Source organism: Typha angustifolia, chromosome 1 (assembly GCF_048772165.1).
Source record: "Typha angustifolia cultivar Huaian chromosome 1, ASM4877216v1, whole genome shotgun sequence".
NCBI lineage: Eukaryota > Viridiplantae > Streptophyta > Magnoliopsida > Poales > Typhaceae > Typha > Typha angustifolia.
This window is the reverse complement of record NC_133239.1, coordinates 4,387,692-4,440,756: the sequence shown is the minus strand read 5'-3', so window position 1 is coordinate 4,440,756 and position 53,065 is coordinate 4,387,692. Positions and strand designations below refer to the sequence as shown.

The 53,065-nt window shown below is 36.6% G+C and overlaps 4 protein-coding genes across 4 annotated transcripts; 1 reads left to right on the top strand and 3 right to left on the bottom strand.

The window, feature by feature from the left end:
- The first annotated feature begins 7,205 nt into the window (after positions 1 to 7,205).
- On the top strand, positions 7,206 to 10,976 carry LOC140763640 (chloride channel protein CLC-b-like). The gene is made up of 6 exons (XM_073101955.1): positions 7,206 to 7,578; positions 7,675 to 7,875; positions 7,988 to 8,165; positions 8,443 to 8,975; positions 9,060 to 10,209; positions 10,618 to 10,976. The coding sequence occupies exons 1-6, from the start codon at positions 7,385 to 7,387 to the stop codon at positions 10,708 to 10,710; spliced, it is 2,349 nt and encodes a 782-aa protein (XP_072958056.1). The 5' UTR covers positions 7,206 to 7,384; the 3' UTR covers positions 10,711 to 10,976.
- Positions 10,119 to 16,123, bottom strand: LOC140763555 (putative disease resistance protein RGA3). Its single transcript, XM_073101838.1, has 2 exons — positions 12,239 to 16,123; positions 10,119 to 10,257 (listed from the first exon to the last, which is right to left on the bottom strand). The coding sequence occupies exon 1, from the start codon at positions 15,991 to 15,993 to the stop codon at positions 12,280 to 12,282; it is 3,714 nt and encodes a 1,237-aa protein (XP_072957939.1). The 5' UTR covers positions 15,994 to 16,123; the 3' UTR covers positions 10,119 to 10,257; positions 12,239 to 12,279.
- A 3,162-nt stretch (positions 16,124 to 19,285) lies between these two features.
- LOC140763719 (uncharacterized) lies at positions 19,286 to 30,756 on the bottom strand. Its single transcript, XM_073102076.1, has 16 exons — positions 30,592 to 30,756; positions 30,470 to 30,513; positions 29,651 to 29,767; positions 27,268 to 27,330; positions 27,032 to 27,142; positions 25,945 to 26,028; positions 25,742 to 25,860; positions 25,552 to 25,653; positions 24,695 to 24,811; positions 24,515 to 24,580; positions 24,293 to 24,359; positions 24,166 to 24,219; positions 23,999 to 24,088; positions 21,028 to 21,087; positions 20,911 to 20,949; positions 19,286 to 19,699 (listed from the first exon to the last, which is right to left on the bottom strand). The coding sequence occupies exons 2-16, from the start codon at positions 30,485 to 30,487 to the stop codon at positions 19,574 to 19,576; spliced, it is 1,233 nt and encodes a 410-aa protein (XP_072958177.1). The 5' UTR covers positions 30,488 to 30,513; positions 30,592 to 30,756; the 3' UTR covers positions 19,286 to 19,573.
- A 1,501-nt stretch (positions 30,757 to 32,257) lies between these two features.
- On the bottom strand, positions 32,258 to 51,328 carry LOC140763477 (E3 ubiquitin-protein ligase UPL2-like). The gene is made up of 17 exons (XM_073101720.1): positions 51,183 to 51,328; positions 50,952 to 51,089; positions 48,289 to 48,384; positions 48,000 to 48,203; positions 41,343 to 47,910; positions 39,708 to 40,792; positions 39,231 to 39,533; positions 38,949 to 39,156; positions 38,474 to 38,739; positions 38,106 to 38,398; positions 36,215 to 37,331; positions 35,973 to 36,119; positions 35,802 to 35,882; positions 34,808 to 35,033; positions 34,563 to 34,702; positions 33,375 to 33,481; positions 32,258 to 32,822 (listed from the first exon to the last, which is right to left on the bottom strand). Exons 2-17 carry the CDS (start codon positions 51,045 to 51,047, stop codon positions 32,720 to 32,722), a joined length of 11,040 nt encoding a protein of 3,679 aa, XP_072957821.1. The 5' UTR covers positions 51,048 to 51,089; positions 51,183 to 51,328; the 3' UTR covers positions 32,258 to 32,719.
- Positions 51,329 to 53,065: the final 1,737 nt, after the last annotated feature.

Sequence of the window (53,065 nt, the reverse complement as noted above, 5' to 3'; positions counted from 1 at the left end):
AGGGGTATCAAGGAACTCAAGTACGTTAGGTTTGCGAGACCTTTAGGCCCATGAACAATGAATTCCCTTCAAATCTGCTAGAGATTGTTGTGCCTTTATTAATGTGGAACTTAGCTTCTCCGTCTGTATATTTTACTTCTTCAGATAAGTGATTTTGTATAAATGAATATCTTGAGGGGTTTCATTATGAATAGCTTGATATCATGTACTAGCTTAATTCCTCTTATGAACAGCTTGATACATATGCATTCCTCTTACTTTTATCTTGAATCAGATGTTTCTTGGCTAGAATGAATGTTAAGTGAAAGCCATTTTTTTCTTATAGTTGACAGGAGAAGTATGATATTTTTTGTTACCATAATTAGGATTATGTACCTTTGTTGTTACAGACTTTGTTTTAGGAGTTTGTTAATTGTTTTATTGGTCGCATGGACTTTTCCATCTTGCAACTAATATAGAACAGCTTAATATAACATTCACATGCACCTCTGAGAAAGCCATTTCCAAAACATCCAGCTTGTTAGGGCTTTCTCTTGATATGCTATGAACCCTTAGGCTACAGGTTAAGTACGCACCAAGAGATCTTGATCAGAATTGATTGGAGAGGAATAGGATTCATAATCATCTTCTTTGACCCAACATTTTGCTTACACCTCAGCTTATCTTAGTTTTATTTAATGACAACTTTTATGGCCTTTTGTTCAATGAAACTCTGTTTCAGGCTGACATTCTAAATTCCATTGAGGAAGCATCATAAATTCAAAAATCCATCTTTATTAACCCTCTACAATAGGTCTTCTTCATTATGTTTGTGCTCTCATAAAATTGTGGAATATGGTCAAATGCTAACCTGTTAATCTTTGTTGACCCAGATGTTTCTGCCTTTCTGGTATATCTTGCTTTGTAATATATTTTCAAGCATCTTTGTATGTTGTGAATATACTTATACCTAAAAGTCAAAATTCATCTCATTCCTTCAAATCTGGACTATGCGATTTTTTCTCCCTTGGTTCCTGAGAAAATGAATACAAACAAGTTATTTGATGAGTAAAAACCAATTATGGCTGCTTAGTTGGTAATGGTATATAATATCATTTACTCTTGCAATCTCTGTATAGTACTGCTCATATTTCTGGACTGATAACTTCCAAGCAAATTTCTTCATCTAAGAATCTTACTCCATCTAAGTACCGAAGCATAGCAGCTGCTTAGAATAATGATAGTCTTAGGCTTTTCTTAATTCTGCCTCGGAAAGTTATGCCAAATGACAAGTAAATAAATTTCTTGTAACAGCAGTTTTGAGCATGTTGACATACAAATGGTCCTTGCAACCAAAATTTGCTGACTTCTATTTTCCATATAAAAACATAGTGACAAGTTACTATTCTAGTTCTTTACTTTGTATGCTCTTTTTCCCCCTTTTGTCCAGAATTTCTCATTTAGGTTGGAGTAAACAATCTTCTTCAGAGGATCTTAATAGGGAGACGGTGTTAAATGAACCAAATGTCCAATTGCAACAAGTATTGCAATCGTATCCAACATTTCTTAAATCTTATTCGCATCACACTTTTATCTTGATTAACCAGTTTGACAAGAATTTGATTATTCCTCGCTGATTTTGGCATCAGTTCTTTGCATCCCTGTTATGTGCAAACCGATTAGATGATCCTGCTTTAGTTTTTCTCATCATTTCATAGTATCATCAACTACTTAGGGCATCACTTGTGATGACGGTAAGACCTATTGCTTGGCTGATCTCCATAATGGCTGGATCCTCATGCAGCCTTCTACTGCATTGTCATTAACTACACAAATAGTACTCTTTAGTAACTAGAAATCTGTTTCAATAAGAAGAAATTCATGCTATTACTGCTGACCATGCAAGCAGGTAATAGCTTGATGTATACATTGGCATTGGGCAACTACTAGAGCACAATGTGCTGCATTAAACTTCCTCAATTGCTTCCAAGCATGTGAAGTTGTAACCAAAATTGGAGTAACATCTCAAATGCCAGCTTCATGAACTTTTAATAAACTAGGTCATACTTCAGATAAATAATATCTGGTAAAGGCATTTTTCTCTCCATTCTAGTTAGTTCTCTGTTTTTTCTTGTTCGTTGTTTTCATCTCTTTTATTGTCAAAGTCTTTTATAATATCTGGTAAAGGCAATTAAGAAATCCTAAAGGCATGCCAAAGCTATGTGTGTTGGTTTTGTTGATACTGCCTTGCAACTTGTCCTCTTTATGTCTAGCTTTTCCTATTCTTCCTTGTCACCTGTGTTTCAGTGGTGCTTATATGTCTGAGCTCACTTCATTTCTGTCACCAAGACTATATCTTCAGTAAGCTGGTTGTACAGGACAAAGTGCCTGAAATGAACATCTACATTCATTTATTTCAGTTAGTTCTCCAATTGTGTGCATTCATATTCTGTGTGAGTTTCTTAAACTAAGATTTCTAAAATTTCTCACCACTCACATTTGTTATTGCTTTAGTATTATACTACTATTGAAACTATTAACTCTCATCTCTTGAAAGGTCTAGCAATCTTCCTGCTTATTGCTCAATTTGTGGTCATGTGTTTTGAGGTTAACAGACAAACTATCTATTCAGTTGGGCTGCTACTTATTCATAGGATGTTGCTGATGCAATGATGTATATAACATAGAACTCCTACTTCATGTCCACATACTTAAAGACTAGAATACATGGTCTTGTGGTTACTTGGATATCTATGACTAGTTCCATGAGAGTGATCAATTCTGGAAGATGTATGCCAACTGGCTAGTTTTTTGTTTGGTTTGGATATTCTACCTCCTTTTTTCTTCTGTAGGGGATGTTCATTTTAAACTCAGTGATATTCCTTTTGTTTTTTAATTTATTTGAGTTGGTTTGGTATCTACTGTCACTCTAATTGGGTACCTGCCCAAGTCTAAGTCAGTATAGACGTGCACACTTTTCCTCAAAGATCTTCAGCAATTTCTGCTGTTATGAACCTTCTTCTGCCATTGATCTGTGTCTCGCTTAGTTTAATATTCTTCATTTTGGTTAAACTCGAGTGTTTGGTAACTACTCCTAGAAAGCTTATTTAATCCAAAATCTATAGTAAAAATTTGGCCAAAAACATTAAAGCGCAAGTCTCTAATTGTGCCGGCATAATTAATAGTTTTCTAATAGCCAATGTGAAGTATGAAATAGTGCTCAAGAGGCTCTTGTTATATAATAAGAATTTTTCGTTTTGTAATAAAAGTCTAACTGGGCTCTCTCTACCTAGTAAGAAATGGTTTGAGTAATCAACAAATTTTAATAGAATTAGTAGGTACCTTCTCCATAACCAAAGAAGTTATAGATTTGACTCCAATCTAAATAATATTGTGGAGAAATTATTTAGTAGTTTGGTGGCATAGTTCGATATAGTTGATGGCTCGGTAGTGCGATTAGTTTGGAGGAACAGTTCGGTAGCGCAACGGCTTAAAATAAGTCTCGGCGTTATTTAGTTCAAAGTAATTATTCGGCGACGCATATGGCTTAAAGCCTAGATTAAGCAGCCAAAAGTTTGATGGGGTCTAACTGCTTCTGTATTTAGGGAGGGTTAGCTCTTTGTCCAGTTCATATTTAGCCTTCGAGTTCATGAATGATAAAAAAGAATATTATTCTCATATTGTTGAATTGAAAATTAAAAAAAAAGAAAAAGAAATGGTTTGAATAAGTGTCAAGTGCGATAATCATTTGTAATCAATGATCATAATCACGTTTGAAACAATATATAGGAAGCCCAATGAAAACATAGTGACAAGTTAATAAGAAATGGTTTGAGTAATCAACTTAGTTTAATAGAATTGGTAAGTACTTTTTTCATGACCAAAGAAGTTATGGATTTGACTTCAACCTAAATAATATTGTGGAGAAATTGTTTAGTGGTTTGGTGGTTTAGTTCGATATGGTTGATAGCTCAACAGTACAATTTGCTTGGAGAAATAGCTCGACAGCGCAGTGGTTTAGAATAAATCTCAGCGTTATTTAGTTCAGAGAAATTGTTCGGCGACGCGTATAGCTTAAAGCTTAGATTAGGCGGCTAAAAGTTCGATGGAGCTTAAGTGACTATATCTAGAGAGAGTTAATCTTTTGTCCAGCTCATATCTAACCTTCGAGCTCATGAATGATAAAAAAAAATATTATTCTTATATTATTAAACAGGGAATTAAAAAGAAAAAGAAAAAGAAATATTTATAATCAATGATCATAATCAGTCGGAAACAATATACATGAAGCCCAATAAATTAGAACCGAAATCTTTTCAATGACTAACTCGGATCTAATGTCTGGCATACATAATGGCATGTGACAAATGCTACACTTTTTTATCTTCAAAAAATAAAGATAAAAATAATTCAGAGGACTACTTGTTATGAGATCTACAAACATCCTTTGTAGGACCTGCAATCAGCAATAATACATGCACTACCAATCTGGGTTTATTAAATCTTGATTTGGATAAGGTGGCCTTTGTGACCTCGGAAGGCCGTTTCATAATATTAATATTCATCGGCCATCCCTCCACCCCAAAAGCCATGAGCCCATGGACATGGATGTTTACATTTGTCCCTTCTCTCTGTCACGTTGTTCACCTTCTTGTTATATATATATATATATATATAGAAAGAGAGAGAGAGAGAGAGAGAGAGATGCTTCAGGTACACCAAAATGTAGCTGGGGAATTTGACTTCTTAGTTACTATGGAAATAGAATAACAAGTACTTTTATTGTATGATCATTCAAGAATACAAGCCATTGTTACTATGGGAATAGAATAGCTCTCTTCTGAAAAGAAGAGGAACAACTTGTCATCTAATCTGCACTAACTGCACGATTTTGAGGTATTCGCACCATTCTCGGTTTAGAAGTACCTTTTTAAGAGATTAAAAAAAGAAGAAGAAGAGCTTGGCTAAATTGCCAACATACCTCATGTTCTAAGGCCGATATAAGCAATGGTGGTTTAATCTTTACATTTATTTTAATATTTTTTTATTTATTTCTAGATTTGAATATATTTGATAAGAGCAGAGAGAGTAGACCTGATTTAAATATGTGAACTTCTCTTTTCATTTAATTGATATGATCAGAACGGTGGAATTTAAAATTTTATTAAGGTATATTCTAACAATTTAAGGATGGTAGCAAAGCTAGCTCAAGTAGTTAGGGGAGGCTTATGCTTACTGGGGTTGGGGTGCATTCTGGCTATCGTAGCAAAGAGATGATGGATATATCACCATGATTCCACTTGGTTGGATTGTTGGCAATTTAATTTGGCAGTAGATGAGTCTGTCTGCAGCTCTAAGTGCAAGAACTTCCAGCAGAGTAGGAGAGTTTGACAGTTTTGTAATTGACTTGCCCAATCAATTTAAAAAGCTTTTAAAATTTAAAGGGCCAATCAAAAGAAAAGAAAGAATATATTTTATTTTCTTTTTTTTGTTACTAAATCTAGATTCAAGGATTTTTATATAACATGAACCGATTTAACTATCTGAGCATTATTATATCGATCAGAGAAATAAGTATTTTACTTATATAGCTTCTCATCACAAAAATTTATCATGCAATTATTTTAGTTCATCACGAAATCATATTTGAGAGAAATAGCTACCAAAAAATAAAATAAAAATCAAGGTTGTAGAACTAGAGTTCATTATAATACTCAATTTTTGTACTAGATGTAGCTGTCCCCAATTCAATTTATTTTTCTAAAATTAAAAAGAAAGTTCTTCAAAGTCATAAGTCGCATAAATATAGTCTCCACCCCATTTAAAACTAATTATCAATAAGAATAATAATAATAATACTTTTGGGTTTTTTTATTATCATATTTGCCTCTTCATTTATCCTAATAGTCTAAGTAGGATCTTATAATTAATTGCTTTGTAAAAAGTATTAATTTGGAGTACTATCCACAATATAAAGTATGCAATTTTTCTTCTCTAATAATTACTCTTCTATAGCTTTATAATTTTCTACTAGAAATTTTCTTCTCTTTAATTAGTGTCTCTTCATATGTTGTAAATGAGAAAAGCCCTCTCTGTTCTCTCCCTCTAAATCCTTTGCAATACCCCAAGGGATGCCTGAGATACAAGGTCAATTGTATACATGCTCTGGATAAAGTAATCAATTATATTAACATTCTACATCAAAAAGAATAATTTTAATTGATAATATACTTTATTTACAACAAGCTAAAAAAGATACACTTATATCCCTGAAATCCTAATATGCCCATCTACTATTCAAAACCCTGAATGACCACACATAATTATATTTATATTCATGAAGGTCATATGCCATTAGACTGTATAAAAAGTTCAAATAGGCATGCCAGGATAGTAAATTTTTGTTAGATAAATTAGATTATATTTGTGTGAACTTCAGAGAAGTTTTAGAAGTACACTTAATATTATTTTTTTATGAAAATGGTATACATAATGTCAGATCTCTAGAGAGGTATGTTTGAATAAGTACTATACAAGGTGTATATGTGAAGAAAAAAAAGCTCCACAAGAATAATAATAATAATAATAATAATAATCTTGCTATAAGAGATGAGATTGACTACTACTCTCCTTTTTCTTTTCTTCTCTTCTCTTTTTTGTTTATTTCTATCTGAATATAATTAGAATTTAATGAATCAAGAGAGCATCATAAATTAGTCTTATGCGGCTATATAGAAAACAAAACTGATCGCCACTATGGCTACTGGCCCATGATAGAGATTATGAGTATTTTTTTTTACCTATCATTATCCTAAGGTCTCAGGATCTATGGAAAAATAAATGCAAAACATCTATCATACAAGGACAGAGAGAGGTGGAGTTCCTCATCAATGTTGCCCAAGAGATAAAAAAAATCCTGGCAGAATGCGTGGTCCTGGATTATATCAATCAATTTTATCACAGAATGATAACATTGACTTTCAAATCATTAATTCATATTGTATTCTTACTTGGTCCTCCAGTGGCATTTGAGTACATTAATACCCATAGATAAAGCATCCAGTATGAGAGTTGTTGATTACTCTACCCCCAAGTGACAGGAAGATCCAGTCTTACCTCATTAATTGTTTAAAAATTTCAAGTCTTTAACAACACAGGAATTGCTTTAATTTCTACCATCCATAGTTACATACCCATCTATTATTACATTGCAAACTTGATAGGAGGTAAAAGAGCTAGGTCTTGCATCTCCTCACATGGGTCATCAGTATATATTATCCATCCTTGAATTCAGAAAGGGTCATTGAAACAGTCCCTTGATGACCCTAAGCACCTATTAAAGTGTAGATCTTACTCAATTCTAGCACATCATATTGCCTCCTATTGTAAACAAAGCTTATAATTCATGGAGGAAAACTCAATGGCAAACACAGAGGAAACAGCAGCAACAACTCAAATGGAACAAGGAGATGAAGATGTGCTAGACCCAGAGAGCAATCCTCTTCATGAACCACTGCTTAAGAGAAGCCCCACACTCACTGCCAATCACTTAGCCATGGTTGGGGCCAAAGTATCCCATATTGAGAGCTTAGACTACGAGTATACCTTCCTTATGAGCTCATTTCATCTCCAGCAGTCAAATAAGCAATTGGGTCCTCTTCCTTACTCTGTTTTGGCTTCTTCTTAATGGTTCAGGATCATTGAGAGTGATCTATTTAAGCATGACTGGAGAAGCAGATCCAATGCAGAGGTGCTGCAGTACATATTCCTCAAATGGACAATGGCTTTCCTCGTCGGACTTCTCACCGGTGTCATCGCCTCACTGATCAACCTCGCGATCGAGAACATTGCTGGCATGAAGATGCTTCTTATCGTTCGGCTGGTCAGAGAAAAAAGTTGAGCTCTTCTTTTCTTGATGATGCTGTAACACTATGGATGGCTAAAGAAGTGAATTTTATTGGGTTAGTAGAGGATTGTGTAAGCCTGAGACTGGTGATGATGGTTGCAGGTACATGACTGGATTCGCTTACTTCACAGGAATAAATCTTGCTCTGACCACTGTGGCTGCAGCTCTGTGTGTGGTGTTTGCTCCAACTGCAGCAGGGCCTGGCATACCTGAGATTAAAGCTTACCTTAATGGAGTCAATACTCCAAATATGTTTGGTGCATCAACTTTAATTGTCAAGGTGTGATGAGATGTGAATTCCTTCCAGTTACTATTGATTTATCTGAATTAGAATTCAGAATGCCATAAAAAAAAAACTTCTTAATTTTGAGATGTATTGTAAATAATTGACAGATGCTTTTATACTGGAAGATTATTATGCCATAGTAGGAAATCTGATCCATTTGGTTCTCATGTTTACAAGACTACAGACAAAATTCCAGTATGTTAAAAAAGAAAATTCTGATAAATGATGGTTCCTTTCTTCTCCTTTTCTTTTTCTTTCTTGAACATTGCAGATCATTGGAAGCATTGGAGCCGTGTCAGCAGGGCTAGACCTTGGCAAAGAAGGGCCACTGGTGCACATCGGCGCCTGCCTTGCATCCTTGCTTAGTCAGGGTGGATCAGACAAATATCAACTCAAATGGAGATGGCTTCGATACTATAAGAATGACAGAGACCGAAGAGACCTCATCACTTCCGGAGCATCTTCCGGTGTGTGTGCTGCTTTTCGATCACCGATTGGTGGTGTGTTGTTTGCCCTTGAAGAGGTTGCGACATGGTGGCGGAGCGCTTTACTATGGAGAACTTTCTTCAGCACTGCAGTGGTTGTGGTAGTGCTAAGGGGATTCATGGAGGCTTGCAACTCTGGAAAATGTGGCTTGTTTGGAAGGGGGGGACTCATCCTCTTTGATGTCAGTGATGTTACTGTAACTTACCATGCAAATGATCTCATTCCAGTTGCTCTGGTTGGCATTATAGGTGGAGTACTAGGAAGTCTATACAACCATCTTCTCCATAAGGTTCTCAGACTCTACAACATGATCAATGAGTAAGTTATTCGCAATCCATGAATTGCCTCTTGATGTATGAAGTTTCTATGACCTGCTATAAATGGTATGCTCTTGTATTGCAGGAAAGGCAGAATGGCTAAGCTGCTACTAAGCTTGAGTGTCTGCATACTCACCTCTGTTTGCTTGTACTTCCTCCCATTTCTTGCACCTTGCACACCTTGTGATCCCTCTCTCGGCGCCGCATGCCCTACGACTGGGAGAAGCGGCAATTTTAAGCAATTCAATTGTCCAAATGGATACTATAATGATCTTGCAAGCCTACTCCATGCAACCAACGACGACGCGGTCCGCAACATCTTCTCCACTTCCACCCCAACAGAGTTCCATGTCATCTCCCTCCTCATATTCTTCATGCTATACTGGGTGCTAGGCCTCTTCACCTTTGGTATCGCTGTTCCCTCCGGGCTATTCCTCCCCATCATCCTCATTGGCTCTGGCTATGGCCGCCTTATTGGCCTTGCAATGAAGCCTTACACTAAGATTGACCAGGGCTTGTATGCCGTGCTAGGAGCTGCTGCACTCATGTCTGGATCAATGAGAATGACTGTTTCCCTCTGCGTAATCTTCCTCGAGCTAACCAACAATCTTCTACTCCTCCCAATCACCATGTTTGTGTTGTTGATAGCGAAAACAGTGGGAGATGCATTCAACCCAAGTATCTATGAGATCATACTTGACCTCAAAGGATTGCCATTCTTGGAACCAAATCCTGAGCCATGGATGAGGAATCTCAGTGTAGGAGAGCTTGCGGCAGCTAAGCCTAATGTGGTCAGTCTCCAAGTCATCGAGAAGGTATCTCGGGTTGTGGAAGTATTGAGATCCACCAGCCACAATGGCTTCCCTGTTGTTGAACAAGGAGTGCCATCACCGATAGGGAGGCCTCTTGGGGTGACAGAGTTGCATGGCTTGGTTTTGAGGTCACACTTGATTCAAGTTCTAAGGAAGAAGTGGTTCCTGAAGGAGAGGAGGAGAACAGAAGGATGGGAAGTGAGAGAGATGTTTACATCAGTTGATCTAGCTCAAAGGGAAGGAAGAATTGAAGAGATAGAGCTTACAGGAGATGACATGGAGATGTACATCGACCTGCATCCTTTCACAAACACCACACCATACACAGTCGTGGAAAGCATGTCGGTGGCGAAGGCTGTCGTGCTCTTTCGACAGGTCGGTCTGCGGCATTTGCTGATAATTCCCAAGTATCAAGGAGCTGGGGTAAGTTTGATCTCTCTTCTCCTTGTAACATTTTGATGCACATATATACTGAGGGGAAAATACTTAAAATTAGCAGGAAGAAAAAATTTAGGACATCTAAAAGATATTGCTTTGCATTATAGACTTTTAGACAAGGTTGACATGTCACAGAAAATACATAATTTACCTTCTTCATACATGTTTATTGATTTCTTTGTTATAAGAACGACATCAAACAACTATATGCTAAGGAAATTTTCTAGTGCATCCTTTTGTTTTCCAAATCTTAATCAAACTTTAGTAATTTACCATCTTTCAGTTATCAAGTCCATCGGTAGATGAGACTGAGAAGAAATACTAGAAACATTTGCAAACAAAATTTAATTTGCTGAATCCCTCTGGCTGAACTTGTTCTCTCTTGTTTTGTAGATAACGCCAATTGTTGGAATTCTAACAAGGCAGGATCTCAGGGCTCACAACATTCTGGGCGCCTTCCCTCGTATAGCGAAAAAAAAGAGGTGAGAAGGAAGAAGTACCAAGTCCTAGTCAAAGGGTGCCAAACAAATATTGTTCAGAAAAAACATAAGAATCAAGCTTCATACTCTATACCATTCTTTGTATCTAAGTTATTTGATTAATGACGTTTCTTTTCTTCTTCATCCTTTGAGAGTGTTCCAAAGTAAGATATGGCTTGTGTATTGCAGTACCTCCCTTTTCATACTTCTTGCATTTGATGTAATCAAGGATGTACAAACTACATTACACATTCGAAGAGATTTTATTTCTAAGTGTGATCCAGTGATCCAGAATAATCTTAATGAATGTCCACTTTTACTGTTTCACTCTTGAGTATAACAAGAGTAACTAGTGGAGCAAAGAACCCACATGTCTAAATAGCAATTACTAGATGCAATAAGGCCATGGTTGAGTACTTGAATACTCGATGATGGGCACTATAAATTTACGTTATGCTAGTCTTAATAGAACTCATGCTGTCATTACTGTTGTCCTCATATGAATTTAATTTTAATGCAAGAGATAGAGAACAAATATAAAATGCATAGTTTATAACATATTGATAGACCATGCTAGATCTCCTCGGTCGTCGATTTTCCTTCAGGATGTTTGCATACTACAATCCATTTGATTGAGATGACAATAAGTAAACCACAGGTAGTCTATCAATAGTTGCATTGTTATCTATTTTAAAAGAGCTAGCAAAATTATTGGCATATTCCACTGGTATATTCCAATGCAGATTGCAGACTATCTTAATGAATCTTCAGATCACATAGTGGACAGCAATGTTCTACTGCATATTTTTCTCGACTATGATATATCCACTATTACCAATGGTATCTTTTTCGTCTAACTATAAAATGTTCAAAATGTTCTCCAGACTTGGGAATAATCTTAAGAAGGGAGAAAAATGAGAACTTCTCTAATAGGGATTTATCTGTCTTTAAGACCAAATTAAGCTAGGCATACAAATTAAGAATAACCACATTGTACTGGTTAGAATTGATCTAATCTCTTTCCTGTTGACTGAAGAGCTCATCCTTTTGTTCTGACCTAAGAAACAATATAATACCTTACAAGCTTCCAATGGTATAGGCATTTTAAAGAAAACAACCTATTTATACTTATATTCTTACTCTTGATAAGGAAAATGAGACATGGATAATTGCGTTGGAGCATGCTGATCATAATTGTAATTCACATTTCAGCTTCTGAACATTTAACAGTTTATGAAGTCGCAGAGGTGTGTTAAAATATCTACTTCTCATGTAACAAGAATTAAATTCATAGCAAGTTACTACATTCAAATCATAATAAAAAGACGTCGTTGAAGTGAAGAAGACAGAGTTCAGCCAGTCATAGAGACAGACCTAATAAGAAAGTAAGAATTGGAGCAATGAAGATTAGAACAAAAAGATGTAAGGTTTATTTTTCTCCCAAAGATAAGCAAGAATAAGAATAATAATAGGAAAAGCATAACATAACTAATTGGAGATTTGGAGTGGAATAGAGGGTGGAATACGGCGTGTACCTGGTTCAGTCATCAAAAATTACAAATTCCTCCTAAATAACTCAACGAATGTGGATACAAGGGACGTGAGCGATGGTGTGCAGGTCAGGCCCGCCCTTTCGGTAACGCTCCTTCAAAGCCGGATGGCACTTCTCTACACGTAAAGATTTGAGACTCGGCGGTAGCACCTCCTTGCATGGAAGTGATTGGATGTTGGGGCATCTTAGTATTCTTACAGAAACTAAAGGGAGGTACTTCAAACATGCCGGCAAGCTTTGGAGACTATTGCAACTTTCAAAGGTTAAATCATGAAGGGAGGTGAGGTGTTGCAATGCCTCCTCCATCTCACTGGTGAAGGTTGTGATCTCTTTTGCATCACCGATTGTCAGTTCTATGAGGGAGGTGAGCCTTTCTCTGCTTAGCAGCACCTTGAGCAGCAAGGGGTTGTCGATCCATAGATGGAGATTATCGGAAACTTTTGACAAGCCCACCTCTTCTTCCACCACCTGTTCAACTTGATCAGCCGCCAAAGAGGTGAGCTTTGGACAACGAGAAACTTCTAAATATTCGAGGGAGACTAGGGCTCCCAACCCTCCAATTGACCTCAGCTCTCCACAACCATTAATCGACAGAGAGCAGAGCTTGGTGATGCGTTGCAGTACATCAGCCGAGGGAAGGGTTGTAATATGTGGACATCTCATTATCCTAAGAGATTGCAGTGATGATAGGTCACATTGCAGACACCTGGACAATTCCACGTCTTCAATACTGCTATCAATGATACTTAATCTCGTTAAGGATGGAGGTAGGAGGTAGATGCTGGGATAACAACTAATGTGTAGTGATTTCAAGTGACTTAATTTCTCCCGTTCTTGCTCGGACCATTCATCAAAATTTTCTAAATTTGGAAAATTCCCAATAGACAAGTGAGACAGGAATGACGATGAAGAAGGTGATGATGATGAGGAGGGGGATGCCGGTGACGGACATCTTGGTCTTCGAAATGCTGGGAGACGGATTATTCCCACTCCATCTATCATTAGATTTGTCACTGAAGGCGAGAGGGAAGGAAATGTCATCAGTTTAGGACAATCTCGAATTGAAAGTCTTCGAAGACGGGGAAATAATTGCCGATCCTCTATCGCACACCATTCCTTTAATTCTGGAAAGCCATATAGCTCTAATTCCTCCAATAATGGAAATCCTTCGATGACATCAGAACCAAAGAACCCACTGCTAACTTCTTCAATCGAATTCATCCCACGTAGTTTAAGGCTCTTGAGTGACGGAAATTGTCCGAAAGGTGGGAGCTCTTTCCACTTCCTGCAGTCACGGAGCTCAAGACTTACTATGTTCTTTAAATAATGGTTTCCCAACAGCCAACTTGGGAACTTGACACCATTATAGCCAACAAGCATAAGATCTTTAAGATGTGGATGAGGCTGCAGGCCTTCTAATACTTCCTCCTCTACCTCACATCTGACATTCCGTTGAGTGTCGCACCAGAACAACTTCAACTTACCAACACTCCCTTTGTCACTTAACCTAGCTTCCATGGCTTCCTCTTTACTACCAATACTCTCAAGATTTCTTATCTCAAGGGATCCTCTGAGCTCGTTTAGGTTTTTCAACTGTCCAATCTCAAAACCTCTCCTCTTCTCTACACAAAAAACTTCTAATTTCTGGAGAGAAGCCAATTTACCTATGTCCAATATCGTAGTGACGATTGGTTCATCCTTTCTAGGTCGAGGAAAACCCCACTTATTCCTTTGAAGTTCAATAAGATGGCGCAAGTTGATTAGTTTGTTCATGCTCGTCGGTAATCTATCAAGCTCCAAATCATCAAGAATCAACATTTCTAGATGGTAAAGTCTACCCAATTCATCCGGCAATACTTTGATTCCGTTGTTACGAAGATTCAGGTATCTTAGATGTATTAAGTCACAAGATATGGGCAGTGCTTCCAGATGACAATTAACAAAATTAAGCACACGAATGCTTTTTAGCATTTTCAGTACTTCATGAAGATCAGCAACATTAAGATCGAAGTTGTGGTCGAATAAGAAATTTAAGGTCCGCAAGTGCTTAAATATAGATGAGTACTTGGTAAGTCCAGCTAGATCACTAGTCATCACAGATAAATGACGAACACCTTTTGAGATTTCCCTTGGCTCACCATCATCAATTCTGCTATAGAAATCTTTTGACACAGATTCTGCCAAATCATGCAATAAATCATGTATATTACAGGATTTTATCGTATCTTGCCCGTCCATATTCCTAAAGATATAAGTTGCTTGAAAGAATGCCTTGGATATCAAATTGCCAAAATATTCTTCTCCAATATCCTCCGGTCTCTTCTTCCCATTGTTATTAGGAATAAGGCCCTCCGCTATCCACATGTATATTAGATATTTACGATCGAATTTCCAATCTTTTGGAAATACGCTACAATAAGCAAAGCATCTCTGCAGGTGCACAGGAAGGTGCTGGTAACTCAACATTAGAACTGGCATAATATCATCCTCCCCCTGCTCTAATTCCCAGATGTCGCTCTTCAAGATGTTCTGCCAATGTTCGTCATTCAGATTATCACTCAACAATGCACCCAGGGTTTTTGCAGCCAAAGGTGATCCCTTTAACTTATTCGCTATCTTTTTCCCAATAACTAGTAATCCAGGATATTCCTCAGGGTTAACAATATTATTGAATGCACACTTTTTAAAGAAAGACCAGTATTCATCCTCTGGTAGCCCCTGTAATCTAATTGGATCCGTGGTACTCATCAATTTTGCAACCTTTTCTAGTCTAGTCGTGACAATTATCTTGCTGCCCTCCTTCGCACATAACAGAGGAGTGCGAAGCTTCTCCCATCGGTTCCTCTCATTCTCATTCCAGATGTCATCAAGGACTAGTAGAAACCTCTCTGATCTTAGCTTCTCTTTAAGAGTCAGCTGTAGATGATTGAAGTTCTCGATATCTCCAGGATTGCAGTTTGATTGGGATTGCTCGAGCATCTCCCTTGTAAGCCTGACTTCATCAAAACTATCTGAAACACAAACCCATATAATTAGAGAGAAGTGCTGCTTCACCCTCTCATCTCTGGATACCAGCTGAGCAAGAGTAGTCTTTCCAATACCCCCCATTCCAAGAATCGGTATGACAGAAACATTTCCAACAGCATTAGATTCTGATTGTAGCAGAAGGTCGATGATCCTCTCCTTCTCTTTGCCTCGGCCAAACGGTTCTTCCGGCAGCAACGAGCTAGTGATGCGCCTGTTGCTGAACAACTCCGGTTTCTTGGAGCTGCCCTCCAATTCTAACAGTTTAAGGAAATCACCCACATCAACAGCAATTCTTTCTAACTTCTCCACCACACTGCTCAGCTCATTGACGTCCTCGTCACATGAAAACAAGCTCGTCGCAGCAGTACGCAAACGTTTGGCGGCATTGGAAGAGGAGGAGACAAAGGAGCTACTCACCTTGTCATCGTCCTCGTTTGCTTTCTGTTCGAGGATTCGGTAGTCGAAGGTGTCGAGCACGTCGTCGGCCTCGTAGGCCGCGTCTTTGAGCCTCCGCAGCCATCGGAGCAGCCACGAGTTCTTGATTTCCCGCCCCTCCGCCGCCTCCGCTGCGCTCTGGATCTTGATGAGCAGCTCCTCCAGCCTCTCCAGCTTTTCTTTGACGCCAGCTTGCATCTCGTAGTTTCCAGTCAAGAAGGAGGCGGCTTTGTTCACCAACTCACACACGATCGCAGATCCCAACATCGCCGCCATCTCCTCCTCGCAAGCAGTTGGGTGAATTCTATGTTTGAGGGAGAGGAATGAGTAGAGAGAGCCCGGAGATTCCAATAGAAGACTTGGGTTGTACGGCTACACCCTTGAGGTGGGCAGGAAATATCTAATCATTGGCCCAGAGAAGGGGAAGAGCAATGATTCTACGCTAACTAATTAGTTATTAAAAATAATTTTTATTGTTGGTATTTTAATTATGTGACTAGATTAATCGATAAGAAAATTAGAAATTCAGTATCTTTTTATTATTTATACTTATAATCGTTTTGTTAATAATAGGAGTAACAATTTCTACCAATTTATTATCATTATTATTATTATTATTATTATTTTATTATGGATAGCTAAGAATAGACATGCATCGGGCGGACCGGGCTAGGTTCAGGTCAGATTTTTCTGGCCAACCGGGCCTAAGTATTTATTCATGGCCCGACCCACCAATCACTCGGACCGGGTCGAGTTCGGGTCGGGCTAGAATAGTCTAATAGCCTATTACCATCCGTCGGCCTGTGAGAGATCGGACTACCCGGTCGAGCCGGGCCGGCCCGATCCACCAATCATTGGGCTCAACTCACATTTTAGTTATTTTTAGAATTTTCTATTATTAGCTAATTTTAAACAAATATATTTATGTTCGTCCATGTAAAAAATAATAATAATAAATTAAAAAAATTTAAATGTGTGCTTTAAAAAAAATATAAGACGGTACCGTAGTAAAATTTTAATTGTTTTTACTGTAGCAAAACGAGCGGGCCTAATTGCGGGCCAAACGTCCAATGATTAGATATTTGGTTGCTCTTCTCCTAATCGAACAATTAATATTAAATAAAACTAAATAAGATTAATCAGAAGTATCAGTTATTTGGTTATTTGGCTATTTGATATGCAACGAATTAGTTCAATTGAGTAGAATCCTTGACTCCTATAAGAGAGGAAATCATCAGAATAATGAAGAATCTCATTAAGTAGCACGAGAAGACATCTCTTTTAGAAAGTGATGAAGAATGTATTTGCAATTGCAATTCACCCTATATTGCATCCATCAGTGTTGGTAAATATGTACAAAATATACGAAGTATTTTTATACGTGTATATGATCATATCTGTAAGTTTTGATAAGATTTGGTTTAAACATTTTCAAGATTGAAAGCATTAGGTCAACACATTCACCATATATTCACAAGCATTCTAACTCACCCCAAAAACTTCGTAGTGCATTCTCACATACAGAAGTACATTTTTAGTCATACAAATATGTTTGGCCTAGAAATTACAAATTATAAGGCTTCATGAGCTGATTTGACTTAGATTTGGCCAAGGTTGGGATATCCTAACCCTAGAGGAAGTCGATTATTGATTAGAAAATATGTTTATCTTGTCTCTAATATTTATCTTATCTATAAAAGATATATAAAGGGGTACTTTAAAGAAAGTAATCGATCATTATCCGAAGATCATATTTTTGGAAGCCATCGATAATCATCTAGATATCATCTTTAGATGGAACTTGCTAAATTATTCTCATTTTTACGTATCTAATTCAGATCTAGAGAGTGACTAAGATAGAATAATCAACCTCGAAAGTCATTGAGGTTCGTAAATTTATCACGGGATATAGTGTGTCGCAGAGTTTAGTGAACAAGCTTGGTGTAGATTGAGTCATAATATATGATTCGTAAACTTTTTGTTAACTGCTACAAGCTAGTTTTAATTATTGGTTTGAATCTGAGTTTGGATCCGTAGGTTTTATCAAGCTTATAGTATTTTTATATAAAAGATTTTGTGTTTGTGATCGTTTTTTTTACACCATATTATTATCGATTACATGTGATAGATCTGATCTCCTAAGATGTTAATTACGTTTTCTAATTGGTATTATAGTATACCTTATATTTACTTAAGTTAGTTCATCGGGTTTTTTTAAGTATCCTTCGTGGATCTTTTCTATCATTAATTGCTTTTGATTAAGAACCAAAAAGGTGCTTACGAGAAATTATAACAGGTAAACCTCTCAAACAGAAAACACCATAAATCTACATACAAAAGCTTTACAAGAAACAATTCTATCAAACTTAGTATATTGTCTATTCCCTCTTCTTGATCTTTAAATTTTGTACTTGACTTTTCGTCATTATCTTAATAAATTTTAATTGGGATTGGTTTGATACCTGCATGCAACCACACACCCATATTAGTATGTTTCATTTTTATTTTTTACAAGTTGTTTATGTAGTCTTTGAATGGATAAGTAGTTAGCATGAGTTCATGGTGTATATGCATCATGGGTTCCTAAAAGACAGGACCATGCATATGCATTATGGGTTATTGAGATCATGGTGTAACTTGCACTCTCTCTCTCTCTTAAGATGGAAGTTTTGTGTATGAGAGTTAAAATGTATCCCTTTGTTTAAGTGATCACTAGTTAAATTATAAGTGTTGGAAAAACATTTATGAAGGTGAGCTACCATTGTAAAAAGAATGATTAGAATTGTTAAACTCTTTGTAATTGAAAGATTTACATAGTGAAGAAAATTTGCTCCACCTATGAATGTAGTCTCATCGCCGAATCTTTACTGCTTCCATTCTTATGATTACTTTAAATAGGGTGCTTAATACGTTATTAGAACTTATTTATTACTATTCTATCACTATTAACACTATATTAAAAAAAATTTCATTCTTATATTGGATTTCCATCCCATTTGTGATATCTAGGGATGAAGGTTTTGCTTCGGCTTTCTTCACCCATTTAGCTATTTGCACAACAATTATAATAGCCTAGAAGGGAATAATGGGATGTAGAAATACTTGAAAACAATCCACTTGAATTGCAACCGGAGATCTTCTCTCTAGAACAAGACAACCCATTTCTTAGCTCCTCTCTCATTTTTCCCACTCCAGTAAAAACCAGTCACCACGGATCGCAGAATCCGTAATAGTCCGAAATCCTTGTTGGACAAGAACATTGCACATACCATATCATTCCGAGGAGAAATAAAATAAAAGAAAGAAAAGAAAAAGAAAATGGAAAAATTTTAAAAAAAATGAGCTAGAAAACAAAGCTAAGCTGGACAACATTTGATGCTTTTAAATTTTGATAAGACAAAAGGAGAGAAATACAAACTATGCTGGACAGCATTTAATTGCCATGGCAAAAATTTGCTCTGACGACGTGACTGTGATTTAACTTTACAAGTCGCAAAAGCTATTATTTCAAGTCAAGGTTGAGACTTAGAGGCTAGTATAAATGGTATCTTTCCAATGTAACAAATAAGAAGATAAAAGAAGAAAACATAACTAGATAAATATGATCAAGTTTGTGTGGAATTACAAATTTACATTGATTTGTCCCAACTCCGTTGATGAGTTAATGCAGTTATCTTGATGAAATGTACAACTATCTGCCCTATGTATCACACTACTGCTTGGTCTTTTGCATCTTAATTTCCAGTCAGTTGGATGCTTGCATACACCATTTAAATGAACAAATGATGCTGATTGTGTTTCTATATGTATATATATTAGTATTTGCTCACTCTTTTCTTTTGTTTCTTTCCCCTTCTTAAGAGAGGATTTGCTCGTTCTTTTTGATTTCCGAGTATGGATCATGCCAGCAATCATCAGCATAAACTGCTCTTTCCCATCTCTGCTTGAACATCATCAGTTCGGCATACGAACGCCGTCTTATCTATACAAGACAAAAAGAGAAAACAAGTAAAAAGTACTGTTGCTACTCAAGTTTTCGGATGAGCAAAGGAGAGAGTACACTAGAAACAAAGATTTTCTGGAGAGATTGAACAGACAGTTCATTTACATTAATTTGATCGATTCCATGTTTCCAGGATATGCCCAGTTTCAAATTTCAAAATAATCAGTTAAGAGAAAAACAAACCAACTACTAGCATAATAAGCATTAGTAATTACTTGAAATAATTGATGAGGATATAGGAGTCATGGATTTGGAGATTAAGTAATACTGTGACAGCAAGAGATTATGCCACTATAATATTAACAATAAGAAAGTATTTTGCAAGCACCATGAATAATATTATTAGGGCTAAAATATTGACAGGATGAGGGAAAGAAACCTGTTTTGACTGTTTCACCTTGGGGCATGTTTGATTGTTGAGAAATGTGAGAAGTGAAGTGATCAAAGTAAAAGTTTCTAGGAAATTTACTTCCTAACAAAAATTTATCACCTTTTAATGTTTAGTGAGCCAGAGAGTGTAAGATTGGAATGACGAGTTTTCTACTCTTTATTATTTGGTTGGGAAAAATGAAAAAATAGAAGTTAGAATTTCAAAACAAAAATAAAAGAATTTGTTTACATTTATACCCCTCAAAGCTCTTTATTTTTGTGTATATATCTTTAGAAATAATGATTTCTGCATAAATACCCTTCAACTTATTTTTGACAAAGTTAAAATCTTTAGTACTTAAAATATAAAATATATAAGTACCATCAACCGAAAGCAAAGTGTAATAACAAAATAAGGGTATTTTCATCTTTTCACAGCAAAAGTCATAAAATTTTAATTGTTAGGCAATTAATTAGGTTTAAAGGATATTTAAATAACAGAAAAAATTTGATGTAGAAGAATATTTTAAATGCAAAGAGAGATTTTGGTAATGGAAAAAAGTGCATGCTTGCATGCATCAGGAAACAGTTAAACTGCAAGTCACTCATAAAGCCTTGTTTACTTTAATCAACTCTTATGGTTCTACAAAATGCAGATTTGATGTAGATCTTAGTTTTCAAAATTCGGAACCAATATAATGCTTAGTTTCCGAAACACGGAATCAATATAAGAGAAGTGCTTAGTTTAACCAACTCACTGGACAGATCAATTCAAAAGATTGGGGAAAAAAACAACATAGACAGGAGATTCTAATACTTACTGCTGATCTATCTGTAATGCCAGCTGAACCGGGAGGCACCTACAAGATCATAATGTGCAATAATAGGGTTGGGAAGTCAATAGAACATGGAAAGGAATAAGGAACAGAGTCATGTACCATCGTTTCCCCATATGATGGTGCCAATTCAGATGCATGATCAGTAGCTTCTGCACTTGACTGCATAAAAAGCATTTTCCTATAAGGAAACAATTACACAAAAGCATCACAAGCAACAAGATAAGAGCTAGTTTATTCATGAGTCATTATGCATACTCTGCTGACAAATTTCGATTTACAAGTACATTGACAAAGTTATAAAGCATTACGCATAGAGTAATCTCGCCAGTTCATAAATCAAGATATCTATTACCTGTGTGATAAATATAATGGATTGCAGCTAATATGCTAATTTAACCAGGGTTGTCAAGTTTGAATCAAGCTCGACCAAGCTTGACTTGACCTTCAAACAAGCTTGAGCCAGTCGGATTGGGTGTCTTTAAGCCATCTTAAAGCCCAAGTAGAAGAACCTTCTAAGTTCTAAGAGCATTTGCATCAGTTTCTGTAGACAAATTCTCTATTTATTCCCTAAACCATTTAAATAGTACTTATATTTGCGCTTCCCTTTTATTAATTGTGTAAATGTTATTTTCTCAAAGCACCATCACTGCACTTTGAGAGAGATGTTTTTAAAAGGATAAGGAAGCTACCTTGCTTCTCCACATTTAGAGAAGCACCGTATCTTTCTTTATATTTAGTGAATGGTAAGGAATCTAATGCCTAAGGGATTTTATCAAATATTAGTCCTTTTTCTTTAAATTTTAGAGTAGAGAAGGGGTTAGAGAAATAGATATGAATGCTCTAACCAAGGATGGTCGTGCCGGTAGTGGCACAACACTTGGCACACCCCGTGCTAAGGCTATGCCGATCGGCATGAGTGTGTGGCATGCAGATCTGGCACGACCTGTTATTGTGTCGATATGGAGCCTTTTCTTTAAAAAAAAAATCTTATTTTTATCAATTATCATCAAATTAATTTTAGTCACTTTTTAACTAACATGATTAACACATGGATTGTCCATTTTTTTTAATTTTTTCTTATTTTCATTAATTATCATTAATTTATTTCTAGTCAAGCTAGATCTTCATGATCGGTTACCAGTCGAGTTAGATCTTCATGATCAATTGATCATTTAAAAGACTTAAATAAAATTAATAATGATGAGACTAGAGATGATAATAATGGAGATGAGACTCAATTTGGTGACAGTAATGATGGAGATGAGATATACGGCCCTGCTACACAACTTTCTCGGAGAAATATTATTTTTACAGAGGAGGAAAATGCAACACATGCCACCCAAGATCAAGACCACGAAGCCAGACCTAAACAACCACGAGGCAAAATTTATTAAAAATAGAAGAAAGGAAAGGGATCATCTCAAACTGAACATGATTACAACTAGATGAAGGAAGGACTTGATTCTGTAGATAGCAAGACCTCAAGAGATGTGCGCCTATAGGATGATATGACTTCATCATCATTATCATCATATTAATTATACCCACCAGAGCCACAACACCCTTATTATACTCTATATTCACAATCTGTATATGCTTATAGTGTGCCTGTGCCAATGTCGATGCTAGTCATTCCCGTGCATATTCACTATTAATATCATATCATAAAAGAATTATAAAATTTCTATTTGTATGAAAACTATGTGAGTTTTACGAGCAATAATATGAGTTTCAAAGATTATAAATATTTAATGCGACATTCTCGTGTTACTCTTATGCTGGCATATGAAGTCTTTGATCATCCTCGTCATTCTACAATCAACTAGATATTAATTTTAATTATTAAACTATTATTAATTAATATTGTGTTTAATGTTATTATGTGTTTAATTATGTTATGGAATTTTCAATCATATTATGAAGTGTTCAATCATTAATATTAGTTTCAATGAATATATTCAATCATATTATGTGTTAAATAATATTTATATTTAATTGTTGCTCTATCTTTAAAAAAAAGGCCATTTACAACAATAATTTAAAGTTAAAATACTATAATGTAGGTTTTAATATATATTATTAAACCAAAAATCAAATATTGACATGCTGAAGACTCAAAAATATCTCTAAATATCCTTAAAAAATGTATTAAAAATATTATAAATGCGTGTCAATGGCACATAGGGCTAGTTGGCATGCCCCATGCCAACCAACACGTGTTCGGTCGATGGTGGCACGGCCATCGTTGGCTCTAACTATGTTAAAGTAGATTTCCAGATAAGGCCTAACTATGTTAAAGTAGCTTTTAAAGTAATGCCTTTCTTGCCCTAGTTCACAATGTATTTGACTACATATTTGTGCTTCCCTATTATTAATTGTGTAAATGTTATTTTCTCAAAGCATCTTCATTGCACTTTGAGAGAGATTTTTTTTAAAGGATAAGGAAGCTACATTGCTTCTCCACATTTAGAGAAGCATTGCATCTTTCTTTAAATTTAGAGAATGGTAAGGAATCTAATGCGGAAGGGATTTTATCAAATATTAGTTCTTTCTTCTTTTTATTTTAGAGTAGACAATGGGTTAGAGAAATAGAGATGAATACTCTAACTATGTTAAAATAGCTTTTTAGATAAGGCCTAACTACATTAAAGTAGCTTTTAAAAAAAGGACTGTCCTGCCCTAGTTCACAATGTATTTGACTACCTATTATTGACAAGCATGAAACTACATTAAAAGCCATTCAAATTATACATCGTGCTAGTATTATTACAGAACATATCAAGTGCACAATTGATAATTAGGAATAAAAAACTTCACTAAAGAATATATATTTATTAGGAATACGAAAAGCCACTACAAATCCTTTGTCACCAATCCATGCTCGCTAAACTATATATAACAAAGTAAACATTTATAAGTTATGATGACCTAGACTAGAAGATCTAAACGTCTCGGAATAATTCAATTGGAATACTGACAAATGAGCAAGTATATTCCATTTAAATTAGCTGTAAATGTTTGTTAGAAATTTTGGCACCAGGAAGATATTCCTCAGGATTCCCTATTTCACCTTGGTTTCAGCAAGCCTGCCGAGTGTAGGTATGCCCATATGAACAATATATTCACTATCCACCACTCCAATGTTTTTGCTACGGTCACCCTGTAAAGAATCTTTGATGTCCATATTAGTACATAAAAAAAAGTATAAGATAAAAATAAGGTAAGATAATTAAACACCTGAGCACAGTAACCAAGTTTCATGTCTAGGCCCCATGCATGAATCAAGTCATTCTGTGAAAGGATCAGAAAAATTATCCTGCAGTGAATCAATTGATGAGATAGCAGCATTTGTCAAGCTGCTCACCTGGATCATATGCCACACACAACGCCATGCAGCTCGTGAGAACACAGGAGCCATCATTTCTACCCAACTGCAGCATGCAGAGAATAATTAGTTAATATACTGTCAAGTACAAGCTCCTAAATAAAATCAGCTCGAGGATAAAATTATAAAAACTGAAACATATTGAGAATAACAGTATAATTAGCAAATGCAAGCAGTAAAGCAGTTGAAACACCATCATACCCTGTGCATGGGGGTGCAGTGCTATTCTCGTAACACCTACCACCACCTCTTGACTTGTAAATCCTTCTGTTGATGCAACAGATGACATTGAAGAGTTTTTAAGGACAACTAGAAGTAAGCAATAGTAGCAAAAATGCAAGTTATAAGGTGCAAGCATCATTTAATACTTCGAAGAAAGACCTGTGTACATGTCCTTTCCTCCCACGTGCAGTAATTTGATGATGCACTTCTGATTTAGCAGTGTCTAGGGCAGGTTGCGATATCTGTAGGCCTTCAATCTCAATGATTGATATATAACTGCAAAAGTAGTTTATTTCTTTGATGTTTTACATAAATGAATAAAACCCCATAATCTGACAACATAAGAACTAATAACTAATAGTTTCATTCCCAAAAGTCGAAGCACATGGTGTGGTAATTAATTCTAAATTTAATTAACATTACATCATTGCCATCAATTCCAAGCCATTGCCAATCAAATGTCACATCCAAAAAAGAGAGGTCAAAGTTGAGAAGGTCCCACAAATAAAAAATGAAAAATAAAAACCAACTGCTGGTGCACTCAACATCATCAAGAAATTGGTGCCAAGTTCCTTGCGTACAGAAGATTTAAGCAAGACAGGATCCACTTGAAAATTATAAGGCCAAATATCACATACTAGAACTTGCATTAATTTTTAGTTTAGGATCATAAATGAAGAACAATCCCTTCAGATATTCTCTAGATATGGAAAGAGTCTATATGAAAGACAAATATCATAATGAATGAAAATAAAAAATAGCATTTCCTCTTCTGATCAATCAATAGCTAGTACAACACTAAGGTCTAAAAGTTAATGCAACAAAGAAAACTGTGGAATATATAGATAAAACCAGCATAATGCAACACAACAAACTTTCAGGTAATGGTTGACAATCTTGAGATCCTCCTAGAAGAAAGATTACATCCTGTGAGTTCCACAGAGCAATTGGCTGCTTTGAATACTTTACCTCTATCTTAGTTCATACACTAGAATTAAGTAAAGAACAAAAAGCACCTTGCAGGATGAAAGTGTTCCACTCCAATATCCTCATCCCAAAGGAAAATATAATCATACTCAGCAACTATATCTGGATGTAAGAACCGTTTTGCAAACCACCTATCACATGACATTGAATTAAACATGAGTCATTATTTTGAAGAATAGAAACTGAACAATGCTCACAGCAACTGATTTCAGCAAATACCATTTTGTCTGATTGATTGCTGAGACATGTATAGCACTATCACTCCATTGTAAATCTCCCCATTCATCAACAACACCATCGTAATGGAAAAGCATTATAGTGAATTTACTGGAAGAGAACTGTGACGTAACAAAGAGGAGAATTAGGCACAGGATTATCTGGTTTACAATTACAAACCAACCTAGTACCAGTTTGATGCATGCCTTTTTAGCAATTTGGTCAACGACCTTTTTCTGCTTTATTCCAACAGCAATAGCCAATAGGCTCTTTGATGCTTTTACTATATCCTGATCGCCACATATAAAGATAGTTCTTTTAGAAAAGCATACAGACTGGACAAAAGCTATCTACAAATTGCATACATAAGTCAATCTGTTTATATGAATATACTGACCCAATAATGAAGGCAAATCCCTTATGCATACAATTAACAATTTCCTGACAGCAAATAACTTGTAACATGAATTCGTATGTGTCGTATTGCTATTGCATTCATTTTGTATGATGCTGTATGTTCAAACAGGCATGTTGGTGGTTTTAGTGGCAGACGCATTTTGGCCTTTCTTCAACATGACTTGAGTGATTTAACTAATGTGCAAGTTCAGGTAGTTGGTGGTGCAGATGGCTTAAGGGTTTAAAGGACATTGTAACATTCAATCTTCTCTCTACTCTTCTTCTTTTTATCTTCCTAGTCACTCATAAATGATAAATGAAACCAGTGTTTTCTAAATCAAAAAAATCATATCACCAATGTAAGCTTAAGAACCCAATACTGCTAAAGTGAGACTAAATTGTCCTAGTGACCAATGCATTTGATGTACAGTCTGTGCTTCATTTGTGCAGGATTTCCAATCCTAGCAGGAAAAGGAGGGAAACAGATACCTAACAATTTTCCACAAAGTGGTGATGAAACATAATCCGTCTTCCTGCTAAACAGGATCTATTGAACTCATAACTCATTAGATCCTTTTTAGTGTACGACTCTCATCGATTAGAAAATAATTATTCAAAAAATGTGTCAGCTATAAATGCTAGACAGCTTCTGTTCTTTCATATACAGAGGAAAAGCTAGAGATCTCATAATGTAATCCCCACAAGGATATAGATTCATTCTATCCTAAAGCTTGAACTGTGAGTAGTTTCCTGCTTATGTACTAGAGAAATATTAGTATTCCCATCATATGGTATACTTACTATGATGCACAATTATAAAAACAATTAGAATGTAATCTGATAATCAACAAAAATTAGCATCAAATTTCTCTTCTTTATGAGTTAAATATTACGTACCGGGCTATTCGGAATGTATTCTGAACCCTGTATTGGCAGAATTTCTAGGTTTGATTTTCTGTTAACTATGCCAATAGGCAATGGTTCACTCCCTGGAGACCTGCATAGATCCTAATAGAACAGCAAAAGGAGAAAATAATAAACGACAAGCCCATCGATTATGTAAGGACCACATGATAACCCCCCTATGGGTGACATGTATAAACCAGAACAAAGCTTTCTAACGAAAATAGAACCTCGCATGAATTGGATTTTGCATTCCGCAGAGACTTAATTGCTCCCCATCCTGACAATATTCCCTGCAGTAGAGTATGTTGTTTTAATGAAAAAAAAATAAAAGATACAATAAATAAAGTGCACATGCACATGACAATTGCACAGAGGAAAATTAGATAAGAAGTGGAATAATAGTCAAGCCCGAAAGAAGCCATGATAAACAAGTTCTCTGTGGCACAGTCACACTCATACGGTCCAGCTATTAGACAACAAGAATGCATTTTCCTAGGAGAGAAACATTTAATATCTTCATACAATCCATCAATGTCATTTTCCTATTGCAAGGGTACAATATAATTTCATGCATGTCTCTGGGTGTATTAGCAAGTTAGGAACTTGTACTAAATTATCAACCTGAGGGGTGGTTTATCGTTGCATCCAAGAGAACATGGGTCCAAATCTTGGAGCAGCCTCCTCAAAAATGAGGATAAGGCTGCGTGCAATTATCCTCCCAGACCTCACATATCAAGCTTAGATATAATGAATAGTTCTATAGATTTGCTTCAGAACCTAAAGAATCAGTTTTCAGATCAGAGGCTACAAAAGAAGTACATCTAATGGTATAGCCACTAGAGAATGTTTAAATCATAGAAGAATAACAAAATACTATCATGAGGCATCCAGCAGGTGAGGATAATTACTAAAGTTGCTTCTCAAGTAGCTAAATGCACCATAAGAAATAAAGGATCTCTTATACCAATGTTTATAAGAATACTTTTTATAAACAGATCTTCTAAGCTTGCATAATTATGATTCCTTTCGTCTTGCTCCTTAAATCATTTACAATGCTTAGAATAATCTCCATCAAGCCCCCCACAAGGGAAAGAAGCTTCAACATCTACCTGTTCCAACTCTAGTCAATCACAACTATCATGGCTAACATAACGCAGAGCGAATGGTATTTCACCATAGGAAAAAGGTTATTAGTTCTTAATGATTTCCTCCTACCCATATCTTTTAGTTACGTCTCGAGCTTAACATTAGTGTCATTTCTACTAATATAGGATCCTCTCTCACAGCAACCTTTCACCAATCATTTTGTATTTTTAGCATCCCAAAAGTAGGTTTCTGTGGTTACACAAAAGTAACTAAACCTTCACAGTAGCTTCTCTAGTTCTTTCATGTGTGTGTTTTAACTTGAGAAGATATGTGAATTCGTGTATCTCATCCTCTCTTACAGCTTAATTCATCTCATTTAGAAACATATCCTAGCAAGAGGTTCTCTCTTCGTAAAAGTCAGCACTCCTGTTGATTACAACTTTATTCCAACTGATTCAAAACCTTGCAGGCCTTCCTGCCTTTCTCGAATACTTTTATGAAGTTCCTGCAAGCTCTTCACAATATGTACCCAACCAGCAGGCCTAACTCTCTGATATTTCTCTACTGGTCCATATAAAATTTCATTTTTTTTTTATTTACAACAATAATTGATCCATTTGGAAACTAGCCGATATCATAAAGTGAATCATTCAAGTATTCAACTCAAATAGTTTTCAGCTCTGGAAGCTGGAGAATGTTTCACAATCTTCAATTTATTTTACCATCCCATCAATTATCTTAATTTTCATTGTCTTGATTTCAGTCACTTTATCCATCTGAATTGTTCCTAACTTAACATGACTTGTAGATCTAAGACTAATTAAACTCCCTACTTACCTAACTGCTCTTGCCTCTGCTTCACTCACACTTCACCATCTATTGAGGTGAGGGATGGCCTGGGCTATACAACTTGCAAGTCTGAAGTGCATGTATCAACAAGAAAGCCCATTTGTGTGGTAGCAAACTGTCTAGCCAATATCTCCAAGTAAACTGTTTTTGCTAACCTCACCTGAATCTAGAAGGTTTTCTGCTTCTTATTTTATTCTAGATCTTTTTTCCTTTATCAGCATTCCTTCTTATGACCTTCCTTCTGGTAGTAATAACACTTGAAGTTGCCGTCAATCTTCTTCATTATCCCTGAAATTACCTTAGTTCCATTGCCAGACCCACTCTTCCTGCTAATTTCTTGATTGCTAGATTAACCCGTAAGCGGTCTACTCTTCTAGATGCCTCAAGCAATACTCTATGGTAAATGATAATAAGAACTGGTAAAAAATTTCTCAACAGATAAGAAACTAAGGAAATACCATTTGCCTTTTGGAGCAACTGAATTGAAAAGAAGAACGACTGTAAAGAAATTCTTCTATTAAGATTGTAAGTTGAAATTCGAATGCTACAGAGAATACAATCAATCAAATACTGTTAAGCTGACCACGAGTTGCCTTTCACATCAATAAAAATCGTACTATGATATCTCAAATCTGTCATAAAGTATCAACAAGATTAAAAAAAACAAAGCCATACTTGCTTATTTGAAATGAAGGGAGTCCCGAGAAGAAAAATTATACAGAAGAAAGTAATCACAAGAAGGAAGCTGCAGTAGTATGCTCTTCTATTTGTAGGATCTGTGAATAGAGTACCCTGCCAGAGTGAACAAGAGAGAGGATCAACTAAAGGTAAAACCGTAAGCCGAAGATGGAACCACGAGGCATGAATGCCACGAAAAAAAAAATTTTAAAAAAAAAGGAAAGAGAAGAAAGCACAAGTTTATTATGCTGTGAGACAAATTCTCAAACATAACTTAGAAACAAAATTTGATCTTCCACAACAGAATACTGTACCCTACTGTGCGTTTTTGGAACTTGGAGAAAAAGTATAATGCAACATCAAAAATCCAATCGTTTCATCTTAGATGATCTCGCAAACGGGCAACGAATCGAAGTTAAAAAGAAGGATCAAATACAAAAATTAAAACAATAAACTGAAGATGATAACAAAAAGACATGCATGCCACCAAAATTTAGAAAAAGAAAAGAAAAAAAAAGCACAACTTTATCTTGCTGTGAGATATATTCTCAGACATAACTTAGAAAAACAATGGCAAAAAGAGGAGAAAGATAGAAACAAAACTTGATCTTCCACAACAAAATACAATGTCCCTCTCTGTTAACTTTTGGAACTTTTAAAAAAACGTAAAACTCAACATTAGGAAAAAAAAAATCAAATCTTTTCATCTTAGATGACCTTGCAAATGGGCAATAATATCAAAGACTGGGTAAACAATTGCTTCAAGAGCAATGTAAGGTTTGAAGCCAGCACAAAAGAAATCTTAAACCAACTTACCAAAACGGGAAGCTTCATTTCTTCCCACCAAATCCACCAAATATCTGCATAACAAGAAAGACCCATCATAAATTGAAGGCCAAAATCTCAAAAGTGAGTAATGATCAAAAGAATAGCTGTACTTCTGATGGAACTGGAGAAGTGTACAACTCCGGGAATCCAAGGAAAACAAGAAGAGGAGATAAAATGGTTCCAATGTCTAATGTGATTGGTTCTCGTACCGGGTTTAAAGGGGTTTAAGAGGGGAGAATAAAATGGAGAATAGAGGAAGCGGCGGAGAAGGTGGGAATAACTTTATTCTCATTACTCATTTCCGCTGTCGGGAGAACAGTAAGTGGGATGCGGAGGAGAAACATGTTGGAGGTGATCGTACGCATTCTTAGATGCAGGAACTCGCTACAAACAGGGTAACTGGCAGAGTTTGGAGGCGTCCAAGCAGACGGATTGTAAAGTCCTACTTTATAGTTTGTAGCAGATCCGTTCCTTTTTCTTTCCTCTATTTAGTCCTCTCCTAGGATAGGCTATCCCAGTAGGCTTAAGTTGTCGGTGATAAGCTGAATTACGATTTTACCCTTTTGCGTGGAGTTTGATCAATTAATTCCTTTGATTATTTTATTTTTTCTACTGAGAAGGGAAATTAAGTGTGCAAAGTTCTTAATAGAGTGTTTGACCAAAAACTGGTCTTATTAAAATTATTTATTATTCTAGTTTACCGATCAAAATAGGCTAAAATACTGCTGAAATATTAAATAAATTCACTATTACATAAAATATTAAATAAATTCAGCTACATTAAAATTTTAAATTTTTTTTTAAGAAGAACTATTAAAAAAAAAAAAAGAATTTGACGACCCTTAGCATGTTTTGGGATAGTGGGACCCACAACTGAAGGGTCGTGCTCCATTACCAATTTACCGCAAGTGGTGGAATAATGACGTGGCCGGCAATGCCTTGCACCGCAAGTGATGTTAATTAAAGGTAAGATAAGCTCTGTTAGATTAACAAGGAAATGATGGGATTAGACGGAACGTAGTTCATTTTGAATGGGATTGGTAAGTGGGTCCTGGACTTTTATCTTAGTTAAATACATCTTCTTCCCCCCTACTGTTTTTATTCTTTCTATAATGGCCTCTTTATTTAGGCAGGGAATGTGGTGGAGAACAACTGTTTTACTTTAGAAATAAAGTAAATTTTAAAACTTTTATCATTACGTAGTCTTTATTTTAGAATTAATTTTATATATATATTTTTAAATAATAGTGTAATAATTATTTTTGATGTGATATATAAAATAAAATAAAATAGAAAAATATTTATTTTATTTTATTCAAAAAAAGTAAATTGATTGAATAGATACAAAGATAAATTAGTAATTAAATTAAGGTGTGATATAATAAGACGTAATTTTGATTAATAATAAATTTTAAATTGAGTTATAATAATATTTAGTTACTATTCTGAAATAAATTGTACTCAGAAAAATTATTTCTAAAGTAGATGCTATATCTACTCGCGTGAGAAGAAAACGAAGAGATTTAATTCCCTCCTTACTAGTAAACTCATAAGCCACAGCAAACTCCAAGATTATTCCGAAGATTCCAACTATCTAGCCCAAAATTTGTGACCTGCCTCGAGCGATGATTAAAAGCAATTCATCCCCAGTGAGTAATCCGTGTAATCAATCAATCATCAATTTCATTTTCCAAAATATATATTTTCCGATGGAAATATCATAACATATAAACTGAAGCCCCTGTGAAGCTCAGGAAATTGTGCAGCAGGTAACAATGATATAAATAAAGATATGCATTTCATCAATTCAAAGGCCGATTCACAATATTTGGGTGTATTTCCTTGTACAAGTTTGACGACTCCACCAGAATCCATAAAGCATCTAGAGGATTCCACATTTGTAAAAAAAGGGAGGGGGGAGGAGGAGAAAGGATTACAAAGGACTATACTAAAAAGCAGCAAGTAAAGATCACCCAAAGGCCAAAGCCAAACATCATACTCGTGCGCCAACACAGTTGCCTGCACTCTCCCACCACCTTTATCTCTGCACAGTTAAAAATTCCAAACCAAGATGTACAAATCCTGGTCAACCGACTATAGGGCTCTATATATTTGACGGGTGTTGACAAATTTAACTCCTCTTACGAATGGCTGATCGGGCTACTGGATGCATTCTCGCCCTTGCAACAATAGTGTCTGTACAACTTCTACGCATGCGAGCAGCTAGAACTTCAATTATCAACCAAATCCAAACCCTTCACTTCCTTCATGAATGGCTAGGAGGAGCCTTTCCTGCAGCTGGTCTTTGGATGTGTACTCGGGCAGGTCTAATTGGTTGAAGCTGCAGAAAATGGAGATAGAAATTTTTAAGAAAAACTTTTCAAGTAGAAACGCCATAAAGGAGCAATGATATATAGAGTCACCATAATTAGTGGTTATGGACAAAATAATAGGCCTCATTCTTTTCATCTTACAGTAACATCAGCATTTGAATCTAAATCCAGTACTTGGTTGTTTAAATAAGTTATGGAGGAAACAAAAATACAACTTGGCTAACATACATGGAAAATTATATCAGACCCAGCAATTAGAACCACTCTTCATAAATGGTTTTCTGGGTTCAAATTTCTATGTATGAAATATGGCACTGACCAAGATTTGCTCAAATAGAAAAGCAGTGAACCAGGGATTACTGAGTAGCAGGATTGAAATCTATGACAAATCTAGATTTAGACATCAGGCCATGTTGAAACAACTAAATATATAGTACTTATTCAGATTTCTTCTGAAAACAGAGCTTTTCTTATAAAAAAACAGTCTTCCTATAATTCAAAGAATTCCAGATTGTAACATCTACTCAAGCTTCATGAAGGAACAGAGAATAAAAAGGTACCAAGTATGAGCTGAGGGCAGATGATGGGGGCTGCCATATGCCTTGTGTATCTGAAACCTCTGCGAGCCTGAGATTCCCTGAAGAGCGCTGAAACCTTCCAATGGTACCTATTGTTTTTAAGTGAGAACATCAGCATATTATGAAAGAAAAGATTCATAGCAAAAGAAAATAAGAATCCAGATCAGAAGAAAAAAATAAGGTGACTGCACATATATCTTCTTTTGTGCAAATGTTGATGCATATACTCAAGACAGAAGCAAATGAATGAAGCAACGTGCTTTGGCTGACGCTGCATATCATTATAAAGACTACATAAATTCATTCCACTTGCTAACTAAATACTCCTACTTCAATTCTCTTGTAGAAGAAATGTTCTAGAAAGAAAAGAAGAGTACAGGTATAACTAGAAAATGTAGTAGCATTAAAGTAATAAATAGTTGAAAAGCGGGCAAAATGACTGAACTCCAGCCAAGTCATTTGAATGGGAAATCACAAAGGCGAGAAAAAAGATTTAAAATAGTACTGGAAACATCTCATATCTATAATTTACTTTTTATCTATATTACAAGCTAGTCATGCATAAGTATTGCTTCGCCAGCATCAAAGAGAAGAGAAGTCAAAATTTTAGTTTTAAAGATATAAGGCAAAGTGGAAGCACAGAAAAAGGTTTCCGATAGCTAGGCCGACGAAAAGGGAATAAGAAAAATATTTGAAGATAAATGACAAAGTATTGCAACATTACTGTAACAAACTGATAAGCTACATGATGAAGGATGAAGGTCCAGGGTGGAGTTTACATAGTCCTTAGACTTAACGTAACTATTTATATCCATACATTTTATATCTTCTAGTCTCTTTTTTCCCGAATTTACTGTAGCATAGATACTCTTTACAGCACTATGCAAGGAACTGTTTATGTGAGCATTTGTTATAGACTAGAGTCCTAATGAATTAGGGTTTGCTTAGGTCATCCAAAGAGCTGTATTATTAGTCAAATAGGCTTTCTTAGAAAGTTAGGATCTCCTATAGAAGTCCATTGAGGACTCAAAATATATAATGAGAGATTGGCTTGTTTTCCCCATCTACTTTAATCTCTTTTGCCCAATGGTTCACCGTGACCCCAAACTTTGTATCATATGCATGTATGAGCCAGAAACTGAAATGAACAAATCACTTTTAGGCATGTACCTTGGAAGTGCCAGTCACAAATTGAAGGAACCGTGCTTTATCCTCTTTACTGAACCCTTGAACGACTTCCCAGAACCACTGAATGACAGGGGAAGCATTGCTGTAGCCAGAATACTCGGTATTTGCTCTTAAATCATCCACTACAAGAAAAATTGAGAATAAAAAAATGATCAGAGTCAGATTTGCAGCCACATTATTTAAATAGTCTACAAGGTCTAACAATAGGCATTAAGTGAGGAGCGCACAATCAATATCCGGAAGACCGCTGATTAACAGTTCAAATTCTTTATCATTGAATATGGATATCAGATCTCGAGGAATTAATTCATTAAATCCATCCATAAAAGCATTTATCTGAGGCCTAATAGCTGTTGTTAACCGATGTTCAGCTACTCGGTTAACATATTCATGCTTGTTTTCTTCAGTAACCCTAATGTTTCGCCCCCCTGGAATCAATTCAGAGTCAGTTACCTGCACAAGATACATAAATTAGCCAACAGTAAGGACTGATGAAAATAGCAAAGTCATACAACATAATTTAGTAGATAAATGAAAGCTTAAATATCACGATAAAAGTTAAGGTGGACTAGGCATATTACTCTGATTATTACACCACAAACATGTTCATAGAAGCACTATTTAAGCAAGAATCCATTTTTATGCTTTCCATGCAAAAGATTAATGATGGCTATCAAGCATCTAGCATGAAAACATAAATCAACTATCGTCAGGAATACTTTGGAAAAAGACAGAAACTTAGAAATCACACTGGGTTGAGATGATTAGAGAATATATGCTTATCCTGGTTTACAAGTCGAATTAACAAAAGTTGAAAAGGCCAAGAATTACAAAATCAAATGTAGATAGAAAGAGTTGCATCATGGAACTTAACTTACTGTCATATTACATTACTTTGAAAGAGAATAACCAAATAAAGTTGAGTTGAAGCAACTCAGCAAGTGCAGATGAAAATCAATTTGAATTCATGCCACATAAATCAACTACCAAAACTAATTGTTTACTGAAGTCTAAAAATATAGTGGTGAAATTAAAACCAAAAGGTTTTTGAGTAAGTAGATCTGAGACTAAATATATAGGAGGCAATCACTGCCTATAAGTGTTTGAACCAACACACAAAAGTTTCTTACATTTATATGTATATTTAGAAAAAAAAATAGTCAACTAAGCTGTGATAATTTATTTAAGAACTCATAACAACAATGTTACTGAAGCCACTACCTCTGCCTTCTCATATAGTATCAACTTCTCTTCATCAGCGTCCATGCTAAAGGTAAGGTCCAAAATGTCACTTATATCATTCTGCAATACCAACACAGAAAATTGGTTCAAATCAAAAGCTAAGTATAAGATAAATGTAACAAACCAAAGAATACAAGTGCAAAGACATACCTCAAGCATCCACTTTAGGTTCTTATAGTAATCAGGATCAATAGCCTCAATGTCGTGATATGTAACCTTAACTCCAAGAATGTGCTTGTAGAAAGATCGAGTAAAATGGACATCCAAAAGCTGGCCATCAAAGAGTGCTTTACCAACCTGGATGATAGCAGATAATGGCATATAAGAAGAATGAAAGAAAAAGAAGAAAAGCTATCTCTAAAAGAACTGTCCAAATAAGAAACAGCACCCACCACTCGCCCGACAAACTTGAAATAGGATAGATGTTCTGTTTGGTAAACAGAATTAGGATTTGGTTGAAATGTCAACTCATTGCCCACAGTTGTGAATAGTAACGCACCCTTGTCAAAAATCACACGAGAGAGCAACTGATACCATTCCCTCGTAAGCCCACCAGCATCAATACCCTCTTCTCCTTGAAAATGAACAGTTAGTCTTCCTTTAAGATCCTGAGGTGATCGCATTCTGAGTTGGTTATATGAGTCCTCAAGTATGTAAGCTCGTCTCACAGAAATCCTCACAGGACTGTGATGGTGATCATGCTGATGTTTTATCTTAGAACGAAAATGGGCACGTTTATTGTCAAAGTCGACAAAACGTGGAACTTTTAGCATCAGAGAAAATGATTTCTCAAGCAACCCAGGATTTTGACGAATGAAGGCATTCAGCAATTTCCTGTGTTTCTCTGAGAACTTCACAAAGGCACTGTGCTTCTCTTCAACTTGCCCACTAGTTCCTGATGATTTATGCCCACTGGTCGAAGTTGAAGCATCTTCAATATCAGAAGTTGTTGCCGCAGCATAATCTTGAACAGCATCTGATTGCCCAGGTCGCAACTTTTCACATGTTACAAAGAATGACTCTATGTAAGGCAATATATTTTGGGTGCCTGCTGGAAGAGGAGGCACTACACCTGCACTTGAGGATGTCACACTTCCAGAAGTAGGAACCAGATCTGATGAAGATGCTGAAGAACTCTCTATTTTGCTTATGCAGCTGCTCAAATCTAGCCACAAGGATTCCAGTGCTGCATTTATATCCCATACCTGAGAAAGAGCATCAGCGTACTCTTTCTCAGGAAGAATATGAGGATCCTTCTTCTCTTGTAAGACAGTGACAAGAGAGCTCAATGCCTGCAAAACTCTCAGTATAGCAGTCCCATTTGTTGAGGATGCGCTGATAAGAGCCTTTTCAGCATCTTCGTATAATTGCAACTCATTCATTGCACATACAGTTAGGCTTTGCATTGAATGTGCAAGCTCTGTTATGAAGAGACTACAATACATAGGAGCCAGAGCCACAATCTTTCTCAATACCTCAGCCACGAGAACGTATGCATTATCAGACAATCTGCAGAAATTACAGAATAAGCACCATCTAAATAAATCAACCAGAATGAAACTTTAGTATCTACAAATGGTTGTGTATGCATTATCAGCCTAAACTGCTGAAGATAAAAGAGCAAAAGTAAAACAGAAGACCTATTCTTTTCTTCCAAATAAAGACAGAAGTAGAAGACGATCCTATCCTGCCACAGTTGAACAGCTGATAAAATCTCAGCATTAACACACACACACACACACACACACAGTTTCTTTTACCAGTGAACATAAAGTAGCTCAACTGCAAAAGCTCCGAAGAAAAAAAATTGATGAACCACCTCCGAGTACATTAAGATCATAGCAAGCAAGTGCTTATATCACATTATCATAGCACTAAATAAAAGGTCCTAAAACAAGCATCTCAATTAATAAAATGGATTATATTAGGAGCTATTGATATCTTAAGGGAAGTATTAACCAGATCAAACAAAATTTGGTACCAACTCAGTCAGCTAACTTTTTAGTAACACATCATAACAATATTTAGATGGCGCAAATGTGTGATAACGTCCTACAAAAGATACCAACACAACTTTATATTGAACTCATATTTTACAAATTACGCATCTCAATATTAATATATTCTCCGCAAACAGAAATATCATTTCCTAATACAAGGATACAAGCAACAAAAGAGGGAAAATGGAGGTGTATTCACAAGTCATGTTTAAAACCAGAAATGGTACTAAGAACTGGATGTTTTGTAAGAGAAAATCATGTAAAAGAAAAAAATGTTACATACCCTTCACGTGCAAGCAATGAACAGAGGAGTCGGAGTTCCGGTTTTGGTAAGCTAAGAAGTAAAGCACTTATAGAACTTTCACTGTTCGTAGCAGAGGCAGCAGTTTGTCTAGTATCTTCGGCCTTAGATGTGTGATCAACAGTAGCAGCGGATCCAATAGTGTTTGCATTCTCCTGTGCATCTTGCATGATGCTCTCAGAACCAACTGGTTTCTGAGGAGATGCTTCAGATTTAGCAGATCGGCCAGAATCATTGTCAGCATTGACCATGACAACTTCAAGAAGGTTTAACAACTGCAGCAAATGGTTATTGAGAAGGTAAACTACATAAGAATCTTAGCTGAATAAAACCACAATAAAGTTGCATACCTGTTCAAGATGAGCTACACTTCGCATGTACAATGGCTGATTTAGGAGACTCAGAAGGAGCACAATGGCCAAAACTCCTCTCTTATCTTCAGGTTTATCTTCTTCCATAATAATAGCCTTACCACGCCCCTGATCAGAAGCTTCTGCCTGACATGCAGTTGGATGAGGAAGGTCGAGATGAAGCAAGAGTTTTGCTACATTAGGATGATTCCTGGCCAGGTATGTCAGTGTTTCTAAAATACGGCGAGACACCAATGGTGGCACTCCTACATATTCAAGAGAGAGAGAGAGAACACTGAGAAAACTACTTACCGTTAATGTCAATCTCTATCTAGATCGTTAAAAGTCAAGCATATACAAGTTTTATATTGTTATAAATTGACGAAACAATCAATGAATAAGGTAATCAACATGAACAATAAAAGATCTAACACACCACTCTTTAGATAGAGTAACTAAAATGCAAAGCAGTTACCATCTGAGTGTTGAGGACGGGAATATGTAACATAGCTTTGGCAACCATATAACCTGAATGGTGGCTCAGCAGAATCAACTGTTTTACTAGTGAATCCCTGAAGATCAAGCATAAGTATATCCACCAGAATTTGCACTAAAGAAGTTCTAGTTTCATGATGGGCACATAGGTTCAAGAGAAGCCTCTGTAGTTGACCTTTATATAGGGGCTGTGATGAAACAATTCAAAGTGTAAGTAATACAACTGGAGTTGAAGTACAGACCAAAAGCAATAAATAATTACCTGAACAACACGAAGCAACCTAATCAACGCTTTTAAACCATCTGTGTCCACCAGAGGAATGCCATCAGCTTCGATCAGCTTACCTATTGATTTGTGGGAAGCAGCATCTCCAGCATTTCTGTCTAGATTAGAACCAATTATATCACCCCGCCTCGAAGATTCACCCCGCCTACTTCTAGAATTCATGCCAAAAAGTGTGCCACCATGATACCGATGAGCAAACCTTTCCCGCAACATATTTGCTTCAGCAACAAGTGCAGGGGTCAAAGTAGCCAGTAGAGTATCAGGAGAAGTCAAAAGCACCTGAAATGCATATCTTGAACAGTAAGAAAGAGACTACTGCACATGACTAGCTACATCCTAAATAATTAAACTTCTCCACAAGTTGGCAGCTAAAAAATTAAATGCAGAATTCCCAAAGAGATGGGCATAGCACAACATTAACAAATATTACATAACAAAGTGAACTATGCACACCTCCTCACGTATTTCTGAAGGGAATGTTGCAATTATTGAAACTGCATCCATTTCAACAGGTTGTCCTTCTAACTCTTGCGATTGTTGTAGCCTTTGAGCTCGTTGTTGTGCTAAGACCTCTTCTCGAATATCTGGTGGAAGAGCAGCAAGGAATTCAGGGTCAATATCCCCATCATTCTGGGGTTGCTCAACAGAAGGTTGTGCCACTTGACTCTGTCGTGAAGAAAGAAGTTCAGCTCGCAACTCCTCTGGAAGGGCCTCTAAGAATGTAGGATCAATTGAGTCTGAATCAACATTTCTATCCGGCTGCTGCTCTTGTAGGCCACCCTGATCAGATCCTTGGCTTGGATTTTGTGGAACTTCAGTAACACTTTCCAAAGATATATCTCGGCTGCTTAATGGCACAGTGCTTCCCGAGGACCTTCTTACTCGAGCAACCGGTGGCAGATCACCCAAAGGGAGTCTATCTGAAGCCCCTTGCCTTTCTCCATCATCATGTCCATCAACGCTTCCTATTTCCACCTCCAAGCTACGAAGGCTTTCCCCCAAAGTAGCCCCACTTCCACTGCTTGCTTGACTGACTGCTTCCACATCTCGTGCAGCAGCATCACTGCGTTCATACTGCATGTCAGTAAGTTGCTCACTTGCATTGGACACATCTCTTTCGTGGACAGAATCACCACTAGGCGGTATGACACCAGCAGTACCAGAATCTGCCACAGATCTGGACAGAGGGATAACCAAGTTCTCATTGTTCTCACTGTGACTTGCAGGTGTTTCAATTCTTGCATCAGCTTCTGATCTTTGTAACTGGCTAGCTGCATCATTTTCTTGAGGACGAATTGCAGACACTGTTTGGTCAGAAAGTGGTTCAACTGTAGGCCTCCTCAAATGTGAAATAAGCAACTCCTCAATGCCTTGAGGTACTGCAGGGCCAGTAGATCCACCACGTTGCTGGCTGTTATCAAGCCACATGTTGAAACGGTGCCCATGTCGTCCGCTTCTTAACGTCCGGAATATAGCATCCAAACGCGAGGAAGTACTCTCATGATTTCTATCTGAGAAGGCCATATCAACTGTATTATCTGAAATTTCAAATCTCATGGGTCAGTTAAAGAAATGGTCGAGATTCTTTAAAGGGTTAAATACATTCTACCGCCCAATACTTATGCCTAAAATAACTTCACTCTCTTATACTTCAAAAAGTCTCAAACAAATTTTTATACTTATGACTAAAGTGAAGCCGTTAAATTTTTCATTAAACTTAATTGAATAACATCAAAATAACCAAAATGCCCCTATCGTGTTTGTTAGAAAAGAGATACAAATTTTGATTTTATGATACAGCAAAATTACCAAAATAGTCATAATACTTAGGTTAAATTTAACAGAAAAATTAATAGTCTCACTCTCATAAGTATAGTAACTGGTTTGATATTTTTTTAAATATAGAAGGGTAAAGTAATTTTGAACATAAGTACAAGATAAAATGTATTTAACCCTACTTTAAAATACTTAAGTTTTTGACCTTTATTGCCTAATTAGATTTCTTCATACTCATCGTAAATTTCTAGTGAAAAATATTGAATAATGCAATTGTGCAAAAAGATGAGTTGTCCACAAGTAATGGCACACCTGATTGTCTTTGATGAACAAGGTGCCTAAAAGAAGAAGGCTCCTCCAAAAGTGGATGTTCACGATGGGCACCATGATCACCAGCTCTTCCAAGAAGATTGTATATAGATGTAGTACGACCTTGACGTCTTGAGCCAAATATGTCAAGAGGCATCACGCGTAGTGTATCACCAGAAAAACTGTTGTTCCCACTGAAAACCTCAATATGATCAAAAACATTTAGTCCATTAATCCCCTCCTCCAATCGGAGAATGACTCCATCATCATCCTCATCCTCATCATCATCCTCCTCTAATACATCCTCATCAAATTCTTCGTCATCAATTTCATGATCATCCTGATCTGTGTCAGGATGTGAAATCTGGTGGACTTCATCTTCCTCCAAATCATCATTTTCCTCATCATCATCATCCTCATCGTCATCTTCTTCAGCTTCATCTCCATCATCCCCCGACATATCTTCATCATCATCTTCATCAACCATATGATTCTCTGCATTGAGTGGAATATCGAATCTGATTTCCACAGTAGTTGTACCATTCTCATTGCCAGCACCATCTTCAGAATTTTCATGCATAGAATCATCTTCATGCCCACGAGCAAAGCCACCATCCAAATCACGATCATGATCCATATCATCCGTAACAGAATCTGAACTGCCTGAAGTTTGAACAGCATTATAGGATTCCATGTGGTCAGCCATCACTTCATTGTGATCAGCTTGGGATGTTGTCTCCAGAGGCTGGAATCTACCACCGATATTATAAGAGGATTGTACTTGATTATGATCTGAAGCAACCTTCAATGAATTGTCCCCCTTTGCACTAAGATCCGCAGAATGAACATATTCTTTAGTAACCAATTCGAGAGCCTTGACAATCCCAGTAACGATCTTTGGTGAGTCCGTATGATCCAAGTCCAGAACCTGCAGAGTTCGAGTCAAGGATCGAACCAGCCCGACATCTATAAAAGTCACCGATGCTTCTGCTGAGATATAGGAGCCAGTCGGTGAGCGGGCAGCTAAGATATCATTAAGAAGATCAACAAATGCATTCATACTAAGATCTGGTGCTCTGCAAGCACTGGACAGATCGATGAATTCAACAAAAACAGTATTGATTTCAGAAAATATCCTTTTCCTTGCCTCCGCAGAACGAATAGATGATGCCACCAAAAATTGATTAGCCCTTGTAGCTAGTTTCTGCCTCCAATCTCCATCTGCTTTCTTGTCCTTCTTTTGGCTCCCAGCGTATGGAAGGAATTTGTGTAGAATATGATGAAATACTCCCCCAGTGCTAATACCAGATATACGCCGTAAAGGGCCGCGGAAACTACTGATATCTGCATCCCGACGAAGCAGAACATGTATGGAAGAAGCATAGGTCAAGATTATCTCTGTCAGCAACTTTAAAATGAAAGCTGTTTTGGCAAGAGAAGCTGAAGCCTCCTGACTAGCAATCTTGCTTTCTTCAGACGAACCAACAACAGCCTTTCCTTTTCCCTTATTACCTGAAGTGTTGTCAATGTCCATGTCAGCTATAGGTGAGGTACCAGTTAAACCATCAGATTGATCCTCGACTTTTAGAGGAGGAAGAAAAGTTACAACCAGATCCAACAGATGCTCAATTACAGTAACAAAACTTTGAGGAGATTTTCGATGAGCTTTGCCATTCTTCAAGTTCGAATCTGGCAGTTTGCCATGTCCGCTTCCAGGGGCAATTGAACTCACATCCCCCGAGGTTATTTTCCCATCAACACCTGGTGACTTGTCCTTCTCATTTTCTTTGCCTTTCTCCTTCTCCTTGCTTTTCTCTTTCTCACGATCTTTCAACAGGACAACATATGGTCTGTCACCAACCATCTCAATCTGGCATACAGACTGAGCAGCCTTCATAAATACTACCGGATCCCTAGAGATAACAAATGCCAAATTTTGGACAAAGTTACGTGGTGTAACCCGTGCATTTGAATGTCTATTTGTAGCAGTGACAAGACTATGACGTATCTCTAACTCCATTGCCTGCTGAAGAGTGTGGGGATCTTCCAGAATGTGCCGGATGATTGCAGCTGCCACATTGTTGAATCCAGAAAATAAGCTACTCGGTGGCAAACTAAGCAATGCATGCAACCCTCCAGAATCTAGAAAAGTCACAGCAACTGTATGAACTTTGGTGAGTGTAGCACATAACTGAAGCACCACATGCATTGTCTCAGAAGGTAGATGGCTTTGTATGCATCTGCAACATATCTCCAAGAGCTTTTTCTGATTCTCCATATCTAAAAAACCCACAGTTGATGAGGATTCAGAATCCTTTTTCATGTTCTCATCAATGACAATGGGAGTTTGAGAATTCAAGTTATCCTTTTTCAGAAGCTCCATTACGGTAATTGCTGGAGTCAGTTTTGGATCAACCTGAAGCATACGATCAATAGAAAGAAAACAGGCAGTAACCCACTTTGGAACTTCTGCTTTCTCACCATTATGTGAACCCATATCCCATCCTGAGAGCAAATCTAAAGCAATCTTGATCAGACCAGCCTGGGCTGCAACTTCTCGGGCCACTGCATCTTCATGGAGCATTAATGCAAGAACGTGAAACAGGGAAGAGAGCACAGTTTTCTTGGATGCATCAGATGTCATGAAGCAATGTTTCACATGCTCAATGATATATGTAAGGACCTTCGATCGGTATTGACCATCATCTTGAGAGCAAATCATCACAAGAAGATCACGAACAGGGAAAGCTAATGATTCCTTCGTCTGTAGAAGTCTCATACAAGAAGACAATATTTCATCAACAGGAGGCAATTGAACTGCTTCCTCTTCCAGGTCAACATCATTAGGCTTTGCAATTTCATCTTCTTTAAGGGATGCATCAGAGTTCCCTAGAGACATGGCAAGAGCACGAGCAAGTTCAGCATCTTCTTGTGGTTCTTCAGGATGTGAAAACAACCAATCAGTTGCAATTTCAACACTATTCGTTCCAACCTGCCTCAATGCTTCTTCCGCCCTTGCACGAGAAAAGCCCATCTCCACAATTAGTGATATTGTAGACTCGTCGGGAGGAGGACCAGCTAAACGAGGTCCAGTATTGCCACCAACATTTGTAACTTCCACCCCAGAATAAACATGCCTCATAATAGATATCATTGCACTAATAAACTCCAAATTGCAGTCAGAAAAGTGAGGGTGAGCCCAGATAGGAAGAATAGCCTTTAATATCTTGGACTGAAGTAACTTCACAAATGCTTCAGCATCCTGAGGAAACGGAACAGTTGAATTCGCAATAGGTTGTTCAAGTAACTGCTTTGTGGAAGAAGATAGAATGAAAGATGATGTCACAAGGTGGTCCATAAGTGTACCATAGCTGGCTAATGGACCATATATCCAAGAATAATCTGTTTCTTCCTTTTCTTCTTTACAACTTCTCTCATCTGTCTCCATAGGTGAAGCTGGCACCAAATTTACAGCAAAAAGCAGCTGACTGGTAGCTTCAAATGTGGTTAAGATCGCTTGAATAACCCCACGGCCATAAAAGCATTTCAGCATGATCGGGTTACATGATTCTGGCTTGTCTAACAAAATCCCATCAATAAAATCAATGACCTTCCCAAGATACCGACATTTTGTAGTCACAGGTACTTCTCTCTCAGAAGGAGTTGCATGCCCTCCAAAGTTCAAATGTTCCGTTAAAATGGAGGCAACAGTAGTACCAACAGATACGACAGAAGGAGAGACATTTACAGGATTATTTTCACGACGAGAAGCAAGCAACATTGCTTTTCCAAGCTCCATAAAAAGATGGTTAATATGATATGAAAGCGATCTCATCATGTCCCGGTAAGATCTCTTCTTCTCCTCTTCAATCTTGCTACTAGTGCTAGGATCCGAAGGGTTGGATGACTGAACTTGGGAACTTGATGAAAGTCGTAAACTTGGATACCCATCTAAACCAAGTCTCTGAGAACCACTAGTTGCACGGCCAAAATCCCGATAGATATTAATGAGGTCAGAAACTTGAGATTCTATACTCCATCCAGAAACTCTTCGCCTTAGCAAAGGATCAAGATATTGCCTGAAAGAACTGAACCTATTCTCGTCAGGTTCATTCACAGTTGGGTCCAGTCTCTGTACTTCATTGGCAGAAGAGGAAGAGTCAGCGTCTATCTCAGCTTTTGAATCTTCAAGTAAAGCAATCTGCCACAATACTTCTCTGTGAACCTGTCCAATATCTTCCAGCACATCCCTGCTGGCATCTCCAAATTCTGTGAGCAATGCACTAATCCAGCGATTATCCCTAGACGCAGCGAGGAAAAGAAGAAATTCAACAACAAAAAGAGAAGAAAAGATTTCATTATCTTCATCTCCTTGAGACTTAGGCGCGAGTAGGAAGAGGCCAGAAACTGATCTAAATCCACTGAGAGCTTTCTTCAGATTCTCCCTTAGGCAAGAGGAAAAAGCTTGTGCAAGAGGTGCAGAATGGTGCTGAGTAAAGCCCTTGAAGACCACAGTACTATGCAAAGCAATTGGCATCCCTTCAGATGACTGCGTAATGCTAGGTCGCAATAGAAGTTTTAACAAAGTCTTAATACCTCCCTTTTCTACAAACAATCTACAAGTTTCAGAATTTTCCATTGTTCGATGAACTAGTACCATCACATGGAAAATACGTAACTGCACAAACTGCTCATAACTGACGCCATCACCACTGGAGTCCATTGAACTCATCAAATCATGCCCTTCACTTCCCTTATTTTCAAGATCGGTTTCCATGTCAGTGCTCTCATTTGAGAGCCCAGAACTGTCCTTGCATTTGTCTTCCTCTATGGAAGAAAGTTTATTAATAATCTCAATAATTATATCAACCCCAATACTTCTTAAAGAAGATACATGACGAAGAAGCTCCTCCACTGCATTTGCCAAAAGGACAACACCTTCATTCATTGCTATCAAATATTTTCTGGTTGTGAAAGTGTCTACAAGAAACCGCAACACAGAAGTTTCCTTGACAGCCTCCAATCCTCTAGCATTTAGGCAGATTGCACCGAGACCATTAGGAACGCAGATAAGAGCTTTAGAAGATGGTAGTAATGCAGTCAGAACTGATGATAGAAATGAATCCGGTAAACCAAGTTCATCCAAAGCAGGAAAGCATGTTGGATCTTTATGAATAATTTCACTCATAACAGTTACCGCTGAAAAATATATATCTCCTCCAAATCTATCTGCATTGCGAAATATAAGAGACAGAGCTGCAGGTAAGGAACTATCCTGTGAATTTTGAGATCTTGCAGAATTTGCTGGAGAGTATGTAGCAGATCCCAATGCTTTGAGCAGAGCCTTGATTAACCGCTTTTGTGAGTACAGGTGATCTTCATCAGACTTCACTATATCACCTATTACCATTGCATCTTTGCTGTCATTGGCGGTGCCAATAACTCTGTGAACTTCAATTTGTAATCTCTGAGTCAAAAGTTCAACCCCTCCCAAATCTTTGAACAAGGATACAGCAGGGCTACTGTATTCCATCAACTTCTGAAGAGTCTTTACTGCTAAGCAGACAAGATGCATATGAGCAGGATCATTATCTTGCAGAAGAGGCAACAAAGGTGAAACCAATCCCGAACCCCTTATAGCACTCCCAGAACTCGAAGATGATAGAACATGAAGCAGAAAAAATTGCAGAAGAGAATCAACAAATACTGGAGAGGAAGGGTCATTAGGGTTACTAAGTGACAAAATAGCCTTCTGCAGAACACTTAGAAGTACTGTGCGATTTCCAGAAGAAATGATACTTGAGCCACTTAGTACCCTAGCCCGCTCATGAGATGATGCATATGCTGCTAACTGTGCTCCCAATGCAAGCATAGCAAGTGCCCTAATAGACCCAGGTACAGAGTCTTCAGATCGAACAAGCCTAATTAACTCATTTATATATTCAGGCTCATTTGCAAAGAAGGACACAAGTTCATCATGAGCATCATTGGACTGCACTAAAACAATAAATGCGAGCAGGCTAATTCTACTGTACATTCTACATGTCCTTGGAGTTCGGAAAGCATGTGCATATCTAATCCTCGTAAGCAATGAGAACCTGTGCTCAGGAGGGACATTGAACTGGTCGATGCACTGCTTCAAAATGCTCAAATCATCCTCCTTCTGGAGATGGAGATCTGGGATGTGTATGACACACATATTAGACAATTTGCTAATACTACTAGTTTGCTCAGAACCCTGGGACGTAACCAAGTTGTACTCAAAATGAAGAGTTGAGCCCAACCGGTATTGGGCACCATCACATTTACTCTCCATATCCGATGGGAACAAACACAATCCTTCATGTTGGTCTCGCTCATTTGCCACAACACATGAATGCAAACCCAAACCTTCTTCTTTGCTTCCCCAGCCCTGAGCTAATGACAAAAGATGACTATTCAAAGAGCCACACCCAATCAATTTTCCACTCACATGCATCTTGGAAAAATTTATTTTCACCAATGCAGAAAGAGTTTCCAAAGTAGCTAAAAGAATCTCAGGATCTGTTGACGCAAGAAGAAGCTTGAAATGCTGATTCAAAAGGGAACATGAGTCATCAATCCATAATAGTTATAATGCAATAAGTGCATCCAAGTTGCAATAGTAAACCACCAGCTTACCTCAAGGCCACCAAATGCAGTCTTGTTGTGGCAATTTTCCAAAATAATTTGCATCACTCTTAGGATTTGTAAGATGGAGTGTTTCGGTAATGGATCTTCCTCAGATATGTTATCAGATAGAAGAAGGTCCTTTCTACAAGAAAGGTAGGTCTTGAAGTATGTGTCAAAATGCATAAAAAGCGGCCTCCAGTGATGAAAGTTTCCCTGGAATCAAATCCAGAGAGTTAATATAATGTGTGTACAAAATAACTCGAAAAAAGAAGGCCCAGAGAAAATCAATTAGATGCACCTTATTGTACTCCCAGCGGAAGCCTGAAAGAGGTATGGCAATGTCATGTAATGGACTTTTAATTACCCTTTCGATAAAATCTTTTACTTTTGGCGGCTGCAGGCATCAAATGACGATATATTAGTCCAATAGGAATATATTTAAATCCATTAAATACAACATTCCATCAAGAAAAATAGCATAAAACACATGTCCAATATAAATGTAGGTACGTCTTTATGCATATAAGACCTCGTTACATAAGATTCATGTATACTCGACTACATTGGTTACGTACTTCCATCTGATTAGAGTACATTAGCAAAACTTCCAATTTTTAATAACTTAGGTCTGTCTTATGAGCAAAAAATCAAATATTCAGAAACTAACAGCTTCTTTCTTTTTTTCCGTGACTTAAAAGCCCCTTGACAGCCAAACAGCATGATCTGACTTCAAAGGTTATTTTGACACTTGGCTCATTTGATGATGCAAGGTATAAAAGCCCTCCATATATATCTTTTAAAAAGAAAAGGTGCATGCTGTTCCTCTATATGTATCCAATAAAGAAATAGCACCGGATGTGAAATTACAAAAAAAAAACTATTCAAGTAGTAAATTAGAGATGTAGTCTGAAAAAAATTATTCATAGAAAGTAGTTATGTTACTCTAGTAGGCATCAAAATGAAAAATACTGATAATTACAGGAAATCACTTTTGGCGAGTCAAAAAGTTATGAAACCTATGCATTGTAGGTTTCTTTTCTCTTCTTTCATGTAGCTTCTACTAACATTCAAATAGTAATGAAAATATGAAAACCACAGAAAGAATGAAGGAAAACTAAACTACACAGATGCCACTGAAACATACCTAGTACGACATAAAATTGACATTTCACAAGCATCAATATATAAAGTAAATCTTATAGTCAACATATATAGCACATACATATGTATGTAAAGATAGAATATCATGTTTGATAAAGAAAGTCAAATTTACGGTCTAGAGCCCTATTAGGTCAAACTATGATTTAGGGTTGAATTTAAATATTTTTCATATTGTCTTGAAGGTGAAAACTGAGAAGAAGAAAATTATTTTAAATGAAAGTAGATACCAAATATTAGTGATTCTTGGACTTTTATGCATTTCTCTTCATCTATTCACCCTCCCCTCCACTTCTATTTAGATCACGCATTACAATACACTCTATCCTTACCTATACTACCAACAGAAGGTAGGTTATTGAACTTATTTCAACTCATCCGCTGTAACCTCCAAACATTCAACATTATTCAATCAACTGTTCCAGCTTCTTTCTTAAGAAAATTTGGTACAACCAAAACCAAGCCAATTACTGAAAAGGGTCCTATTTAAAATTGAACCATCATAACTAAACGTTGGCTTTACAAAATCTAAGCAAATTTATTTTTATTACAAAAATGAGATGAACAATTCAAGACCAGCATGTAGAAAAGCCCCATAATTATAAAAGTCTTCTGATCAACAGATTGGATGCTGGCTAACTCTGTGCGGCTGATCATGTGTTTGGCACTTCCATGCCCATGGTACTTGAGATATTGATTCTCGGTTCATATCTATCTTTCTGAAAGCTCATATTAAAATAGAGCCGTTTTTATAAAAGTTTTAGCCCAAGAAATACAATACAGTTAATCTGTAAAATAAAATCTAACAATAGGTTTGGTGAAGTCTATCATATATCTATACACACTATAATTAGCAAATTCTCTCTATCTAATAAAAAATAAATAATGCCAAATCGTGGAGCAAAAATGAGCCAGACCAATGAAGGTATGTTAACGATAACAAAGATTATACCAAAGTTCTCCATATCGTTGTATAGCCTTCTAGGTAATCAAGTCAAATAAATAAGTTTAGATGTCATGTTTCTTATTATAATGGTACCAACACTTGTGATGCACTTCTGTTGTCTAATCACTGTAATGATTAACAATCGCATTCCGCACAATAAGCATTATCTCTATTACCATCTATTTATGACATTTCCTATTTGTCCCACATAGCGCATAAACCTTCTATCAAATATTTGTAGACTATCAAGTTAAGGATGTTGATTTCTCCCAAATTTGCAGGTACAATTTACAGAGTCATCATAATAACTCTGGAAAATGTAATACTCGTCCTCCACCACTCCCTAAATTATGGCACTGAAATTGTTAGAAGTGTTTCTAATCTAATTATTTTTGTTGATCATGCCAGTTTAACCCAAAATGCACATCTTTCTCAGGCTTCACTACTTTCCTGACATGTCATATGCCAACATTCCTTCTCAATACCTATGGTACAAAAAAGATTCATGCAGTCTTATGCAACAAATAATCCGGACAAGTCCAGACTAAAAGTACAAAATAAATTCATCCAAGACTTGGATTAAAAGAGTATCTTGACCGGAGTTATCTTCATAGTCACAAAAGAAAGGCTTCTCGTCCTCCATAAACCTGCAACCTACCCTATTCGACCAGATACTTGAAACAACCAATAACGCAAGAAAAGTACTCGATAAATCAGAACATGTAGCAACAGAATCAACAAAAATAACACCTTTAGTTTACCCCCAGACCTAATATACGGATTCCCACCGTAATAACAGACAAGATTAACATCTAAACGAAAAACAATAGAATCGATCGATCTAAGAGATGACTCACCGGCTCCGATTCCAATTTAAGGGCGGGCGACACCTGTCTTCCGCCCGACAAGATCTGCTGCAGCCGCAACGGGAAGCTCGACCTGTGCCCCGCCATCAGCTTCCGAACGGCCGAAACCCCCGATTCCGGATCAAGAAACTACACCCAAGAACCGTAAAAGAAACCCTAATAAAAGAACACGATCGGGATAAATATCGGCGCAGACGCGAAAGGGGAGGAAGAGATGCGTACCTAGCGTTTGCGACAGAGAGAGAGAGGGGGAGAGGTAGAGAGAAGGGTTTTGGAGACGATGGCGATGATGGCTGAGCCGATGCTTACACATCGAACGACTGAGTGGGAGGAAAAAAAAAAAGGAAGAGTGGAGAGAGAGCAACCGAGCAAAAAAACCAATAGGGTGAATATATTTATACGAAAGGGGAGGGATAGGTCGGCGTATAAAATGTAGAGGAGTCCCGCTGGGCCTCTTCCTCACGTGCGCCTCGCGTGTGCCGGTTTCCCCCATTTTTATTTTCTTTATTTTTTATCTTTGCATTGTTGCAAATTGGCCCTCCTGTGTGTCAGATATTTGTAAAAGCTCCTTCGTAATATTCTTAGAATATTCTCCTTTTTTTAATTGGAATATCTTTCTCCTATTTTTTGTTGGGAAGAGAAAAGGGAAGAGAAATAGAGGGGCATTTAGGCAAAACAAATATATTCTAGTTTTCTATTTTCTTAATCTCATTATTCTAGATTATATAAATGGTGGTATAAATCTTCCAACAAGTGCTCTGCTTTTCTATTTTGATTATGATGTGAGTTTTAATTTAGTGAGGTTGAGCTCACTTTAGTTTTCTTGAGATCAATCTGCTTGAATGGAAGATCCAAAGAGTTCATAGAAAAAGCTCCAATAACTAATAGTAAAGATTTTTAAAATATATATATAATTAATTATATATAGCCTTTTCAAACTATCATTATTTTTTACATATATTTTCTAAATTTATTTTATCATATAGTCACCGTAATCTAAGAAAATTCTTACTCCGATCGGTTCACATAGTTTTTTTCTTAGTTAAGAGATTTATTTGGATAATAAAAAAGTTTATGGGGGTTGCAAGTAAAACACGGTGATAGTTTAAAAGAATAAATTGAATAAGCTATTAGATAAATATAATAACGGTAGAAGTATAAATATGATATTTTGAAGTTATTAGATAAATCAAATGAGCTCTTTTACTTTTACACTCGGAATAACCTAATCTCTACTGTTATTACCATTCAGCAATTTGTTTGCTTATATGTTTCATGACCTAGAAAATAATTCTATTTTGATGGACAAGTATAAATCTGAAATTTCATCGGTATTTCTATCTACATTATCAAGGGAAATTTTTAAGTAACGCCTTATGTTTTTATCATTTTCTGATTAGAATCCTATCTTATGATTTTGTAATCAGATCACTCATGAGTTTGATACTTTATTGATTAAATTACTGAAATACTCTTCAAAAAATTTAACTGACCCAGACTTAAATACTTTTAAGCCATATCCTATTCTAGTCTAGATCTAATTGCGTTGTTTTATCCTCCAAAATGTAATTTAAACAGTAAATTACAAATTGTTGTATGTAACCTTACCTACAATCAAACTATTCTAAATTTTAGTTTATATCGTTTTGCATCCTGTGATTTAAACTAATATGAAAATGTTATAATTTCTACAAAAACTTAATAGATTAAGTACAAAAGAAATTAGAGAAATTTTTTCCACCCTAATAAATATTAAAATAACAGAATTAGCCTCCTTTCTCGAATGAGCTAAATATTTGGAAAAGAAAAAGAATTTTCTCAATGGAAAATTGGGGTTATCAAAATAGTCAGCATGGCTCAAACTCGGCTCAATAAAGATCGATTAAGCTTGGCTCAAAAATAAGTTGACTCGAGGCTTAATCTTCAAAATAACTTCAAGCCAAGCTTAAGCATGATCATGTGTTGGCTCGATTGAATAGGTTCAATAAGTCTCAAAATAATTATAATATATATAATATGAGTAATACTTTTTTTATTATACTATATTTCTGTTATATTATATTAATTTAAATGGATTGTTCTATAGTGTGATATCATAGAGTTTA

Excerpts from the sequence above, each read along its gene's own strand:
- LOC140763640 (XM_073101955.1), top strand. The coding sequence starts at position 7,385 with ATGGAGGAAAACTCAATGGCAAACACAGAGGAAACAGCAGCAACAACT. Across the intron at positions 7,579-7,674 it reads ATTGAGAGCTTAGACTACGA|GATCATTGAGAGTGATCTAT; the intron begins GTATACCTTCCT and ends TTAATGGTTCAG. Across the intron at positions 7,876-7,987 it reads CGGCTGGTCAGAGAAAAAAG|GTACATGACTGGATTCGCTT; the intron begins TTGAGCTCTTCT and ends TGATGGTTGCAG.
- LOC140763555 (XM_073101838.1), bottom strand. The coding sequence starts at position 15,993 with ATGGCGGCGATGTTGGGATCTGCGATCGTGTGTGAGTTGGTGAACAAA.
- LOC140763719 (XM_073102076.1), bottom strand. Across the intron at positions 24,220-24,292 it reads GTGTGTGGCATATGATCCAG|AATGACTTGATTCATGCATG; the intron begins GTGAGCAGCTTG and ends ATCCTTTCACAG. Across the intron at positions 20,950-21,027 it reads CATCATATGGGGAAACGATG|GTGCCTCCCGGTTCAGCTGG; the intron begins GTACATGACTCT and ends ATGATCTTGTAG.
- LOC140763477 (XM_073101720.1), bottom strand. The coding sequence starts at position 51,047 with ATGGCGGGGCACAGGTCGAGCTTCCCGTTGCGGCTGCAGCAGATCTTG. Across the intron at positions 40,793-41,342 it reads TGTTCATCAAAGACAATCAG|ATAATACAGTTGATATGGCC; the intron begins GTGTGCCATTAC and ends TTGAAATTTCAG. Across the intron at positions 32,823-33,374 it reads CTGCCCTCAGCTCATACTTG|CTTCAACCAATTAGACCTGC; the intron begins GTACCTTTTTAT and ends CATTTTCTGCAG.